This window comes from Triturus cristatus, chromosome 6 (genome assembly GCF_964204655.1).
Source record: "Triturus cristatus chromosome 6, aTriCri1.1, whole genome shotgun sequence".
In the NCBI taxonomy this organism is placed as follows: Eukaryota; Metazoa; Chordata; class Amphibia; order Caudata; family Salamandridae; genus Triturus; species Triturus cristatus.
The window spans coordinates 977,747,997-977,820,085 of NC_140589.1; positions in this window are offsets into that span (position 1 = coordinate 977,747,997).

Genomic DNA, 72,089 nt, shown 5'->3' on the forward strand with positions numbered 1-72,089 from the left:
ATCTTTGGCAGACCATAAATGGCAGGGGTCCTTGGTTCCAAATTATTGAGGAATTTGAACTCATCCTCACAAATCCAAGATTTTCTTTGGCTTCTAAGAGCAAGGCTAGGCATTCTCTAGATACAGTGACTAACTGCCTCTCATTTGTCCGTACATAGTGTTCCTTAATGTTAAGCATTTCCAACATCCTGTGCTCATAGTCCAGGGTGTTGAAAACCACCACCCCACCTCCCTTATCGGCAGGTTTGATGGTGAGATTTCTGTCTGTTTTAAGGGAATTGAGGGCCGATGTTTCTGCTCTATTGATTTTATTATGCCCCGTAAATTTGTTTGATTTGTTCAAAATTTTTTGAATGTCACTCTCAACAGCTTTCTAAAATATTTCAACATTTTTGCCGACCATAGCCAGACTCGGAGTAAATTGTGATTTGATGACGGCGACTGCAGGTCTATATTGGTCTCCGTTTCTTTTTGGTTAAACACACCATCTGCATTTTAAACAGGGTACTGACTATCTTTGGATACTTCCAAGATGGCGGTGACATTTACGGAGGTTTAAACAGAGATGGTATCATGCCTTTGATGCCCCGGAAGTGGTGTTTTCACTTCCCTATGGTCTCGTTAAGAGTTACCCCGTATATATAACACCTTGAGTTCGAGTCGAGGTTAGCTGTATCGACACAGAAGGCTGCATTGTACGCACCGCAACAGGCAAAACGGAGGTAGGTTTTGACAAGAGGTAGCCTTAGCTGTAATTACTAGCAAGGGTGGGAGCTTGATTCGTTTGATAAAGGTTTGTTCTAATTCAAACTAAAACGGTTTTTTCTCCGCAGTGCTTTATTGGCACCGAACCCTGGTTCGAATATATTTTATACCTACATTTGATGGTGAAGCAGGGATTCTATAGATGAAAGTTGCCCAAGGTAAACAAGTAACTTTTAACTATTCCCACGGGTTCTGTTGTTTGTATCTGAGGGTCTTAACGTAGTGAGAGACACACAAGTCTCGACAACATTGTGGGTGTTAGACATAGTTGTGACAATAACAGAATCGCTTGGTAAAGAACCGTATAAGAATGCCTAAAGCTCCGAATAGTTTAGAAGCATTCTGCTTCTCCAGGTTTACGTACTTGGGAATGTGTAAAAAGAACTCTTCATGAGAATCATGTGAGACCTAAACAGGGTGTTTAATGACTACTTAGGAAATGTACAATTAGGTACTAATATAACATGGCACTCATTTTTGTTTATAGGTGCCTAAACGTTTGCGTGGGAGATACAAGAATAATACCTAAATAGAGAAATACGTGTGTCGTGAAGTCTTTTTAGACTCAATGCGGACATAATTAAGGTATTTTAAAGTGGTATTAGTTTTTCCTTATAGTCTGACTGTTATCTAAAACAGAATATTTGAGGCTGTCGTGTTTCTACCTAACTAGGTGCCCATAAACCCACCGTGAATGACTTATCTGGGCCGCGGATAAAGATAAAAAGAATTTGTGGCGGTACCTGTATGAATACAGCTTCATAAATAAATGAGGTAGTTGGTCCTTTACGAATGTGAATAAATTCTATCTTGTTACGCAATATAAGTAGTAGTGCTGATTCTATAGTCAATTGCACAGATATAGAACTAATAATATGCTTATGTAAGGATTTTTCTTTTTTTCGTTATCATAGACATCAAAGACCAATAAGAGAGCATGTCTAGAGCAATGTTAAGTTGGGTCTCCACTAACATATGAAATATATCTAAGACATTGCGCGAATTCTTTTTACCTTGTAGCGCTTACATGAGCACTATGTGCTAACAAAAAAGGCCCTGTATAGCACTACGAAGTGGAGTTTCCACTATTAAAATAAACATGTCTGAGATGAGTGTTAATTTGAATGCTGAATGTTGTTCGGCTGTTTGCCTGTTTGATGTATATGCTTTTAATTTTCGGGGATGAGTTGTTGGACAGTCATACATGTGTCTAAGTATTGAGAGAATAAATAGATTTTGTAAGTAACTAAAAATATGTCATGTTATGTTTTTTTCAGATCATTGGTTTTAATGTAACTGCTATTGGGACTCTATTTTAATCTTTCCTGATGAAGGTGTTGGCCGAGAATTAATGCCCACCGAAACGCGTCGATGCTCTTAAATGAGGAAACCACACAAAATCTTTGATTACAGCTCTTTGTGACATATTTAATAGAAAGCAATATCAATTGGGGTCGCAATTAATGAGTCTTTGGTTTGGTGATTTTCCTCTGCTAATAGGACTACTTTGTCCTTTTTTACTGTGTCCCGAAACCTCATATTTTATGGTGTTGATTGAATTGTTATTGTTGATGATGTTTTTTATTATGTATTGATGTGTCTATATTGTTATCGCTTCTTAATTAGCCATATGACAATATACAGTACAGTATTGTATTTATAGATCTCTTCAATGAAATTGTTAATAAATTTTCATGACGTATTTTTTCTCTCAGTTATTGTGATCACATTTGTGCTGTCCATCCTCACCCTTGCAGTGTGAAAGGTATTTTGATTGTGATGTATTGATTGCCATGTATTGATGACAAGGAGGCCCTGTTTTTTGACTAAGGTCACATTTGGTACCCCTCTCCTTTGTCTTTGGGGTCCCTCTCTCCTCTTTTGAAACTCCTCTGGAGTAGCGCAGAAGTTGTGCCATCATGCTGCACTGTTAGGGTGGCTGGGAATTGCAGCTGCATTACTCATGCCGTGTTCCCTCAGAATTCTCGTCACCTCAAGAAAGGAGAATCTGTGTCGCTGGACCTCCACGGTGTAGTCCAGGGAGATGCGAGTTTGAGCTTTGTTGACAGGCCCTGTCCACCGCACGCTTGTCACCTGTAGGATATGGTCCATGTCATGGTAGTTAACTAAACGTGCCACCACAGGTCTCGGTTGGGTGCCCGGGTGGGGGCCTCCAGGAACTCTGTGGGCCTGTTCAACAGAGAAAAAAGTTGAGTGCTTGCCTTTAAGAACTGTATTGATGAACCAATTCTCAAGACAGAGCTCCATACTTTGTCTGTCTGTGTTTTCAGGTAGGCCCACTAATCTAATGTTGTTTCCCCATGACCTGCCCTCCTGGTTCTCCGCCCATTCTCGGAGATACTTAACCTCCTCCTTCAGGGTCTTAATATGTTCCTCCATTGTTCGGATCATAGGTCGAAGAGCTGCCAGCATGGAGTCAGATTTTCTACCCAGTCTTTAAGCATTTTGTCTTCTTTGCAGAGGAGACCCACTTCTATGCATAGGGAGTCCAGCTTGGGGGCCAGGGTTGATTTAATATGCAAAATCGCTGTGAGTAGTTTGTCGAAGTGGCAGGAATGTTCTGTTATGGTATCCATTAGAGATTTACCAGCCTGGGTTTGATCGGGGGCGGTGTTGCCTGACGTAGTGCCGGTCTCGGCTTGGAGTGTGTCCGGCTTATTCTTAACCCTCTCCAAGGAGGCAGTACGGGTTAGGTGACAGTATCTCAGTAATGATGATATGGCATCTCAAGTCAGCACTGCCACCAGTTCAGAGCAGCACATCCAGCTGTTGAGGTTCTTCTGACATCTGCCCTCCTCCGCAAGCAGCACTACATCTACCCTTTTCAGTCAGTAATTTAACTCAGTTGGGCATGGCGGGGAGGTGTTTACAAGAGAGGAGCAGAGCTCTGTTTATTTCAGTGCAGATTGTGGTGGAGAGTGAGGGTGCACCATGAGGAGTCTGCGCTGACAATGTCCATATTGTATTAGCGAGGAACAGTGACATACGAATCTTCACACTGATTTGCCACATGCGGAGGATTCAGGTAGGAGATGTTACCTCCTCCGAGTGCTGATTGTGCCACGTCTGCCTTTGAGGTAAGCTACAGTTTTGAGGACCGGATGGTTACATGATACACGCTGTCTCCCTCGTTGTGCAGGTCTGCCCTGGTAGTAGTTCCTCTACCCTCACCGTTAGTCGTTTCACTGCTGTATCTATACTGGAATGCACTGACTAGGCACCATGAGGGTCCAACACACAGGGGCTGATCCACTTGCCATTTAATCCATGCCTGAGGAGAACACAAAGGCACGCAGGCTGGTCACTCCTGAGTGGTCGTGGCCTTAGTTTTCTCAGGGCGGCTGGTGACTTTCCTCTCTTTACCCAGGGGGTGTCACCCGCAGGCTGCTTACCAAGTGTCTTTAGCCAGGTTCAACACATTCACCTCTCTGGCGGGTGGCAGCTTGCAGCTCCCTGTGCAGCACAGCACATCCCCCACTCGAGTCTGTGGCGCTCCAACCGGGCCCTCGACCTGCTGGCAGAGGTCTAAAAAGTCCAATGCAGTGTGTGCAACTGCATCCGCCCTCCACCATGGTGGATCTCGCAGCTCCAAGGGGGAGCACAGGGATGACCCCAGGCACCCCACATCACAGCAGGCCCTGCGTAGGGGGCACTCCAGGTCAGTGACTTTTCATCCCCACTGATATGGTCACAGAGTCTGGTGCCTGTATATGTAGTTGTAGATCAGCACGCCTCCAACTCACTGGGGGTCCTGGGCCCATCCACTCCTCAGTGCATCGCAGTTTCAGGATGGCTCCTGCACTTCTCTGGAGTGTCCCCGCCTATAGGAGGAGTCATCCCTCCAGAGCCTATGAATCCAGTGCCTCAGGTGTGGGCACTAACGACCGGCAGCCCGCTTGCAATGAGTCCAGAAGGTCCCTTCAGGACAGGCTGTGGCATCTGTGTAGGTCCCTAGGCCAGCAGCCCAGAGGCACAGATGACCCTTCTTCTGGCCACTGCCACTCATGGTACTGCAAAGAAAGGTTAAGCTGGCACAGGAGGGGGCTTGGTTCACACTCGGAAGGCATGGTGAAGTAAAAACAGCAGAATATTCAGTGAGCCGTTGCAGAGCTCTTTTGCACACATCCACCACAGTCGCCATCTTGGCCACGCCACCTACTATTAGGTTTTATTTTAAGTCCCTATCTGCATTATTTTCCATGTGAGGTTGTTGCAGTACCAGTGACTGGCCATATGTAGTGTTGGACTTACTACAAAAGTGTAATTTACTCATGTAACTTGCTAAAAAAGTCTAAGTTACTACAAAAGACCAGTTTCTGAAAAAAACTTTGTAGTACATTTTACAGTACCACTGTAGTAGTACAAAACTTACAACAAAGTGCAGTTTGTGAATGAGGCCCTATGTCTTTTCTACAAATAACTCAGAGACCCAATAATTTTGACCCTCATAGCCATGGTGAGGCATTGTTCTTTAAGTCACACATCTTTTCTATGAATTATAAAAAATTCAGAACACTGCTTTCAAATCTTCCAATTTATATTTCCTCTCATACTACTAGCATTGCATCTAATTAGACAGGATGGCCTGGTTTATTGCAGGTAACTCCATTTCTAGGATCCCCTGGCCTTAATTAAAACTGATAAAAACACACGGCAATATTTCGAAAGGGCACATGATTTGTTCAATTGTTTTTCAGATGTTTTGTTTGTACCTCTTCCACATTTTAATACTATTCTTCCTAAAACCAGTGTAAATGATCATTATACTAAAATGTGTACTATCTCTCATGGTCGGTGTAAAATAATGTATATTTGACACATACAAAAATGTAAAACATTGAATGGAACTACCCATTTGAGTGTGATCTGGTCTGCACTGTCCTTTGGCCAGTGTATCCTGCAAGCTTTAACTATGCAAATTAAAAATACAGAGAGAGCTGGGTCTGTGTAGATCACTGTTAGACCTGGCATCTTTTGGCGTGGTTACCCCTGACTTTTTGCATCTACCTCCTGTATTTTTGATGCTATGCTGGATGTCGTTTTTACTGGTATAGATGCTTTGGGCACTTTGCCACTGCTGATCAGTGTCAAAGTGCAAGTGCTCCCTATGGAAATTGTGATGTAATTGGCTATACATGTTTGGCATATTTGTTCTACCTGTAAGGCTCTAGTAAAGTGCGCTGAGAGTGCCAGGGCTGGTAGTACAAATGCTACTAGTGGGCTGCAGCACTGATTGTGCCACCCACAGGAGTAGCGCTAAAATGATGTCTTAGGCCTGCTTGCAGTGCCTATGTGCAGTCCAGGACTGCCATGTTGACCTGGCAAGTGCACCCACTGACCAGGCCTTATCCTTCCCTTTCTGTACATATAAGGCATCCCTATGGTGGCCCTAGGTACCCCCCTGGGCTGGGTGCAGTGTATCTGAAAGGTAGGGCATGGACTGAGGTGTGTAACATGCCCTGGTAGTGAATTACAGCCATTGTCGTTTTTCACTGCTGAGAGGCTATCTTGCCCATAGGACAGAATGGGGGAGGCTGTTTACATGCCTATCATCCCCTAAATGCAAGATAGAAAATCCAAGTTTGGTATCTTTGTGTTCAGAATTTAATTATACATCTTTTTAGAAAGATGGTTTTTAAATTCACTGTGTGAGAATGGCACTTTTTAGAAAGTAGCTATTCTCCTGTTCAACATTCCTGTGTGCCGGTGTGCAGATTGGCTGACTGGTGTCATGTGATGGGCTAGGTGGCTCCAGGGGTCTGGATGAGTCAGCAGCAGGGTTACTAGGGAGATCTGCTCTAGATGGGTGGAAGGAGTAGCCCTTGGGTTTGAAAAGGGCTGCCTCTGCCAGCACAATGCCGGCCCCACAACCTGCTGGCCAGGCTGGGGACTCTGCCTCTGCCAGCACAAAGAAGGCTCCACCTCCTGCTGAGCGTCTAATGACCCTGCCCCTCACTCTGAAAGGAACCAGGTGCTCCAGGGCAGAGCACACCCAGGAACCAGTTTGAGCAAGGGAATCCCCCCACTGAAACAAAGAGAGACAAAGACTTGGATGGGTATAAGAAGAGGACCCCAGACACCTAAACTTTAGATCACTGTGGAACTAAGAAGGAACCTCTGCCAAGGAGAAAGCTGGAAGGAACTGAAGAGGAGAAGACTGCCTGCTTGCTGTTTTGATTTGCTGCCAAGGAGAGGGGAAGGACTATGCTGTGTCCCCTTCTTTAGATTCTGATCTCCAAGGGCCTGAGGAGAGCTGGCTCCCTGTTAAGAAGTCCCAGGAACTAAAGGACTTCACCACCAGCTCCCCAGGAACTCTGCTGAGGGAGTTCTGACCTGCCTTGGAGTGCCTGCCTAGTCTGGTGGCCTCAGGAGGTCGTTTGGTTGTGTTTGGGAGCTGGAAAGCAGAAAGCGTGAACAAGAGTAACTGGTACCCATCGCATCAGTCGCAAGATCGAGAGTGCAAGAAGAATTTCATCGCGGCGTCATCGCAGCACCCAGAGTCCTGCATCGCCGAGTGCGTTGAGCATCGCGAAGATTTCTGACACTGCGAAGGTCATCGCAGAACCAGTTTGCAGGCCGCATCACTGCCGGTGCGTGAGAGTATCCAGTCGCTGTGTGCGTCGATGCAGAGTCCCGGCCCGTGGCGCATCGAGGGTTGCGGCGCCAGAAGTCAACGCTGCCCCGTGCATTGCGCCGCATCGAAGATCGTCACCATCCCCGGTCGTCGCACCGTACCTGTGCGTGAAGCTTCCTCCTAAGAAACCTACGCAACGAAAGCCAAAGTCATCGCATCCTTCCCCTACAGATCGGAGCCGGCGCATCCACCTCTGCTGCATGAAGCAGGGCTGCTGAAAAGCCTCCCCAAGGTCTCAGGAGTATTGCATTGCCTTTGCCATCTTCAGTGTTATAGCTTTTGGGAACCTTAGCGCAGCTACAGGTACTGTTGGGCACGAGAGTGTCGCATTTTGTGCATTGAGAGTTGCATTGTGCAGGACACTGATTTTTACTTCCTGGAGTACTTTCTACAAACTCTTGAACTATCTTTGAAGTAAAATTTTTTATTGTATGGTGGTTTTTCTGTAGTATTTGGTCTTGTGAAGTTTTTAGTCAAGATACCTTATTTTTTTTCTAAAACTGTTGCAGAGTAAATCTGTGGTGTTTTCACTGTGTTGCTGTGAGTGTTGGTACAAATACTTTACACATTGCCTTTGACAGCCTAGACTGCTCAGGCCAAGCTACCTAGAGAGTGAGCAGGGGTTATCTTAACAGTGTATCCCCCTTTCCCTGACTAGAAGCAAGGGTCCCTACTTGGACAGTGGTACCTACCCTGCCAAGTAGAGACCCCCAGATCTAACATTGGTGGTCAGCGGTGAGGATTGAACTTGTATTTGTACTTGACCCACAGTAATTGGTGTACATCACTAGGAGAGCAGACCATTACACAGCCACATACTGCTGATTGTTGATTTTTGGTTCTATTTTTGAGGTAACTCTTGAATTATCATGGCTCCAAGTGAGAAATCAGCCAGTGTAGAAAGAGAGCTAGAGTTCACCATTGAGGATTTGTATTCATACAAGGTGGAGGAGCTCAAGCGGTTCTGCAAGGATTTTGGTTGTCCCATAAAAAGCAACTTCAGAAAGGAGGAGTTGCAGAAGGTTCTGAAAACCTGGTGGGAGGCTAAAGAGGCTGAGGTAGCAGATGATAATAATGAAGGGAATGGGTTTGGGGCAAATGATTTGCCAGTGGGGCGGGGAGCCACCATTCCAGAAGGGGTCTCTCCCCAGCAGAGGAGTTACAAGAGAATCAAAGAGTCAGAGAACATGAACTGGAAGTAATGAAAATGAAAATGGAAATGGCAAAGGAGGAGAAGAAGAATGCCCTTGCTTTTGAGGAAAGAAAATTGCTTTTGGCTCATGAGTTGAGCATGAAGGAGCTGGAGATCAAAGCCAGAGAGGTGGAGACCGGCTCAAATGGTGGCAGCAAACAGCCATTGAAGGGGGGTAAGGTATATATCCCCAAGGATGTGGCTCAGAGGTACAGAGTGATTGATGATATCTATAGGTGGTTTTCTGCCTATGAGATTTCTTGTAAGTGCCTGAAGAAGATTGGGGTGCAGGTCTGTGGAAGCATTTTGAGGCCTCAGGGAGGAGTGCTCTAGAGCCCTTCGAAGCAGCCGGTAACCTGACCTATCCCCATATGAAGGAGGCCTTATGTCTCAGGTTTGGGTTAACCCCAGAACAGTACAGGGTACAGTTCAGGAACTCCAGGAGGGAGGGGTCCCAGACTAGGGTAGAATGGGTAAATCTGTTCTCACGTGCACTGGAAGCTTGGATAAAGGGCAGCAAGGTGAATGATTATAAGTGGTTTTTGAATTTGATCATTTGGGAGCACTTGAGTAGTATATGTGTTCCAGAGCTGCGCCAGCATCTTTTAGACCGCAAGCTTACTGATCCCCTTGAGCTTGCACAGGAGGCGGACCGCTGGGTCAGTACCAGGGTCCATAGGGGTTTTGTGGGTAACACAGCCAAAGGTGGGCAGGGTCCCCAGCAGAAGAGTGGGGGGGACAAGGGTAACCAAAAGGAGTTCTCACAAGGGCCCCAAAACAGTTCCCACGGTAACCAGTCCCAGCCCCCCCAAGTCAAAACCCAAAACAACCTGGCCCCCTAAGGGCAGGTCGGATTACAGGGGTCCCATTAAGTGTTATCACTATCAGGAATTGGGTCACAAATACCCTATGGGGCAGATTTATATCAGACTTGCGCCACTTTTACGCCGCCGTTGCGTCACTTTTGTGACGCAGCGGCGGCGTAAACCCTGCGCCATGTTGCGCCCCATTTACATCGTGACGCATCTATGGAGATGCGTCATGGTGTAAAGCCCTGCGCCACATGAAACCTGCGTCAGGTTTCATGTGGGCGTTTCTACTCAGGGGGGGCGTTCCGTCGCAGGAACTACCGCTGAAAAGTGACTCAGTGAAATCTATAAGATTTCACTGAGTCACTTTCCCAACGCTGATGCGTCAAAACCCTGCGCCTGCTTGAAGCAGGCGTAAGGCTTGACGTTAGGGATAGGGTAGGTTGGAACAGTGCTGGAGTTGCGTTGCGCTTGCGACGCAACTTCAGCACTGCGCCAACCTTACGCCGGCAGATGCGTCACGTATCTGCTTGTCCTTGCGCCACGATGCACCGCATTTTAAATGCGGCGCATCTGCGGTGGCGCAAGGGCAAACTTGCGTGACGCATCTTCCCTGGCGCATCCATGCTGATTTGCAGGAATGCGCCAGGGAACATAAATCTGCCCCTATGTGTCCCAAGAAATCCTATGCACTCTCTGGTGCTCCAACACCGGGTATAGCTAGTGTAGCTTTAGGTGGGGATTTAATTTCTAGTGATTTGGAGGGATTAGCAGTTATGTCCCTTGTCTCTTTAGGAGACACAGAGATTGTCCGGGAAACCCCTGTGCCTGATAACACTAAGAAGTACAGGCAGTGGGTGACCATCAATGGGAAGAGGGTGGAGGCTCTCAGGAACACTGGAGCCAGTGTGACTTCGGTCAGGTGTCAGTGGGTCCCTGAGGAGCTGATCATTCCCGACGTACTTCACCCTGTAGTGTCAGCTGACAACTCCGTGCGCCTTTGCAAGGTGGCACATGTTCCCTTTGAGTGGGGGGGGGTCTCAGGGCCTCTAAGAGTTGTTGTGAGTCAATCCATGCCGGTAGACTGTCTGCTAGGTAATGACCTGGAGAGTTCCCCATGGAAGGAAGTGGAACACCAGGCTCATTTGGAGATGTTGGGTTTGCCTGAGTGGGTCTGTGTGACCACTCGGTCCATGGCAGCCAGACAGGGTTGTGAAGCAGACCTGGAGCCTAAAACAGTGGCCCAGGTCGCTGCCAGAAAGAGGAAGGGCAAGGGGCATGGTGCATCCACCCCCGCTGTTCCCACGGTCCAGGAAGGAGCAGACCCTGAGGGGGATGCCCTGGAGCCTACAGGGGAACAGGTAGCTGAGCTGGGAGTCATACTTGAGCTGACCCATTGGCAGCAAGAGGGTGGTCCTACCAGAGAGGAGTTCTGCCAGGTGCAGACGACATGCCCTACTCTTGAAGGTCTGCGGCACCAGGCTGCAGACCAGGCAGCAGGTGCTGATCCAAAGAACTTCTTTCTCTACTGGGAGAATGACTTGTTGTACTGTGAGCCTAGGTTTGCTGAGCCCAGTGGATCATGTACCCTGGTGGTACCCGCAGGTTTCAGAGACTTCCTACTGGGTCTGGCTCATGACGTGCCTCTTGAAGGACATCTCGGGCAGGACACGACCCGACAAAGGCTTGCCACCCTCTTTTACTGGTCTGGGATGAAGACGGACGTCGGTTCCTTTTGTAGATCATGCCAGACTTGCCAGGCAAGTGGCAAGGCTGGAGGGAAGTGCAAAGGCCCTCTCCAGCCTTTTCCTATAGTGAGCACCCCTTTCGAGCGGGTGGGGATAGATATTGTGGGGCCACTGGACCCCAGGACAGCCTTAGGCAACAGGTTCATACTGGTCCTGGTGGATCATGCCACCCGGTACCCGGAGGCTATCCCTCTCAGGACAACCACAGCCCCGGTGGTGGGCCGTGCGGTGATGGGGATCTTTTCCCGTGTGGGTTTCCCCAGAGAGGTGGTATCTGACCGGGGTACCAACTTCATCTCCAGGTATATGAAGTCTCTGTGGGAGGAGTGTGGGGTAACTTATAAGTTCACCACTCCTTACCACCCTCAAGGAAATGGGTTGGTTGAAAGGTTCAACCGGACCCTGAAGGGCATGATCATGGGGCTGACAGAGCCCATGAGACGGAAGTGGGGCGTCTTTTTGCCATGCCTGTTATTTGCCTACAGGGAGGTACCACAAAAGTCTCTAGGGTTCAGTCCCTTTGAGCTTTTGTACGGGCACCCTGTTAGAGGACCTCTCAGTCTGGTGAAGAAGGGTTGGGAGAAATCCCCTGGGAAAACCCCCCAGGATGTGTTCAGCTATGTGCTGGCCATCTGCAACCAGACACAGTGCTTCAGGACACTCGCTCAGGCGAACCTCGAAGCCAGCCAGGATGAGATGAAGAGATGGTATGACCAGCATACCACTCTGGTGGAGTTTCAACCTGGGCAGATGGTGTGGGTGATGGCACCAGTGGAGCCTTGCGCGCTCCAAGACAAGTGGACTGGGCCATATGAGGTGGTGGAGCGCAAGAGTGAAGTGACCTACCTAGTCAACTTGCGGTCTCCAGAAGCCCCATGAGGGTCCTACATGTGAACCGCCTCAAACCCCATTTTGAGAGGTCTGAAGTATCAATGCTACTTGCTACAGATGTAGGGATGGAGGAGGATAGCGATCCTCTTCCTGACCTCCTGGAAGCTAAGGAGAAAGATGGGTCAGTGGATGGAGTCGTCCTCTAGCCCACCCTGACCCCAGAACAGCAGAGGGACTGTCGCCATGTGTTGGGTCAGTTTGCATCTCTGTTCTCCCTGACCCCCGGTATCACCAACTGGTGTGTCCATGATGTGGACACTGGAGATAGCATGCCTGTAAAACAAAAGTTTTACCGGGTGGCTGACAAGGTCAGGGCCAGCATCAAGAAGGAGGTTTCTAAGATGTTGGAACTAGGGGTGATTGAGCCCTCCAGCAGCCCCTGGGCTAGCCCAGTTGTACTTGTACCAAAAGCTGCTACGCCAGGTGCCACTCCAGAACTTAGGTTTTGTGTGGACTACCGTGGGCTCAATGCGGTCACGAAGACTGACGCACACCCCATCCCCAGAGCTGATGAGCTTGTGGATTGGTTGGGAGCTGCCAACTACCTCAGTACGTATGATTTAACTTCTGGGTACTGGCAGATTACCTTAACTGATGGGGCCAAAGAGAGGTCTGCGTTTTCAATGCCAGAAGGGCACTTCCAGTTCTGTGTCATGCCCTTTGGATTGAAGAACGCCCCTGCCACATTCCAGAGACTGGTCAACCAGGTACTGTCCGGGCTGGAGCAATTCAGCGCTGCATATCTGGATGACATTGCTGTGTTCAGCTCCACTTGGGAAGAACACTTGCAATACCTCTGCGCAGTGTTGAAGGCTCTGCACAGTGAAGGCCTCACTATCAAGGCCAGTAAGTGCCAGATAGGGCAGGGTTCAGTGGTGTATTTGGGACACCAGGTAGGAAGCGGCCAGGTGGCGCCCCTACAAGCCAAGATAGATACCATCCGGGCTTGGGAACCCCCCAGGACCCAGACAGAGGTGAGAGCCTTCTTAAGACTCACCGGGTACTATCACCGTTTTGTCAAGGGGTATGGCACCATTGTTGCTCCCTTGACGGAACTAACTTCCAAGAAGTTACCCAAGAGAGTGATTTGGACCAGTGCCTGCCAAGAAGCTTTTGATGCCCTGAAGGAGGCCATGTGTACAGCACCTGTACTCAAGGCGCCTGACTTCTCCAAGGAATTCATAGTGCAGACAGACGCTTCTGAGCATGGAGTGGGAGCAGTGCTCTCACAACTAAATGATGAGGACTTGGACCAACCTGTAGCTTTCCTTAGCAGGAGGCTACTTCCCAGGGAACAGAGGTGGAGTGCTATTGAGAGGGAAGCTTTTGCTGTGGTCTGGGCTCTGAAGAAGCTGAGAACCTACTTGTATGGGACTCACTTCTGGGTTCAGACAGACCACAGGCCCCTTAGATGGTTGATGCAGATGAGGGGTGAGAATCCTAAGCTGTAGAGGTGGTCCATTTCCCTACAGGGGATGGACTTCACGGTGGAACACCGTCCCGGTACAGACCACACCAACGCTGACGGTCTGTCGAGGTTTTTCCGCCTTAGTGATGAGAACTCCCAAGAGGGTGGGTAGTTCACCCCACATTTAAGCTGGAGGGGACACGTGTTAGACCTGGCATCTTTTGCCGTGGTTACCCCTGACTTTTTGCCTCTACCTCCTGTATTTTTGATGCTATGCTGGATGTCGTTTTTACTGGTATAGATGCTTTGGGCACTTTGCCACTGCTGATGTGTCAAAGTGCAAGTGCTCCCTATGGAAATTGTGATGTAATTGGCTATACATGTTCGGCATATTTGTTCTACCTGTAAGGCCCTAGTAAAGTGCACTGAGAGTGCCAGGGCTGGTAGTACAAATGCTACTAGTGGGCTGCAGCACTGATTGTGCCACCCACAGGAGTAGCGCTAAAATGATGTCTTAGGCCTGCTTGCAGTGCCTATGTGCAGTCCAGGACTGCAATGTCGACCTGGCCAGTGCACCCACTGACCAGGCCTTATCCTTCCCTTTCTGTACATGTAAGGCATCCCTATGGTGGCCCTAGGTACCCCCCTGGGCTGGGTACAGTGTATCTGAAAGGTAGTGCATGTACTGAGGTGTGTAACATGCCCTGGTAGTGAATAACAACCATTGTCGTTTTTCACTGCTGAGAGGCTATCTTGCCCATAGGACAGAATGGGAGAGGCTGTTTACATGCCTATCTTCCCCTAAATGCAAGATAGAAAATCCAAGTTCGGTATCTTTGTGTTCAGAATTTAATTATACATCTTTTTAGAAAGATGGTTTTTAAATTCACTGTGTGGGAATGGCACTTTTTAGAAAGTAGCTATTCTCCTGTTTAACCTTCCTGTGTGCCGGTGTGCAGATTGGCTGACTGGTGTCATGTGATGGGCTAGGTGGCTCCAGGAGTCTGGATGAGTCAGCAGCAGGGTGAATAGGGAGATCTGCTCTAGATGGGTGGGAGGAGTAGCCCTTGGGTTTGAATAGGGCTGCCTCTGCCAGCACAATGCCGGCTCCACCCCCTGCTGGCCAGGCTGAGGACTCTGACTCTGCCAGCACAAAGATGGCTTCACCTCCGGCTGAGCATCTAACGACCCTGCCCCTCACTCTGAAAGGAACCAGGTGCTCCAGGGCAGAGCACACCCAGGAACCGGTTTGAGCAGGGGAATCCCCCCACTGAAACAAAGAAAGACAAAGACTTGGAGGGGTATAAGAAGAGGACCCCACACACCTAAACTTTAGATCACTGTGGAACTAAGAAGGAACCTCTGCCAAGGAGAAAGCTGGAAGGAACTGAAGAGGAGAAGACTGCCTGCTTGCTGTTTTGCTTTGCTGCCAAGGAGAGGGGAAGGACTCTGCTGTGTCCCCATCTTTAGATTCTGATCTCCAAGGGCCTGAGGAGAGCTGGCTCCCTGTTAGGAAGTCCCAGGAACAAAAGGACTTCACCACCAGCTCCCCTGGAACTCTGCTGAGGGGGTTCTGACCTGCCTTGGAGTGCTTGCCTAGTCTGGCCTCAGGAGGTCGTTTGGCTGTGTTTGGGAGCTGGAAAGCTGAAAGCGTGAACAAGAGTAACTGGTACCCATCGCATCATCCGGTTGAGAGTCGCAAGATCGAGAGTGCGAGAAGAATTTCATTGCGGCATCATCGCAGCACCCAGAGTGCGTCGAGCATCGTCCCGGTGCACGAATATTTCTGACACTGCGAAGGTCATCGCAGAACCAGTTTGCAGGCCGCACCACTGCCGGTGCGTGAAAGTATCCAGTCGCTGCGTGCGTCGACGCAGAGTCCCGTCCTGTGGCGCATCGAGAGTTGCGGCGCCAGAAGTCAACGCTGCGCCGCGCATCGCGCCACATCAAAGATCGTCACCATCCACGGTCGTCGCACCGTACCTGTGCGTGAAGCTTCCCCCTAAGAAACCTACGCAACGAAAGCCAAAGTCATCGCATCCTCCCCCTACAGATCGGAGCCGGCGCACACACCTCTACCACGTGAAGCAGGGCTGCTGCAAAGCCTCCCCAAGGTCTCAGGAGTATTGCATCACCTTTGCCATCTTCATTGTCATATCTTTTGGGAACCTTAGCGCAACTACAGGTACTGTTGGGCACGAGAGTGTCACATTTTGTGCATTGAGAGTCGCATTGTGCAGGACACTGATTTTTACTTCCTGGAGTACTTTCTACAAACTCTTGAACTATCTTTAAAGTAATCTTTTTAATTGTATGGTGGTTTTTCTGTAGTATTTGGTCTTGTGAAGTTTTTAGTAAAGATACCTTATTTTTTTTTCTAAAACTGTTGCAGAGTAAATCTGTGGTGTTTTCACTGTGTTGCTGTGAGTGTTGGTACAAATACTTTACACATTGCCTTTGATAGCCTAGACTGCTCAGGCCAAGCTACCTAGAGGGTGAGCAGGGGTTATCTTAACAGTGTATCCCCCTTTCCCTGACTAGAAGCAAGGGTCCCTACTTGGACAGTGGTACCTACCCTGCCAAGTAGAGACCCCCTGATCTAACAATCACCATATAATGTGATGAAACTGGAAACATTACATACATTTGACTGCTGGAAACATAAAGATTTGTTGTCGATTAAGCATGAAATCTTCTTTGACAGGTGCAGTGGCTTGGCTTTGGGAGTAGTAAAAACATGATTGTTATTCATCAAGATATTTCTAAGGATTAGTGAATGATGGTGCAAATCTGAACATGCATTAAGGATTACTGAGTGAGTTTGTAAATCCAAACATACATTTAGAAATGGCTGACAGTGCTGTGAAAATGGACTATTGAAAACTGAGTGACATTGTGTCAATTAATATTATGGGTCAAGGATTATGCTACAATGGGGCAAATTTGTAAACAAACCATGGATTAATGAGTGTAAGTACGGCTATGCATTCACGATTTCTGGGTGAAATTGGCTGCATACATCAAATATTGCTAAAAATTAGGTTATATTAAGAGGATTACTCAGTGATGTGCAATTATGAACAAGCACTAAGGAATCACGTTGAGCTCATCAAAATCTGAAGATTTGTTGAGACCGAGAGATGAGGCAACTGTGAACATGCACTATGGATAAATGAGAGATATATGAGAGATCGAACAAATGTGCCCTTGCTACAAGATATTCTACATGAAGGTGTAAATGAGTCCTAGCGGTGAAGATGCAAATCTGAATATGTGTTCAAGGTGCACACCCTGAATCTCCACCCTAGAATATATATAGAACCACATATCAAGGACAAAGTATCAGAAAATAAGTCTAGGTTTTCTATGCCCAACTACACATATATGTAACTCTGCTGTACATATATATTAAAGGCATATAGGTTAATGATTGACGGTGCAACTTTGTATGGAGTAAATTTAAACATGCAATTGGATTGTCGAGTGATGGTGAATATTTAAACATACAGTATCAATAGGCAAACCTTAATATGCAAAATGGCAGTAATTCGTTGATATATTGTGGCCATTGTTAGTACAATGATGCTGACTCCTGCCGCCTGCTTGTCTTAATGATGGTGGTAGTTCTTGACATATTGTTGGCTCTTTAGTGCCCACCCCTCATATAATGGTTGCATCAGCATAATTGTGGCAAATCTTTGTATAGTTTGGCATTTGTGCCAAAATTATGTCCTATGCAGGTGTAATGCTTGCATTGGCATAAACTTGGGATTTCGAAGCTTTTTAAGAACATCACTGCTGTGGTGTGAGACCACAGCCTGTCAGGAGTGTAACCTGTCTGCATTAATCCATTAACTTAGTCAACCAATCATCTAGTCATGCACTTACCCATTCAGCAAGCCTTGCTTCAATGCACTCAGTTATTCAATAATCCATCCATGACTTCTCCTAGTGATCCATCTATCTACGTACTCATCCATCCAGCTGTTGACGCTTTCTAACATTCACCCACAGAACCATTCAAGCAGCCACACTCACAATTCGCTAATGAAGAGGCACTTTCAATTACTAACGAAGCACACATTTTGGTTTAGCCAGTGCTTCTTTTATGTATTTCTGGAGGTTACAGTGTTTAAGTTGAAATAATAAAGTCATCTTAAATCACTATATTCTGTGTGCCTCGGTTTTCATGTGTCTAGTTTAGACGGTTGAACCACAGGTTGCTCTCCCACTCCCACATGAAGCCAAACTACTGACAAACAAAATCCATTTCCCAACATCTTGTTGAAAATTGTGAAACAGTTTTTGCGAATAAAATATTGACATTAATTAAGAATCCGTAATTAAAAATATAAACATTAAGCAACCAGAGCCCCTCACACAGTAACTAAAATGATACCTCGGGTTGCTGCGTAAACAAAAACATCGGTTTAATGCATCTTTTCTTAACGTCATGGAAAAAACATAGATGAGAGCACTCCAGAACGTCGTAAATGCATGATTTTATTTATTTATCGATATAGTTATCAAAGAAAGAATCTGAGGGAAATGATATTGGCAGAGTATAGTACCATCATGTGATGTCGCTGTCAGGATATTCTCTAGCACAAACATATTGCGCTAATCCTATTTAGGGCACTATGGGGCATATTATCAAGCACGGCGTTCAAATTATCGCCGCTTTAGCGGCAGAAAACTGCCGCTAAAGCGGCGATAATGGGCTTGATAATATGCCGCAGAGAATTCCCATAGAAGCCCATATTGACACCAGAACATGGGCTTCTATGGGAATTCTTAAGGGCATATTGTCAAGATGCTGGGCCTGCAGTTTCTGACAAAGCATATCATTACAACTTCTGTTTGAATTCTGAGTTGTTGCATGCCTAGTTCCACTCGCTAAATCCTTTCAGAATGTGTGCCTGAAAAAATATTCAACATTCCAAGTTAGAGCAACCCTTATCGAGGAAAGCACATGCTATTACTTCATGATCACTCTTACAAGGTGTGGAAAGTGGAATGATGGGTAAAAAAGCACCCGGTAAATACTGTGCCCTAAGGTGTCAGTATTTACAGGGTGCAGTATTAACATGTAAGAAAAGCACAGGCGTTGTTATGAGGGCTCCAGAAAGCCTTTAAAGCTGTCCTTTTTTACATAATATAACAGGTAAACTTCTGATTAATGTGGATCTTATTCATCGCTGTGTTCCATGGGCAGCTATGCCCAAAAAAACCTGCCATAATTAAAAATCTCCTCCTGGTCGAATATTAATAGTGATATCACATGTAAATTAAATACCGTAGCTGAATTGGAGATGCTGACATTAAATTAATCAAGCTTAACTTACAGATTAGAGATACAACAGAGCTTTCCAGGTAGCTAATAGGATAATGTCTTATTTTTCTATCCCCAGACGGAGCTTCGTTTTCCATCTTAATTTGATATTTACTTGTTATATATGTGTGAATCAAATCAACATGTTGACATACTAAAAGAAACATTTAGCAAAAATGTAACAACACTCCTCATACAGATGTCTTGTGAATGTTGTTCTATTGAAAGGATTCCAAAAAGCAATTACATAAAGGATATTAATATAATAGTTTGTGCTGGCATTGAAAACCTGCTGCTTAGTCACATACATGACACTTAGGAAATTGGCTAAGACACGTATTGGTACATGAAAGGAGCCATGGCTATGGAATTTTATTTCTAGCAACAGGAGAAGCAGCTGCGTCCCGTGCAGGTAAGAGCAGTGGGGCGGTGGGGCCGGGTGGGGGGTGGATTTAGACAGGCGACCACGAGGGAAAATTATTTTTGTATTTAATTCTGTCGAATCTCCCCCTCAACCCCAACTCGGTCCCACCACTCTTACCCGCAGGGGCCACAGCTGAGGAGAAGTTTAGAAAGCGGAAGGTTCAAACAATGCTTTCACTCTGATTTTAGTTAAGGCACCGGAATGCTCTTTAATGCATATATAATTTATATTGAACTTATGGGGAGGATGATGACAAAATAAGTTATTCGACAATTGCAGCAGACTGGATGTGACTGTGGTTGGTGAGTTAGATTGCATCTCACACTCAGGGGCAGATTTACAAGCCTCTTGCGCCTCTTTTACGCCGCCGTTGCGTCACTTTTGTGACGCAGCGGCGGCGCACAAGCAGCGCCATGCTGCGGGGTATTTACAACGTGACCTATCTGGGAGATGCGTCACGTTGTAAAGTCCTGCGCCAGAAGTAGGCGTTCCTGTGCAGGGGGGGCGTTCCGTCGCAGGAACGCCTCCTAAAAGTGGCTGAGTGAAATCTACAAGATTTCACTCAGTCACTTTTGAGCACATGTTGCTTCAAAACCCTGCGCCTGCTTGAAGCAGGCATAAGGATTGACGCAGCATTGTAACGATAGGGCACCCCAGAGCGACGCAACTCCAGCAATGTGCCGCCTTTACGGCACAGATGCGTCACGCTTCAGTCCGTTTTTGCCCCATGGTGTGCCGCATTGTAAATGCGGCGCATCCATGGTGGCGGAGCCGTGACGCACAATAACTGGCGCATCCCTGCTGATATGCAGTGATGCGCCAGTTCTTGTAAATCTGCCCCTAAGTATATGATTTTGACGTTAATACCGTACTTAATTTGAGCCGGTGTTTGCCAGTGGGGGCCACTGAAATTTATTTTTGGGAAGTAGAACTTATTTTTCTCCACCAGAAATTTCCCAAGAGGAAGAGAGGTGATGTGTTCATTGAGTTCAAAGACACAGCAATAATGAGCCTTATTTAAGGCACAACAATTCCAGCGTGTTCCTTCCTTCACCAGTCATACAGCAACTGACAACAGATGCAATTGAATCACCACATTCTGAATACAGTAGAACTTAGAGCAATACACAACCCATTGCCTCAATAATGACATAACAATATAAGCTATAAACAATTAAACAAACCACAAGCAAAACATTAATAATATACATGTAAATCTAAACAGTAGGGAAAGAATATTAAGAAAACTGTCTAGTCTTGCAAATATCTAGGAGTTCTCCTTACTCTCTGCACTCTTTCAAGTCCACTTTCATTTTCCTTAACACTGAATTGTCATCCATATTCAAAGTGTTCTCAAACCATCTACTGCCTCTTCATCTTTGATAAGCATAAACTCAATGCACCCTTAATTTCCCTCATTACCCTTTTTTGTGCTGCCTTGTGATGCATATTTTACAACACTCCCTAGATTCCATCGATCACCAGTGGTTAAAATACATGCCAACAATGTACTTCTCTCACCTCAAATGGACCTCAAAATGTATTGAATCCATTCCTCACACTTCCTGACGATAATCCAATCGCCCGGAAAAACATTCCTTCTAATTTGTAGACCACATCTGATGAACAAGTACATTGGCCATCCATTCCTGACTGACTCATTCCCTTTCTTTACCAAATTATTCAACAAACTTGGCACCAGGCGTCCTTCCTCTCATCAAACTGAAAGGATCAAAATACTTGATAGTATTCTCTGTCATGCAATAGGCCCAAACTAAAACAGAAACAACTTCAATCTGTTGGCAAGAGCCATTTGTATTGCTCATTTGACTATGCAATTAGCTCTCTCATCTATTCCATTGGCCTTTGGGCTGTACAGAGTTGTGCATGAATGTGTAATCCCACAAGAAGACAAATATTCTTTCATCTCAAGGGACATCAGTTGAGTATCATTATCATTTAGAAGAATAACTTGAAATTTCTCACCGCTGAACACTTCTTGGAAAAAGTATCTACTGTAGTCCTTGGTAGAAATTTCTGACAAAACCTCACCATCAACAATTTGAAAAGGACATCTATCACCGACAGCTCATCCATCCCTTTACCAAAGGGCCTCAGAAAAACAAGAAAAGAACTCATTCTTTGTATACCCTTCACAGTCATCTGATTTACAGCTTTCAATACTTCATCACCATCCATTGTGTATACTCACAGAATCATTCCTCCAATTGACAACATCACTCAAACTTGCCACAGATCCTTCCTTCACACTCTGGATCGCTGAATCCTTGTCCACATTTTCTCAAGACAAAGGCAAGCAAGACAGAAAATCAGCTTGGATATTCTTCCAGCCAGGTATATTCTCAATTGTATAACCATTTTCTTGCAACTGCGATGCCAACTTGGCAAGTTCTGTGGAACTTTTTTCTGCCCCTCTTGAATACAATATCTTCATAAAAGCTTTGTGGTCTGTATGAAGAATAATCTGACTGCCCCACACATGTGTCCTAAAGTTTCCACAGCCTAAGGCACGGCAAGTGCCTGCTTTTCAATCACTGAATAATTATCCTCTTTTGTGGGAAGAAAACGCGCAGCAAATGCAATGCTTTTTTCATTGGTGGAATGAACCTGTGATAAAAATCGCACCTATATCATTGGGGCTAGCATCGATAGTCACAATGGTCTTTTCTTTTATATCAAAGGGAACGCTTTGCACACCTCCTCTTTCATTCTGTCAAAACATACCTGTTGAGTATCACCCCAAATAAAATTAACACCCTTCTTCATCAAAACTTTTGAACATTCTGCCTAACTAGCTAAATTGTTAACAACCTAGGAATGATATTCCATTAAGCCAATAACGGATCCAAATTGACCTTCAATTTGAGTTACAGGTGCTAATTTTATTGCCAAAATCAAATCTTTCTTTGGTTTAACCCCTTCAGCAAAGTGCAACCTGAATATAAGGGGGAGTTGGCAGAATTTGGCAGCTCTGCATTAACATTGCAAAGCTGAGTTCTGGCCAAAGTCCGCCAATTGCCATGTGATGGATTATTTTACCTGCGAGGTTCCAGAAATGCGAGTTGGTGAGCGTGAGTGAGATTTGACATCCCCTAGTGCAATTTTGTAATGTGGGCAGTCACAGCAGAGAGCTGTTTCTTGAATAGATTTTCTACTGGAACAGCAGCAAAATCAGCTTGAATGGTTGTGCGCTCCTGTGTACCGCATAGTGTCGTTCGAGGTGATATTTCAGCCCTGCTCATTCTACTGGCGCTAAGTTGCAGTGCGAGGAGCATGTCATGCATATTTTCCACCCGTTTGTGAAACTCCATGGAATTTCCCAGAGTTTTTATGTACGTTGCATACATGCCGAACAGGGTCAAGCATGGGCTGTGTTTTAATCCACCATCGCTCTCTGAAATTCCCGAGAGGCGATTAGAAATTACACCAACATAAGCATTCTTAGAATAATACAGTCAAGAAAATATAGACTTTGCTTGATCTTCCTGAGTCCTTGACAAACAGTGGATTCAACTTGCCCACACTAAATCTTAGCTTCAGGCAATAGCTGATCTGGTAGCTTGTAACCACAATGATGATGTAATCACTTAGGGAGAAGCCCGGCACAAGGGCGGGACAGTCTGCGACAGTCCGCGACTGGCAGAGACCGGAGAGGGAGGGGCCCCAACCCGTCTATGCTGTGGACGAAATGGTGCATGGTGTCAAAACTGGGGAGAAGGGGGTCACAATCTGCCGAATGCGGCTTTAACACAGGAAGAAGGGTTGTACATTCTGAAGAGTGGGGAATACATTTAGAAAATAGGTTCTCGGCTCTTTCAAACTTAGACGAATGCGACTGACTTCTTGGGGCCGAAAGTATTGTTCTATCTGAGTCAAATGATCAGGGTAGAAGCAGTCCATCTACATTTCAGGGTATCGATTGTGGAAATAAGTTATCTCCTTGTAAGGCTATCTGTAATAGGGGCCAGCCTAGTGCTGTGTATTTAGTTATGGGTAACCTGGCACTCCTAATCTTATCCTTAATATGTTAGTGGGTACTATGACGGGGGCACCAAACTTAATCTCTTGGAACTTGGCAGGTTTTCACTCTAAAATTGAGTGTGGGGATTGGCTTGGTTTTGTTACCTCATTTGATGTATGTTTATTTCAAGAAACCTGGGCATGTGAACCTGTTTTTGTCTTGGGGTACTTAAATTTTTCTGTACCAGCTATAAAAGGACCAAGAGGGAGACCAATGGGGGGTCTTACCATCTGGGTTCGACAGTCCCTCAAATTTTCTATTAAATGTATGGTGACTAATTCTAAAGATATCCAGTTAATTAGGATAACTAATGATACTTCAGGTTCTCTTGATGTTTTCAACGTGTATGCTAGAACCACCAAGGGTGGACAATCAGGAGTGAATGCCCTGGGCGACCTCCTTGACATTAATTCACAAGGCAAGAATATTGTTATAGCAAGTGATCTTAACCGGACCTTTGAGCCCTTAGCGACTGGCGAGGCTTTTCTTGGAGCTGAAGAGGATTCACTTTGGGGTATCCTTGCTTTAGAACTGAAGCCAGTCACACGTTGGACTGAGGACATAATAGGCCTGAATGCTATGTGTCTCGAAAAGGGACTAAGAGCCTTAAATGGTAGAACAAGATCAGATATAAAAGGGTCTATGACTTTTGATAATGGGAGACACAAAAGTAGAATAGATTACGTAATTTGTAGCATGAATCTATGGTCGTCTGTATGTGACATGGAGGTTGTTGAGAGACCTGAGAGTGATCATCACCCTCTGTGTGTGGTGCATAAATGGTGGACAGCTTTGAACGATTTGAATTGCTCTAACGTCCTTGCCCCTCCTCTTGTCATTCCTGGCAATGATTTGCACAGGTTAAGATGGGCTACTGTGGAGACCAACCAACAGGTGATTGACACTATTAACCAAGAAACTGATAAATCTATTATGGCCATGGAATTGATTAGTGCTCCTCTTGGCTTGGCTGAGGTGGTTAAGATCCACGATTCTCTCTTTGGTCAAATAAAAAAAACATTTCCTGAAACTGGTTGCACGTAAAGGGGCAAGAGTATGCAAAAATGCAAAATGGTATAACGCCAATTGCAGAGCTGCCCGACTCGCTTTGGGCCGTGTAATCAAAAAGAGGGATCCAGTGGCTATCTCCCTAGCCAGGAAGGACTATAAAGTCTGTATAGTAAATGCCAAAAAAGCTTGGGACGAGCAGCATTGGTTAAATCTGAAAAGAGCTAGTGACAATAGGGATTCCAGATTGTTCTGGAATATTGTTATGTGGGGTTGTGAGAAAGCAGCGGACCCCCCAAGTAACAATGTCCCCCAAGAAGACTGGGTGAAATTTTTCAGCTCTCAATACGCCAGTAATAATCAGATAGCTTGTGAGGATAGTATTGCCTGGTCTTTTTCTCAAGAGAATCTCTTCACCTATAAGGAGACAATGTCTGCCCTCAACACAGTAAAAAGAGGGCGTGCCCCTGGTTTAGATGGTGTCCCTGCTGACATCTTTATAAACGATAAGGAGCGATGGTGTAAATATATTCATTTATTGATTAACTCCATCGCAAAAGGTGCTGAGGTTCCGGCATCCTGGCGGGGTGCTGTGATCATCCCAGTGTTTAAAAAGGGCGATAGAGCTCAGCCAGGTAATTACAGGCCAATAAGCCTCATTGACACCGTGCAAAAAATAGTTGGCCGCGTTGTTGTAAACAGGCTCCTTGACTGGGCAGAGGAGAATAATATATTGTCTCCCTTCCAAGCAGGGTTCCGAAGAGCGACGAGTACTGTAGACCAGGTCTTTCGCTTTCAATTACTGCAATGGAGGACTGTGGTGCTGGGAGAAGGCAGCCTATATGCGGCCTTTGTCGATTTACGGGCTGCCTTCGACCTGGTGCCATGGGCCAAACTGTGGCAAGTTTTACATAGCATAGGGGTTCCACCGGAGCTATTATCGCTGATAATGCGGCTCCACGAGCAAACTTTTGCGAAAATTCAGTGGGGTGGATACGGGATGGTCACAGCGGACTTTTCCGTTGAGCGTGGAGTGCGTCAAGGATGTTCAATGGCTCCGACCTTGTTCACTCTATTTATTAATGGTGTAGTCTCCCGCATGTTATCAGCGTCAGTGGATGCTCCTTCACTTGCAGATTAAAAAATTCCCATTTTAATGTTTGCGGACGACACGCTTATTTTATCAAAAACACCTAGTGGTTTACAGCGTGCTCTGACTATTTTTGATACATTTTGTGGCGAACATGACCTAGAGGTGAATGTCACTAAAACCAAATTAATGTTTTTAAGCCGCATCGTAATTTTAAACCAAAAATTGTCATGAATGGCCGGTCCCTAGAGGTGGTGAAATCATTTATGTATCTGGGCATACAAGTTGCAGATAATAATAGGTGGTGCGAGCACATAGACATCGCTACATTGCGACACAAGCAATTATCTGGTGCCATTAGTTTGGAACATAGGAAGTCTTTGACTAAACCTATTAAGCCAGTACTGAAGGTTTACGAAGCGAAGGCAATTGGTTCCGCTCTTTATGGTGCGGAGATGTGGGGGTTCGAAAAATTGAGTTCCCTACAAATCTCCGAGAACAAGTTTCTACGTTCCATTACAGGTACCGCGAAAAGCAGCCCATTGTTGCCTTTAAGGTATGACCTTGGTAGGAAACAAATCACGGACCTAGCTAGACTCCGCCCAATATTGTACTGGCGAAGGCTCTGGACAACTCCAGAGCTTTCTCATTATGCGGAAGGGTTTATTGATGTTATTAAGGCTGACCGTTTCCATAAGATCGGATGGCTTAAATCATTAAAAGCATCATTGATTGAGCTTGGGCTAACCTCATTATGGGCAGACCCAGCTGGTGTAACCTTTCCTGCTAAATCTGTCATAAAAAATATATTTTGGGAATATGTTGTGCATAGGAGTCTGAGTAAAGCTAGTACTGGGTCCCTGACTGCTAGCTTTCTGGAAGTCAAATTATATCCCTCTTTGGAACCCTATTGGGACATTATTACAAAGCCGGGAGACAGAAAGCTCCTTTTTCAGTTGAGAGTGGGAGCTCTTCCCATAAGGTCCTTCACATCAAAATGGGTAGAAGGGGGGTGTGACTCTTGTCCGGTATGCGGGCAGGGGAAAGAAACTCTTGGCCATTTTCTGTTCGTCTGTCAGGCTTATTGTGAGCCAAGACGTGTTTGGTTATCACCTATGTGCAGGAATCTTGGGACTACCTGCAGCTCTGTTGCTCTGCGTATTATATGTACAAGCCCAGTTACTTGGATATTAATTGCCACCGCTAAATATATGGGATGGGCATGGACGATCAGGCAGAGTCTGCTGGTTATTTAACTATTCTCTGTTTGAAAATGTTTCCCATGGATATTATCATTAATTAATTTTAGATAATTAGTTTTATATGTTGGCTACATTTTTAAGATGTATCTGTATTTTATCATATTTTTTGTTAAACAGGTATTATGGGAAATTGTCTGCAAATGAATGTATCTTAGTTGATTTAATATTGTATTATTTGATTTGAATCGATTGTATTTCAACTGCATTTTAACTATGAGTGTTTGTCCTGCTTTTATGAGTAATCACTCGAATAAAGCATTATTTGACCTTGACCTTGTAATCACTTAGTTCAAAGACACAACAATGTTCAGGTTGAGTTTATTTAAGCACAAAAACTCAAGCTTAGTCAGTGAGCAACTGCCAGCAGATGCAATTCAACCACCACATTATAAATACAGTAGAAATTTGAGCAATGAACAATCCATTACTCTAACTAATGAGATAACATCACAACAAATGGGAAAAACAGTGGAATGATGGCAGAAGAAAAAGACAGAAACACGTCACAAAGTCAGAAAGCAGAAACATGGAAGAGTGAGATAAATGGTCAAGAGTGTGTGGTAGTGGATTAAAGAGGCCTGAGGTAGATTTAGGACTAAAGATGCCTGAGGTAGATTTAGGACTATGCAGCCTTGGAACTCGGTGAGTTGAAATTCAATTGCAGTGGGAGAATAAGCAGAGCCCGGGGCACCAGCACTCTGGATTTGATGCAAGTAATCCTTATGCTTAACTATCTGTCAATACTCATAAAATACTCCTGGAATTGGAGACTGATTTACCCAATGTAACAGAAATACAACGGAACAGTGAAATACCCTTAGTTGTGCAGATATAACACTTAAATACACCAAATGCAGCAAAATGAGTGAATATGTATCCTGAGGTTTCAAAACTTACATCGGTGTCGATGTATTACTTTTTGGAATGACGAATAGCTTCCAAACTATGCATGGAAAACGTTTGTAAAATTCCTAATCTGGCAATGGAGAGCCATTTCTCTATGTGAAATTGAATATGTTGCATGATTTTGCTTGGGGAAATGTCATTGCCCCCTTGGAATAGCTCAATATAAAAATGTCTCCATAGGAATATAGGGGTATATTATCAAGCACGGCGTTAAAATTATCGCCGCTTTAGCGGCACAATACTGCCGCTAAAGCGGCGATATTGGGCTTGATAATATGTCGCAGAGAATTCCAATAGAAGCCCATGTTGACACCAGAACATGGGCTTCTATGGGAATTTCACGGGCATATTATCAAGCCCATTATTCTGCTGCTAAAGCGGCGATAATTTTAACGCCGTATCTTGATAATATGCCCCCTAGTTCTCCCATAAAAGAAATCATGCCACTACACCCCACCCATCTTTGAGGATTTTTCCTTCTCATTCCTTACCCACAAAGGCATTTACTTCTCACCTTGTCAGGCATACATTTCTGACATTTGCCGCAGCAGAAAGGGATTGTAGAGGAGTTTGTGAAACCACACAAATGTGTTTGTTTCTGGATGTGCAAATACTCACAGGGCACTCCAGCCATGTATCACGCTCTCCCAGCCAGCTCCCTACTCTGGAAGTATATTTATGAACAGGAAAATATTTGTGTGAGTACAACCTTTTACAAAACTATACCTAAGCTTTGTGCATTTCAAAACTGGTTTGGTACTCACAGAAAATATTATGTGGGCATATACGCAAAATGTAAAACATTAAGGGGCAGATTTATGTTAACTGGCGCATCCCTGCATATCAGCAGGGATGCGCCAATTATTATGCGCCACAGCTGCGCCACCATGGATGCGCCGCATTTATAATGCGGCGCACCATGGGGCAAAAACGGCACAGATGCGTCACGCATCTGTGCCGTAAAAGTGGCGCATTGCTGGAGTTGCGTCGCAAGCGCCATAGACTGGTTTCAGCCTATTTCGGCCTGATCTTTGAGGGATAGCTTGAATCCAGAGGCACAGTGATCTCCGGACCCACATCTGGTCATACCCATGCCAAATAATAAAAACAAAAAGATGACAGTTGGAATACTTGGGTTAATTTCAGGCACTAGTAATGACTTCAGCCACATTCTAGCCAATCACCTTTGCATACTATGCTCCTCTAGCGTGAGACTACTAATATGGAATTAAAAAGTACAGTTCATCCCGAAAATAGAGCATGTCTAAAACTCTGCAAGTGTTCGCAGTGTTCAGGATACAGCCGCTAGAGGTCTATAAAGCATTGGTGAAAAACCTCTGTGAAGCTAAATTGAAATGCAGCAGGCTTTTACTAGTCTAAGTAGAAAATGTTCCTCCTGTTTCAGGTCTGTAACGTGCAATAACCTGATTTACTGGAGTGTCACAGGTTTTCTCGTTCTGCTGAAACACGACTTGAAAAATAGTGTTTTATTAACAGTACTGCCAAAAATATGTATTCCAATTTCTGTCCTAAATTCAGAGTTCAGGCAAACATTAACATGCTAGTATATGGTACACCAAATTAATTGCAAGACATGTATTCATTTGTTTGAGAAAGGCATTTCAGGATGTGAACTGTAGGAAAATACCTCTTTTTGCATAGTCACCCCCATTTTTAATGGACAGGTACTCATGTTTTGTTTTACCTTGTTGAGAGCTTGTCACTTTAATATTACTAATCAACTGCAGACTCCATTGTGCCACCCACTACAGTAACAGTGCAAGCATGACTGCAGGCTACCATTGCAGCCTTTTTGTGCAGTTTTAAACTGCAAATTCGACCTCTCAAAATAATCCTGTTTGAGAGGCCCACATCCTCCTTTTAAATATTATTATCTTACCCCTAAGTAAACGTTAATGCCCATAAGGCAGGTTGCATTGTATTTAAAAGTAGGACACACAAACCTTTAATATGAAACATGTTCTTACTGAGAAAAGGCCACAAAAGCTATTTTCTCTGTAGCGGGGTTACCTGTCATGTAGGAAAGCATTACGATACAATATAGAATTTTTTTTTTTTTATCTCTGGCTAGGAAATAGCTACAACATTAACTTTGGACTATTTTAAATATTTACAAGCCCCATTCACTAGTGAAGTCAGATTTGCAATAAATATTTTGGAGAAGTTACTTTCTCACTGACAAACAATTAGATATCCATTTGCTTGAGCTTCAACTGTTGCCAGACAGCTGAATACTCTTCTTAAGGAGAAGTGGACTTGCTCCCAGAGCTGAGAAGAAGGTGTGAGGTGTTCTGTTCCTCTGACAGAATTGCCATCTGACTATGCCTGGATCTCAATTAACTTAAAATATAGCGTACCCTCTCACAAACAAATGTTAGCTGACATCTGGTTGTGGTCCTCTTTGTCGACCTAGTCAAACAGGCACCAACCCATGGGGAAAGGAGCTGCTCCCAGAACTGGTTTGAAGTGCCCACAGAGGAGGGGTTTCTCATTTCCATGCTCATACCTTTTTGAATGGGCACAGGAGCTCTGCACTGGTAAGGAAAGGTTTGGCAACCTTGGTTTTAGGTAGAGAGGGGTGCTCTGGGATTGTTTGGAGAGGTGCACACAGACACTGCTTCAAAAATGAGTAGGATTAACACTGGGAATTTTTATGTTTTGTTTAGGGAGGGGACTACAGTCACCCACACCCACGGGTTAATGCCAGGCACAAATATTGCACCCCTGGATACACTCTTCAGAACATTACTGGACCTGTGGAAGACAGAAGAAGGATTGCACCTGCTTTTGAGACCTGTGAGGAGACACAAGAAGATAGACCTGCTTCTACTTGTCCCCAGTACAAAGACATGGACTACAAGGGTCAAATTTCTGACCGCATATTAAGCCACAAGGACACAACAAGCTATTAGAAACCCTTTTCCTGAAGAGCCCAGCTGGCCAGTTACAACTGGACCTGCCTGAACCCTGCTAGTGGCTTCCAGGGGAGCGTCTTAATCTCCAAGTGCTGTTCTCGAGGTCCTGGACCCTCAGCTGAAAGCTTAGATGTTAGCTCTTCTTAACATCCTGAGGAATCTGTGACTTAGAAATGTTTTGACTATAAAGACCTCCGGTGGGCCGCTATAAACCTCACAAGTCAATATGATGACGTTTTGTTGCCACTGGGTCAAAGATTCAGGTTTATTTTGCTTGCAGTTTTCCAGATGTGCAAATCCATTTCAGAGGGATCTCTATGTGGACGTAGAAATCTTCATTAGGCAAAGGTGCCAAAAGTATCTGTCTAGCGAAGGACGTTCATTGGGCCACAAATATCAACGGCTTCACCAGGACATCAGCTGCCAGCTATCCAGCCTTGTGAAGCCCTTCTCTGCTGCAACTTGCTGCCTTCCCTCACTGTGGATTTTTTACTTATATTTCAGAGACTTAGTCAGAATGTAACGTTTCTGTCCCGAACATATCTAGTTTCCGTATCCGACCCATGCTCCTCTTAATACTGTTTGATGCATATTTTTATGTAAAAACTTTTAAATAAAATCATATTTCTGTACCCCCTTATTGGATGTTTGCCTTTTTGGTGAATTCAGTTTATGAAATTATTCTCTATTTTGTAATTGGAGTGGGATTAGTATTGTGTTGTGTTTTTTACTTTTTACTGTTTTAGTACTTCTTAATGCTTTACATATTATGATATTTTCTGAAGTTAAGCCTGTCTGCTCTGTGCCACAGATACCAGGGGTTGAGATCAGGTTTAAATTACTGAAACTGACCAAACAAGAATAAGTAACATTATTTCTTATAGTGGACTGCCATTCACCCCAACTAATGATTCACTTTCTCACATTGATGTTCAGTGGTGGGATCCTGAAATTGTGCTTAGCAGTACCAATTAGCTATAAAGTTGGAAATCAAACGGCCCTGTAATATATTGCATTATTAGTATTTCAAGAAGTGAGTTCTGCTCAAGTAATAGATCCACCATTGTATCCTTAAGGGGAACCAACCATCCCATTGTAGCACTTGACTCTAACAGGGTAGTAAAGCAGAGCAGTCCAAAGCTGACTCGGGGGAGCTGGTGTGAGACAATAACCTCCATTCACTGGCATGCAAAAATAACACTCAATAAATTACAAATAGATACATAAGGTAGATGGACATTCTGAAATCACATTTAGCCCCTGGTCGTCACGACCCCCATAATACCAATGCCACCCATCTATACTAGATACCATATTACAATACATAGGGGTGTCATTTTAAATAAAGAAGGCCTGTTGACTTAGTCAAGGGGTCTCCACATTAATACCACAGGTTATTACCACCCTTACACCCAATGGACAACATTACACATTTTTCAGTAACCATTGTCAATAAAGCGTGTATGTTCAAAAGAACATTAACTTCATAGAGTATTTATTTTACAACTACGGGTCACATAATGGAGCCATGGAATCATCCACTGAGAGTCCCTGCACTCCCAAGCCCTAGAGCATCAACCCCAGCTGTAGGAATACTTGAATACCGTTAAAATATTTCCCAATGTAAAGCATCCTACGACCTGGGAGACATAGGGTAAGTTTACTTTAGATTATTCCTGTGGGTCTGCTACACTCACTGAAGCCCGCCACGTTGATGGTGCCGCATCCCATCTCGGGGCACCATGATGGAGAGAATGGAGAGGAAATAGGGCATTATGGGATGGTCCAGGTCAGGAGTGTGAATATTTAATGAGCAGCTCTTCATGCTTTCTTTTTCAATGTGGACTTGAGTCTGGCATCTTTTTTTTTAAATCCTTTTTTTTAACCTTGGGTTCTCTCGGGTGCCCTGGTTCCACTCAGGAAACCCCCACAGCCTAAGCATTGGTGGCCGCCATGTGGGGAGCCCACTCCCAACTAGCCCAACCAGTTCCTTTCCGTCCCCGGCAGCGCTCCTGTTCTAGCAGGTTGGAGTGTGTTCTTTTAAACACACAAAAGGTGATGAGAGGAATGCTTGTAATTTGTGTAAACACTGGCAATCCCCCAATTCAACATTCCCACCCATAATTCTTATGACTACTATGCCACATCAGTTCAGACCCAGCCACAGGAAAATCAGTCTTGACCCTGCTCCGATAGGAGCAGTTCAGCCCGAATTGCCAGGCCAAGTGCTCCCTGTACCAGACTACAAGCGGCCTAAGACAGGGGTGTTTTCTTTTACCTACCCCTGTGGAGAATGAGTGAGTGCTCCAGCAGTAGGCCCTCTGCCCCACAATGGGCACAGAGGGCAGAGGAGGAAGCCTGCATCACCCTTATGTTCTTTGCCCTAGAGATGGTGTCAAAAGGCCCTCTCATACTGTACTGCCCACACCTCTGCATTTCTGTGCTTTTGCCCCCATGGAGATGGGCCCCCCGGTGGCAAATGGAATTTGAGAGAGTGGGTCCCAAGCACACCCACTTCCACAGGATGCGTAATAATTGCATTCTTCACCCTAACCCTAGCACTAGCCCACCACAAGGAAATGTAATGGCCATTTGGCATAGAGCCACCCGCTTGGCTACTTATTTTCCTTTTTTGATTAAAAAGGCCAAAGGTCAAAATCTTTGAAGGACCATAAATCTGGCCGGATGGGCCCATTTTCACGTTTTTTGGCTTGTTTTGCTCCTGGTGGCATGCAAGCTCTAGCCACCTGGAGCCGTTCCAACAGGACTTTTTGCATCAAAAAGGTTGAACTTGGTTTTACTAGCTCCCTGTGCCTGTATTCTCCTCTCCTGGCTCCTGGTGTGCCTTGCCTCTCCTGCAGGAGGTGACGTATTGTGCTTCCCTTCCACTACGTTAAAGAACCATCCATGCACACTCCCAAGCCCAAGAGCATTCTGGCTGTCCTGCACATCACTTGGGGGTATCAGAGGAGTCCATATCTTACCCCTTCTGGTCCTGAGAGGGCATAGTGGGGCCAACAGCTGTAGGCAAAGTCCTTAGTCCATCGGAGACATCAGTTAGCTTCTCCTTCCAACTTTTCATGATTTTGGTGTTGTTGCAGTTCAGGCTTACGGTCTTGCTCTCTGTCCTTTGTGCAGGGGCTTATAAGTGTGGATGGGAAGTTCTAGATGCCAGACACCTCTAGCCAATCCTGGGATGCTATATCATCCTTCCACACATCCCAACCCTTCTGCACATCATTCTGGGGTAATCCAATAAGGTATAGCCCCTCCTTCTTTGGTCAGAGCTCCTGTGTGCACCCAGAGGTGGGACTATGATAATGGGCAAACCCTCCTTTGCAGTTACTCCGATCAGTTATGTGGCAGCTCCCCCTCCAACTGATTTTGGAACTAAGTTGGCTAGAGGGACAAAGTACTATTGTCAGTTTCATCTGCTTGTGACGGTGTGAGACCCTTGAAAGAGTAATTAGCCCATTGGACAGCCCCAGACCATCTTGGCAAGGGAAGGTCAGCACCTGTCTATACCCAAGCCCTTTGTGCTCTGTCTTAGAGAAATCCATATCTCACCAAAGCAGATCCATCCAGCTGCAAGGAAACAGTTAAATGCTTATGAGCTTTAGGCATAAAAAGTGTAACTTTTTAAAAGATCCTTTTGGTTACCAGTAAGACAAAGTTCTATTTTGGCACTAAATTGGATTTTGAATAGCTATAAAAATTAGCCCCTGAATTATACCTTTAGCTGCTACCAAGCTGAAATTAGCATTTAATACATGTAACAATGTAGCCTAGGATTTCCCTATGGAAGCAGCCAGCCTTTCTACAGTGAAAATACCTTAACTGTAAGGACATGTTCAGCATTACCTTTTGCATGACCTACCTTTAAATATCAAGCATCCTGCCTTTATTGGCAGTAAGGCCTATTTAGGGGTGACTTATGAAATGAAAGTGTATGCCTGTCAAAAGGGGCTTTTTTGACAGGTCCAAATTTTAGTTCAAAACAGCCACAAGCATGTTACCTGTGTGCAGCTACAAGGCTGAGGGTGATGGTAGTCTCTCGCATATAGCTCACACACATGTGCACACTTGTGTGCACACATTTTCTTGTGTAATCAGCCCCATGCCCGTTACCCTATCTGCACCACAGCAGCCTTATCTTAAAATGCAGACACTGGCCATGATTACCATTAGCGGGACTTAGGTATTGAAGTAAAGGTCCAAAAACCAGGTCATAAAAATGAATACATCCTGGTGGGGCAAATTATTTAAACCAATTTGCAACAATCCCTACATTGAAAAAAAGCAAATTGTTTTTTGATTTTTAATTGACATAGGGTGTTTTATTGGGTCTTTTCTGATTTTTTCAATGTATTTTTTATTCCAGGTTTTGCACCTTTTAAAAGTTTAAGGGAGCATGAGTTGGATATGGCTACCTTGGTGACTATCACAGTGGTGGAGATGAAGGTTTTATGCAGAGAAAAGTAATTGTAGCTGAGTCAGAATGCCAGAAAGGCGGATAATGAACAGGGCCGCAAGGCCTGGTCAGAAGCCCGCCAAGCAGAGATTCAATCAAAGGATGAAGTAGTGGCATCACAGAGGATGTAGAGGCCTGAGACCGCTTGATCCAAAATAGATGATTTTGGACTTTCTGAATTGGCTATCCACCACTTGAAGCTCACTAACAAGCAATCAGCAAGGGAGCTGAAGGAAGACCAAACTAGCAACCATAGTATAGAGGAGAAGAATATTGCATTGGAAGAAAAAAGAGTGGACTTGGATGAGAAGAACACTTAGGACACTTGAGGTCTGAAGGAAATGGTAGCATCAATTGTGAGGTGTCTAAAGAGGTGGGGGGCATAAACCCTGTGCTTGCCCAAGGGTATTGTGCAATTTTGTGGTGGGGCGACATTGATGAATGATTTGCTTCCTATGATGGAGCCTTGAGAAAGCACATGGTGGCTCAACAGCACTGGGGAGCCTTGCTGTGGGAGTTAGTACCACTATTGGGAGGGATAATCTTCTGATTCTAGAAAAGGGGTACTCAAACACTCCTATGAAGGATGCTCTTGTGCAGAAGTCTGGTCTAACACCTGAAGAGGACCTTAAGAGATTCTGCAGGACACATAAAGACACACAACAATTAATGATTGACTTCATAAATGTCCTAATAAAAGTGCTGGAGGGCTCTGTAAAAGGCAATAGTTACTGCATATGATAGGCTGTGTATTCTTATCATGAAAGAACACATCCTAAATAACTGTCATTCAGGAGTACACAAGCATCTACTAGATTTCCAGCTGTCTTACCCCAAGCAGCTTGGTAAAGCAGTTGGGATGTGGGTGTACACTAGAGTGTCTAAAAAGGCCCAGGAAGATTGATCCAAAAAAGGTAGTTCAGCCTAACCTTAGGGGAAAGAGTGAAGCAAAAAAGATAAAAAGAACAAGTTCTCACAATGGCACCAAAAGCCAAATCAGAAATGAGAAGTGTGGAGGGTACAAGGGGAAGAAACCTTTTGACCACTTGAGATATGCCTGAACTGTTACAAGGGACAACAACAAAAGGATAATAAGTCTGTTTCTAGAAGTCCATCAGGTGGGCAGTCCAAAGGAATTGTAAGTGCACAAATTGGGGTAGAAGTTTGCCCAGGGTAAACAAAGGGTGGGACTGAAACCACCATAGTCTCCGTGGATGTAGTGGATGTTAAAGCCCTGGTCGCCTTACCTTCCAGCATAGTGAAGTACAGGCAATAGCTAATCATCAACGGAAACAAGGTAGAGGCTCTGAGGAATACAGGAGCCAACATGACCACAGTGGTCGACCAGCTGATTTCCCCACAGCAGATTATTCTAGATGTTCTCAATAGAGAAGACAACGCTGACGCTGAGATGAAATTTCATCTCAGGGCCATGGTCATCTTTGAGTGGGGAAAAGTCAGTGGCCCTAATAAGGTAGCTGTGAGTCCTGCCATTGCAGTGGGGTGTCTATTTGGAAACTACCTAGAAACCTCTGCTTTGGCAGACGTGGAAAAGAAGAACCATGCGGAAATGTTGGGCCTGCCTGAGTAGAAACGTGTGGCCAAAAGGAACCAAACAGCTCGTCAAGGAAGTCAAGGGAGTCTGGAGTGTGGAACAATGGCTGTTGGATCCAGCAGGATCTATTGAGGAGAGGGTGTCTTATACAGCGAGTCTAGGGACTAAGCCATAGATCAAAAAAGAGATTGGTGTTCCTCCAGCAGTACATGGCAGTACATGGCATTCCTCTTGAACATAGCCCATGATATTCCCATAGCTGAGCATTTGGGGCAGACCAAAACATGTGACAAGTAGGCCAACCACTTTAACTGACCCAAGATATCTGAGAAGGTAAAGGAGTTCTGTCACTCTTGCATCACTTGTTATGTCATTGGCAAGATATGTTGGCAACCCAAGGCTGCTCTGATCCAACTATATGTGATGGTGATGCTTTTTAAGAGGGTGGGAACTAACATCTTTGAGCACCTAGATCCTAAAACAGCCTTAGGTAATAAGCTAATCTTGGTGGTGGTGGACCATGCCACTAGGTATCCTGAAGACATTCCTCTGAGGATGGTAACTGTGACCATGGTGGCCAGAGCCCTGCTTGGTATCTTAACCAGAATAAGTTTCCCTCAAAAGGTAATCTCAGATAAGGAGACCAACTTCATGTCTCCACACATGAAGGCTATCTGAGAGGAGTGAGGGGTGGCTTACATTTCACCAACCCCTATCATCCCCAACCCAATGGGCTTGTGGAGAGATTTAACAAGATCATAACAAGGTATGGTTAGGTGGTTGTCCAAGAAACTATGTAGAAAGTGAGATGTTCCTCTCCCACACCTTTTATTTCTCTTCTTAACGCCTTTTAACTTTAGAATGAGCTCCCTGTCAGAGGTAGCTTAAGTCTTGTTTGAGAAGGGTCCGGGAAGCATCTCAAGGAACTTTTGAGGAGGGCATGTATTCCTGCACTGCTGAGTGCATGAAGAGAGCAAACCAAAACTTGGGGGGAAGCCAAGCACTGTTGTGATTTCCCTTTAGGGCCCTCTTAGTTCTCCCGTATTTTGGCCTAACTACACATTGTAGGCTGCTTTGCACGTATCACACAGCACAATTTTATTTTGTGCCACAATAATATTTTAGAAATACACCGCACACATTTATATTATTCAGTTCTTCTCTCTGGGTCTCAGTCTGAACATATTGTACGAGGTCAAACATCACCATGCCCTGTCTTTTGTGTGATCAGTTAGCAACATAGCTTGGCATTTAGAAACAGCACAGATGAACAGTTGCGGTTTTCAAGTGAAGCACCTCTTATCATATACACCGAGACTTGTCTTTTGAAAACAGAGAGGAGGATTCTTGCAGAAGGATCCCTGGATGGGCGCTCTAGCTTTCTAAAACCTGAGATGCAGACCACTAACTGCAAATGCAAGGTATGGGGGCTGGTTTTAATCCCAGAGATCACTAATATATCAAAGTACTCACGTAGTGAGGGTAGGCTTAGTCAGATATATCATTTGCCATGGTAGGGCTTTTCATTGTATTCAGTTTAATCATAATGCTGATTACTCTGCTCAGTTAAATGTTTTCTAATTGCTGCACAGTTGATTCATAAAGGAGCATGATAGTTTCAATTAAATATTATAAACGTCCTTCTTATCTTTCTTTTATTGAATATGGACATCCATGAGTGAGAAAACGAAAGGTGATGATCTGTTTCAAAGGTGTCCCTGGGGACTACAGAGGTGTGTTCCGGGGTGTCAATTTACCTGTCACTCTGGGAAGGTTAGGAGGGCAGGTAAGGCACTATGAGTTAGTCGGATTTGGGCCCATAGGTAGTGATGTGGATGGTGACTCAGTCCCTACATACTGATGTCCTGTGGTCCCAGGCATAGTTCTATTTCCAAACAGAAACCCTGCAACAGTGCTAATTAGGCAGTGGGATGACCAAAAGGCAACCAACTGGGTCACAAAATGTGGGGAGTGAAGCCTGTGGCTTCCAGGACCCTCCAGAAAAAATGGACAGGGACCTATATGGTGCCGGGGAAGAAGGTTAAGGTCACCTACTGTTAATTTCTGAGTTAGACCCATGAAGCAAATCAGCTTATTTCTTACATTGTCCTCACAAATAACATTTCCAGCTATGACCTTTTGCACATATTTGCATCCACAACAATGTTGGATTAGTTTATCTGAAACTAAACTTGTTTTCACATCTAGCTTCACACAACATTATCACAATGCCCTGAACTTCATGTACAAGGTCTTGGTTCGCACTACGTACAAATGTCATAACTATCTTCATTCACGGGGCAACAGGGCTATCTACATATCCATAACATCACTAAACTATTCACACATTGCAAGCCTGCTTTCTATTATAAAAGATGACAATCCCGATGGATTAGCAGAGGAGGCATTTCCGCTGACACCAAGGTCCTTGCATGCTGAGAAATCACCACACAGCGGTCTGACATCTCATGAGGGGTGTCCAGTTTGTGACCAAGATGGGGTCCTTCACTCTATCCCATCAGGTAATGGAGTTGGATCGTCACTTTGGGGGATTCTTGGCTCTATGCCTATACACACTCTAGGTACACTTAGAGTAGAGTTTGCATAGTAGGTGTATGCTAGATTACTGCCTTGTTTACATGACTATATATATATATACATTGTTTAGCACCATGGTAGAACTGTATCTACTATTTATGCTTTTGATGCTTGTAATCACGTTTATCGGCTTCTGTCTGCTAATCATTGTAGCACACATATTTTATGCAAGAATAAAATTGGTTCAATAACTATTATTTAAAACGTTCCGCTGCGTATATTTATTTGCGAATAATTGAGCACAAGTGACTGAGCAAAAGGTTCAGTACTGTTTCCATGATCCCTGAGGTGTCAGGGTTGTCATGTTCAGTGGTTTACAGAAAACCATTCTCTCCCAGTCATGTTAGGGGGGCTTATGGTGGCAATGTGAGCTAGCTGGTCTATAGGCCAACATGCTGTGGGGGTGTCAGGAATCAGTCTTGACACCAAGCCCTTAGTTTATGTTGTCCACACAATGTCAGTCAGTCAAAGAGGCTTTATTTCGATATAAATATATCTTAAAAAGCAGAGCTACAGCAATGTACAATAAAAAAGATAAAAAGGAATCAGTGCATGGAAAAGTATACATACAATTCATACTACTACTGATGCCAATAAATTAACTAAAAACAGGAATTAAAAAACAGATTAAACAACATACAAAAGCCTAGATGACCTAATGCGCCAAGCCCAACCTAAGAACTTGGCTAAACCACAAGCAAAGAGGGGCCTTGGGTCGTTTTTTAATATTCGTAAGGCTTCTATGCAATGTCTGGTACCAAGCTCTCTACAAAGCGGTTTTAACCACCTACTCCGGGGGGCTGCATAAGCGGGACATTCAAACAAAAAGTGGGGGACAGACTCAGACCTCTTATCACAAAATGGACAAAGGGAAGTTGTTTGAAGTGGGACTTTCCACCTGGAAGTTAATTCTCCTACAGGGAGTACGCCTATTCTAAATTGAAAATATAGGGCCCTGTCTTTACGATTAGAGATAACATCCAGGTAAGGTTCACAGAAGTAAATTTCTTTGACCAAAAGAAAATCCAAAGTGGACCTGCACAGATTGACATTGCTGCTTCTGATACCCGCCACCCAGCTCCAATAAATCTTTTTTAGCTCAGACTTAGGGGGTGCAGTTCTATTGGACCAGGCCTCGCCAAGACCTAGGCAAACAAGGAGACGCTTAACCTCCCTCAGCCAGAAGATCTTGAACCAGCCTATTAACCCCAGCACCTCGTTAAGGCCATCCGCATAGCTAGATAGTTCAGGTGTTCTCCATATGCGCGCCCATAAAAGGAGAGGGCGGAGCCTAGCCTGATCACTAATTGGCCGGGTGCCCAGGTCCAAAAGCAGTGGAAGAGTTGGGGTACTATAAGGGAGCCCCATAAGATCTTTATGGAATTTATTTTCTGAGCGGGACAATTGGTCAACCTTATGGACGCCCCAAAGTTCCGCCCCATAAAGAGCTGCGCTAACCCCCCTTGCCCTATATATATCAAGGACAGGAGCAATGGGTTTCAATGCTGAAGCACGATGTTCCTTAAGCAAGGCGCCCACCACCCTCTTGTGGGTCAGCAACATCTTTTGATGGTGGCACTTCCATCTCATGGAGTCGCAGAGGCGGATACCAAGATAGTCAAATTCTGACACTCTTTCGAGGGTAACAGAGTCCAAAGATGGTGGTTTGGCCAACCTTTTCGGGGGGTTAAGGACCAAATACTTGGTCTTAGCTGTATTAATAACTAACCCTCTCACATCACAAAAAGACTTGAAGTTGGTTAATAGACTCTGCAAACCCACCGGGGTTTTAGAAATCAGGAGGGTGTCATCCGCAAATAGAAGGGTAGGTATTCTTCTACCGGCCATCTGCAGGATGTTGTAGCAGGTGCTCCACCACTCCATTGACATACAATGAAAACAGAGTGGGGGCAAGAACACAACCCTGGCGTACCCCTCTATTTACTGGAATACGAGCTGTTTTTTGTCCCTGATTTCCCCACCTGATCTGGGCAAAATTATCCGAATGGAGGTTTATCAACAAGCTCAGCAAATAAGGTGGGATACCCTGTTCGCTGAGCACACTCCATAATTGGCTACGGGGAACTAGGTCAAAAGCAGTCCGTAGGTCGATAAAAGCAAGATACAGACTGCCTTTGCCCAGTAGAACCACCTTCCAGTATAACATCAAAAGGCGAAAAGATTGCTCTATTGTCCCCGTGCCTGTTCTAAAACCAGCCTGAAAGTCTGAGAGAACGCACTTTTCCTCTACCCATTGCAATATCCTTGCCAAAACCACTTTTCCTGCCACTTTTTGTGAGGTATCTAGCAGGCTTATTTGGCGATAATTAGCTGGGTCGTTACGACATCCTTTTTTAAAAATAGGAACGACCTCAGCGCCCTTCCAAGAGGTCGGCAGGGATGCCCCTTCGAGGCTGGAATTCAGTAGGGCGGAGATGAGTTTTCCCCATTCCTCAGGATTGATGCGTAGCAAATCTCCTGGGATCCCATCCGGACCAGCAGCTTTATTGGGCGTAAGGGAAGTAATCGCCTCCACCACTTCCTTGGGTGTAAACATAATCTCATCCATAGATTGAAAATGAGCATAAGGGTGGCATATTCTCAGGCTTTCAACCTGGACCGGGGTCATTGAATAGAGTTGGGAAAAATGGGTGACCCACGCACTCTCGGGTACATTACAGGTGATCAGAGTGTCCACAGGTCTCTCTCTGTTTCTAAGTAGGTCCCAGAAACCCTTGGCGTCCTTCCTAAGACTTGCAGCCTTCAGGTCACACCAAAACTGATCTTCCCAATCTGACTTTGCCTTTAATAGTACCCTCCTATAATTACCCCTCGCGGCACAAATCAGATCTCTAATCTTAGATTTAACTGCCAATAAGAGTTCCCGTTTGGCCATGCGACATGCCACTGAAAACCACCCAGCAGGACCCTTCCTGCTGCCACTCTTATTGGCCCTCTTCCCATCATTTGGGGCTATGAATAGTTCACCTATAGCCTTTGTGGTTTGTTCAAAAATTGCAGGTACATCTTGTACACTGAATGAGGGGGAATCTAGATAGAGTATGATATTAGCCATCACAGATTGTACCTCCAACATCTTGGCCTCATTATCAATAATATTTTTCCATTTCAGGCGCCTACCGCAATTGGAAGGGCGCACTTCATGGGTTGTTTTCCATACATGAGGGGTTTGAGGAGGAGACCAACCCTTCCAAAGTTGGGACAAAGACAGGATTAGAGGATTGTGGTCACTATCAATAGAAGGCCAAACCTCCATATCCACCAGGAAAGACCACAGCCGAAAATTCAACATAATGTAGTCAATCCTAGAGGAATGCCCTATTCTATTAAACGTATGTGCCCCCATTAGGTCTGATTTGGATCTGCCATTTGTTGCTCTAAGACCATGCTCCAGGCAAAGAGCATTAAGATCTATTGCATTTTGGGTCCATCTTCTAATAGGAGTGATAGACAAAGGTGGAATGCCTCTCCTTGCATCATCCTCACCAATGCCCAGCACATCTTCCAGAGCAAGAGGTTCGAATGTGCAGTTAAAATCCCCAGCTAATAAGACAAGGGAATCTGGACCACAGCGCTTGAGTTCCTCGTCGATACCAGATGGGGCTAGAATAGATAGACCACCTCTAGTGCTTCTAACATAGATATTGAATATTTCAAGCACTCCTCCACCAGACGGGCATCTTACAGTTAGTCTCAAAAGGTCTGGGGAATTGGTGACTATACTTTTAATAGAATACCGCAGGGAAGTGCTTACCCAAATTAACAGTCCTCCGGAGGGGCGCCCTTTGCCTCCATTCGGTCGGACGGCTGGTGCAAAATAAGTAGTGTATCCCAGCTTATATTGTGGGTCCATGCACCAAGTTTCCTGGAACAAACAAATCGAAAAGGATTCGATAAATGTGTTCCAGTCTGGGATACTTATATTTCGGGCTAAGCCGGCAATATTCCAGCTTACGACCTTCAGGGGGTTGTTGGGAATCTCTCCGTGCCCCAAAACCAAGGCTCCTGTAGAGGGAGTACAGTCCATGACAATATCCTTATGGCCAACAGATGGTACCACAGTAGAGAAAGTTCGAAGATTTTCGACAGGCGTCTCCCCACTAAGTTGGGACAACGCCTGTGTGTATCCCCTAGGCATAGGGGAGGGAGGAGGAAGGATAGAGATTGGGGAGTTCACCTGCAGCTCTCCAAGGGGTAAACTATCTAATAAAGGCTCCCCAGGTGGTTCAGCGTATAGCTCACGTATGGGGGAAATTACCTGTCAATAACCATTCCACAATCGACCCTGCAAATGACCAGGACCATTAGTAAATAGGCTGGATTGAGAAATACAGCCACCAATATATCTACGGTCCCGACCATCCCTCATATGGGTACCGGTCTGCCCTGGCAAAATTGGGGGATAAAAATAACTGAGGTCACAGGTGCCAATTGAACCCAGGCTTCCTACTAGACTATGTTCCTTTGTAGCTTCACTACATATAAAACTGACAATCCTTGGATCTTCAAAATTCACTATAATACAATCGCCAGAAATAACTTTTTGCCTAGAGCCAATCCAACCGACTCTACGTACGTGTAATATCCTGCTCCCCCAAAACTCGGGCAGAGGTCTGTTCTCTGTGAGCCAAAATAAGGTCTTATTAAACAATTCAGCATAGGACTCTTTCTTGCCTGGACTAAGGGCGGGAACCCCAGGAAAAACGACTACATAGGGCTTACACTCAGGGGGAAGATTAATAATAGAGTTTCTCCCGCCGGGAGGGGCCTCGCCTGGATACAACACATGGGCTTTTGCATTTTCTGATGATTCCATGATCGGAGATATAACAGTACTAGTAGAATTACTCTCACCTACGCTAGCCAATGCCGGGGGACAAGCAGTTTTTTTGCCTAAAATATTGGATGTAGCTTTGGGGGATTTAAGTTTCTCAGCCGGCTTAACGGAGGACAGGCCGATGGTGCTAAAAGTGCAGTCGACAAGCGCCGTAGAGATCGAGTTGTGATGAGTCACCTCCATAACTACTGGTTTATCAACTGTAGGAGCTAAATTGTGTCGGGCAGTAGACGTCACCTTTTTGTCAGAGCCCCTACCCAAGCTGTCATCCCTAGATTTTAACTGCATTTTTATAAAAGATTTTAATGCGAAAAAATTATCTAGGGTTGTCTGCTCCATTTTGTCCATTCGCTCGGATAGCCCTCTCATTTTATCTAATACTGGCAGAAGTAGAGATTTCATTATTTCCTCCATTTTTTTTGCCAGGGGTGAATCTGAGGGAGGGGGCTCTAAGCTACCAACAATTTGGGTATTGACGGCAAAAGTTGCATTCCCCTCAACGGTGCCCTCTTCTTTATCTTCCTGGAATAGACTAGATTCCCCTCCAGTTACCTTATTGGGGAAGCCCCTCTTAACAGCCGCCCGCCTCTTATTTTTACAATTTTTAGAAAATCTATTTTTTTGTAAGGTGGTAAGTTTTCTAGATTTTAGGGGGGCAGGGTGGATATCCGCCTGTACCATGATAGATTTCGGGTTAGGTATAGTTGAGGGATTGGTGGGGACAGCCAAATGGGCAATAGCAGTAGCTGGCTTGCTTACTGCTACAACTGGGGCCACAAGGCTTTGGGCATTAAGTGCCGTATCTGACAAATTTTCAAGCACTTCTATATTGGCTCTCAAGGCCGCCACACGAGGATGGTCCGGAGGAGAGGGGCCAAGAGGGTGCGAAAGTGGAACCAAAGCATGTTCCGGTGAAGGTATCTGAGCTATCGGGCCAATCGAGGATCGTCTGTCGCCAAATGGGCTTCCGGATAGCCGCCGCTCAGCCATAGATATTTCTTTGTCAATGACATTGGCCACACGGGTAATAAACTGGTCCATGGTTCCAGCCATGCCCCCCACATTCCCCCTCAGACTTTTACCTGAACGGGTTGACATTAGTTGTACAGGGCCGGACCGTGAGGCGGGACAACACAAACCCCGGTCGAGTATACAATAAGCAACAAATGTATATATCTGAAACCAACAAGTAAGTAGAAAGGGGGTTCCAGACACAGAAACACCTTACATATGCAGGGCGGCTAATGCAGGAAATAATCAATAGGCACAACCCAGTCCGAAACCACAACAGGTGGTGGGTGACGCTGCTACTCGATCACAGTACCTGGTTAGTGTTCAGAACATCAGTACCAACGATTTAGAGTGGGGGCCCAGCCCAGCCTCTTCTGGCCCCGGACGGCCCGCCCTCTGCCCGGGCTCAGCCCGGCGACGCCCGCGCGCGTCCCGCGACGCGGGGGGAGCCTCGATTGAAGTAGCGCCTCTGGGCGCGCTTTCCGCCGGATGTGGGCGGGACACGGAGTGGCTGCTGGGGGCTGTAGTCCTCCCCTACAGAGGCCTCGGTGCAACAGGAGGCGGCGAGGGAGACTACCGCCGAAAATCCAGGGAGGTAAGAGGGACTCTGCCCCCAAGCCCTCAAGCCAGGTTCAAAACTGCTGCGTGGCGCTGTGTGGTCAATGTCCAGTCCCCCCGCTCCACCGGGGGAGCCTCGATTAAAGTAGCGCCTCCGGGCGCTCTTTCCGCCGGATGTGGGCGGGACACGGAGTGGCTGCTGGGGGCTGTAGTCCTCCCCTACAGCGGCCTCGGTGCAACAGGAGGCGGCGAGGGAGACTACCGCCGAAAATCCAGGGAGGTAAGAGGGACTCTGCCCCCAAGCCCTCAAGCCAGGTTCAAAACTGCTGCGTGGCGCTGTGTGGTCAATGTCCAGTCGCCCCGCTCCACCGGGGGAGCCTCGATTAAAGTAGCGCCTCCGGGCGCGCTTTCCGCCGGATGTGGGCGGGACACGGAGTGGCTGCTGGGGGCTGAAGTCCTCCCCTACAGCGGCCTCGGTGCAACAGGAGGCGGCGAGGGAGACTACCGCCGAAAATCCAGGGAGGTAAGAGGGACTCTGCCCCCAAGCCCTCAAGCCAGGTTCAAAACTGCTGCGTGGCGCTGTGTGGTCAATGTGCAGGTCCTATGGATTGGTAGGAACTACTACACAACACTACCTGGTGGACTTTGGTATCCCCAGAGACCCCAATAGGGTGAGCCATGTCAACCATCTTAAGCTCCACTTTGACCGGGTGGATCACTTTGACAGGGTGGATAACCATGCTAATGGTCACTGATGGAGGAGAGGTAGAGGAGATGGAGCATCTCTCAGACTTACTATCCCACAATGCCAAGGATAAGTCAGTGGGGGGAGTAGTGCTCTTTTCTACCATGACAGAGCAGCAGAGAGACTGTCACCAATTGTGTTACCCAGAAAGCGGTCCCAGGATGCTTGTTTCTGGTTCAGGGAAGACCTGGCTTGGCAGTTCGGGCTGGACTGTTCCCATGAGGCACAGAGTCAAGACTGATTTGCATATAGCGGGGTCTGAACTGAGGTGGTGAAGTGAGCTAAAGAATGAAGATGAATTCAACCCAGATCTGGGACTGGGGGTGAGTGTCTGAAAAGTTTCAGCGCTCCGTTCATCATCTCCTTGTGTTTGCTTTGTTTGCCCTAAGTTGGCAGGGTATGCCCAGACATGGGTCCCTTCCTCACTTTGCCACTGGATTCAAGCTAGCCTGGCTTTTGAAGGGTGTTACCCAGAAAACGGTCCCAGGATGCTTGTTTCCAGTTCAGGGAAGACCTGGATTGGCAGTTCAGGCTGGACTGTTCCCATGAGGCACAGGGTCAAGACTGACTTTCATATAGGTGAAGTAAACTAAAGAATGATGATGGATTCAACCCAGATCTGTAACTGAAAATTAACCCAGCACCCAAGCAAAATATTTTCTATTTATATAGCTGTCATAATACAACTTGTTCTGGTGAATAAACACAATATATAAACAGATGAATAGCTTTCCCAAGCAAAAAAGTCACACAGTCATGTATCTTGATTGTAGTTGTAGAAAATCTTTTATTGTAAAGCTCATATTCCGTTATTTATTAAAATCACCACACAATTGCTTTGCCTTGCCAACGCGTTTCATCCCTCATGGGACTTCTTCAGGACTTGATAAAATAGTTGTTACTTTTGTTAACAGTAAGTGCAGCTCCATGCCAGCCTTCACAGCAATGTTGGACAAACCGTATATTGGTGACATTCTCCCCAGATAAACCACAATAGGTCCGTGCAGCTAGTGGCTTGTGTTCTCTTTATTTCTCTTTCTAACCAAAAAGTATATTGTCCAGTCACAAGGTGTCACTATAGCAATGTCGCTTCCTCTATACGCACTGGGTCCAGGGATGTCTCCAGAGTGTAATTTTCAGTTTTGGATAACGGTGGTTTTCTATCACCTTTTTCGGGTGTATGTGGGTCACATCCTAAACCTATTGCACCGAGACTCAATGTTTACTTAATAGGCCAATTATTTAGCAATGTTTGGTGCTGGACCTCTTTAAGCTCTGACCCTGCTCTCTTGTCTAGTTCAACCCAGATCTGTGACTGTAGGACTGTTCTCACTGACACCTAGACTGACCAAGTTTTGTGTACATGACATCGACACTGGTGACAGCTTGTGTGCCAAAAACAAATATACAGGTTGTCAGACAAAGTAAGGGCCAGCATCAAGGAAGAGGTTTCCAAAACATTGTCCCTGGCAATGGATGAGCCCTCTAGTAGCCCCTTGACCTGCCAAGTGATGTTGATGCCCTAGACCACCCCGAAAAGAGAGACCCAGAAGTCAGGTTCTGTGTGCACTATAAAAAACAGAATGCCATCTCTAAGACTGATTGGTATGCCTTGGAAATTTCTCCTTATCGGTTAGGAAGGGGCCAAGAGTCACCCCCACCCACAGGATAGTGTCAGGCATAACTCTGTCACCCGCGAGCACCCTTTTCAGAGCACTACTGGCCCTGTAGAAGACAGAAAAAGGACTGCACCTGCTGTTGAGACTTCTAAGGAGACCTGAAATGATGAGCCTTCTTCCACTTGTTCCCAGGGCAAAGTAGTGGACCTGAATGGTCAGTCAGCTGACCTCCTGTTAAGCTACAGGGATATAACAATGGCCTATAAACTTCTCTCTTGAAGTACCCAGATGACCATTTCCAAATGGACCTTCCATGGACCCTGCTAGTGGCTTCTGCTGGAGTGCAACTTCCTAGGGTCCTAGGATCCTTGACTGTGTCAAAGTGGCCTCCTAGCATCCAGAAAAACCTTAGACTTAGAACCTTTTTGGCTCTAAAGGCCTCTGTGAGGCCTGGGAACAACATACCAAGTCAATCCGATGAAGGTGTATTACCACTGGGCCAAAGATTCAGCTCCTGTTCTGAACTTTTCTGCATCAGCAAATCTGTTTCAGTGAGACATCACCAGAAAGTATCCAGCCCGTTGCCCAGCTGGAGGGATCAGAGCTCCAAAAAAGTGTCTAAGTTGGAGAGTATATAGAAATCTTCACCGGACCAAGGCAGAAAAGTATCCTGCTAGCAGGGACCATCCTAGGGCATGAATGTTGAATTTCTGCCACTGAAAACTATCCCACCAAATTTCAATGGATTCGACATATTCGCTGTCGCCTCATCTGACGTCTATCCATCCTTCTCGGCCACAGGCTGCTGCATTGCCCCACTGAGATTTTGAATTACATTTCAGATACTAAAGGCCTGATTTAGATCTTGGTGGATCTTGTCCCTCCATCACTTTTTTGACAGTTTCACCGCCTGCCTACATGGCACCACGCCTACTCGATTTAGATGTTGGCGGGTCTATGGATGAACGACCATCCGAGTGCTGCCACCTCTGCCAGGATTTACCTCCCGCCTTTCCGCCGGGACAACGGTGGCGGGGATACCTCAATACTTGAGTCATTGGATTCAAAGGAAATGAGGTAAAAAGTTAGCTTTTTTTCTGTTTTCCAGTTCCGTTTTCATCTTGAACCCCATTGTCCAGGTCGTCTTTGCTGCTACAACTTGGCCATGATACTAATCAACTCCGTGTTTGCAAGGATCAAAGGTCAGTTTTTTACACAAGCCTTACTATGAATCATGAGTCCACATTACCATTACCCTCATGTATTTTTACATTGCCCTTACATGCAATTTTATTCTTATGTGTAATGCATTAGTGTTCATTTTACAACTTATCATTGTAAAATTGACACACCTTTGTTGAAACTATTTTTTTGATGTTGTGGTGGTTGTAGGTATTGTGATTGTGGCGCATTTGCTTGTACATTCAATAGTGTGTATATGTTATATGTGTGCTATGGTATGTATACAAAAAAGGGGCATGACACATTACCTACCTACCTATATTTTTAAACCACAAACTAAATGTGTAGTGGCAAATTATAAAAGTGGTACTTAACAGACTACACTCTGCCAAGGACTCACTCCATCAGGAAACTGCTGCTCAGCCAATGCCAGCACAATGGGAAAATCTGAATTTGCTTGGGGCGAACCCGCTGGCTTGACGGTGACGGAGTTGTGTTAGCCAGTAATGGAGTCTGCCGTGTTGACAGAGGTGTTCCGCTTATTCAATAGTAATCAGTCTGTCAATGCGGACAGAGGTTCAGCTATTACACACCTAAATACAGCGGGTGGAACTCCATCAGCTCAATGGAGAACTGGAGACCGCCACCATGGAGGGACAAAGGAAGTCCAGCCAAGATCAAAATCTGTTTCTAAGTCAGGACGAAAAACTCCTGACCATGTTGAAACTGGTTTCTGTATTTGACCCATGGTCCATTATGGTCAGCCTTAAATTTTGCAAAAACATAAAGAAATGGGGTCAATTTATCCGAACTTTGCATAGGAGTGCAAAAGTATCATCTGTGATGACAAATGACAGCTTTGTGTATCTTTGTAATGCACTTTCCGACACTAAAAGCACAAGTCCATTTTCTGTGAAGAAAAACTGGAGTTATGTAGAATTTACACTTGGAATGTGCCGCTACTGCCTCATCTTTAATGTGTGTATTTCTGGAAAAACTTTACATGACATGGAAAACATTTTTTTGAAAACACATAGATCTTCTATCTCTTAACATTTTCATTGTCTGCATGCAAACAACCCCCTGGTGTAGGGTCAGAGGCAACATAAATAAGTATAGGATTTCAAAGCATACTCCTGGGGACTTTTATTAAACCTAAACCAAACGACAGTTTGTCGTTTAATTCACAGATTATAGTGCATTTTGTGATTCCTGTTGAATCATGAACATGTATGCAGATCAGACACATGCCCACATTTTCTGAAAACATTGTGCTGTCTATGGTGCATACATATTTGTGGCAAAATAATGCAATGCCACGCATCAAGTCTACGTGCTGAACTACGTCACATTAAAGCAAAAGGGCAGTAATGCACCGTATTTTAAGAATACAATGCATTCCTGTCCTTGTCCCTTAGCTGACGCCGCTTTGGCTGCCTAATGCCAAAGCAGGTACCCTTTGCACCATGGTGAAAGGGTATCTGCATATGGCGTTATAATATTGATGTTTAAATATCGATATGCCATAATGTCGATGTTTAAATATCGATGTGACACAATATCGACCTGCAAGAATACAGTCGACCAGAATATCGACAGGCAGGTAAGAAATATCTTTTTTTAAATATGGAAGTTAGTAATATCATAATATCATTGTTAATAATATCGAAATTTATTTTAGTGTTCTGTATTTTAGTATATGTGTTAAAAGTATAGTTTATTTTTGTAATGTATGTTTGAAATTTTTAGAAGTAATTAATTTTATGATTAGTGATTTTTGCGTATTTTAGTTCCATAGCGAGTTGTGGGTTTATAGGGGAATAGGGTGGGAAGTAACTAAATTATAATTTATTTTTTAATACAATTTTAGAAATGATAATTTTTTTTAAAAATTCAATATTGCGTTTTAGTTCCTTAGTGGGTTGTGTGATTTTAGGGGAATAGGGTGGGAAATAATTTAATTAAAATTAATTAATAAATAATGTTAATTAATTAATATTCATTAATATTTTTGTATTTAATAATTTATATTGTTAATTGTGTTAATTAATTATTTGTTATTAATTAGCTATTAATTGGTTATAAATTATTAATAATTAATTGGTAATTATGTTAATTGTGTCCTTTTTTAGGAGCGGGTTGTGGGTTTATAGGGGAGTAGGGAGGGAAGTAATTTAATTATAATTGATTAATTAATAATTGTATTAATTATTTATGTATTTAATATTTTGTTGTCAATTGTGTTAAACATTTTGTTATTAATTGGATATTAATTATTAATAATTAATTGGTGAATATGTAAATTCTAAAGTGAGTTGTATATTTAGAGGGGAATAGCGTGGCAAGTAGTTAATAATTAATATAATTTTCATTTTTTTCAGATAATATTTATTTGTTGTTATTTTATAGTCTTAATAGTATGAATTAATTTATTACTCATTGCTTTTAATGTTATTGTTTATTGTTATTAGTTAATTAATTGTTAAGCAATTATGTTAATTGTGTCATGTTTTACAATAGTGATGGTGTTGTTTATAGGGGTATTTGGTGAGAGGTGAATTATTTTTAATTATTTAAGTATTTGTTAAATAATGCTTATTATTGTGCTGAAGTGGTAATAGTAAATTATTCCCCTCCGCTATCCAACACTTTCCCTACTGTTGCACTCGCTGGAGTGGGAATAGTAATTTTATCTCCTCCGCTCTGCAACACTTTCCCTACTGTTGCACTCCATGGAGTGGGAATAGTAAATTATTCCCCTCCCCTATCCAGCACTTTCCCTACTGTTGCACTTGCTGGAGTGGGAATAGTAAATTATTCCCCTCTGCTATCCAACACTTTCCCTACTGTTGCACTCACTGGAGTAGCGATAGTACATTTTACCCCTCCACTATCCAACACTTTCCCTACTGTTGCACTTGCTGGAGTGGGAATAGTAAATTATTCCCCTCAGCTATCCAACACTTTCCCTACTGTTGCACTCACTGGAGGGGGAATGGTAATTTTTACCCACCCGCTATCCAACACTTGCCCTACTGTTGCGTATGCTGGAGTGGGAAAAGTAATTTTTACCCACTCGCTATCCAACAAGTTCCCTACTGCTGCATTCATAGGAGTAGGAATAGTACATTTTACTCCTCCACTATCCAACACTTTCCCTACTGTTGCTCTCACTGGAGTGGGAATATAAATTTTTAACCACCCGCCATCCAACACTTTCCCTACTGTTGCATTTGGTGGAGTGGAAATAGTAATTTTTACCCACCCGCTATCCAACACTTTCCCTACTGTTACACTCCGTGGAGTGGGAATAGTAAATGTTACCCTCCCGCTATCCAACACTTTCCCTACTGTTGCACTCTTTGGAGTGGGAATAGTAATTTCATCCCCTACGCTATCCAACTTTTTCCCTACTGTTATAGTTAATGTAGTTTAGAATATTTTTTAACAAATAAATATACATTTTTATATTTTTAATTTATTATATATATATATTATTTTTATATTTATATTACAGCTTTATGTAAATATATATGTATTTATAATGTATATTATGTTTCTAACATTTTATAATTTAATAAAATAATTATGTATTCATATTATTAAGTTAATATAAATAATATTTTTTAAATATGTATGTTGCTTTTTTATATTACTTTTATTATTTATAATTTTTAACTGTTTTAAATAATTCTAACTATGTTTTTATAAATTATATTTATTATTTAATACATTTTATATTATTTTTAAGACATTTAAAAAAAATGATATTTTAAACAACAATATTTTAAACAACGATATTTTGGTTTCGATATTTTTGTACTTATCTTTGTAGAGATAGGATGTTAATATTTTGTCCATCGATATTCTGTACTCTATATTCTTGTAGGTCAATATTTCGGTCCGTTGATATTCTGTCAGTGATCCATCTTCATTGCAGACAGGATTGTTTTTGTGCAGGAAGGGACACCTTGCTGCACACACAAAAGTCCTGAAAGGAAAATTTCTCTTTCTATGTGTGCTGCAGAATGCAGCACACAAAGAAAGAGGAAATAACAAGGAGAAATAATGATATTTACGCCTCACCTGGGGAGGTGTATTTTTTTGGTGCATCCCCAGGTTTACAAGTTCTTGTAAATCTGGGGATGCATCAAACTCCATAGGAGTTGTTTGGAAACACCCACTCAATGCCCATGGAATGCCTACCCATGGTAGAGTAACACAATGCAGTGTTCTGTGCTGAGTTGTGTAACACCAGATTTTTGGACCCACTCAGAGCCACATGAAGTGGCTTTGAGTTACTTCAAAAATATGCCTTATGGCTTTCATTGCTCTTGCGCCACGTTGCGTGATACTAGAGCGATGCAAAAGCCTCATAAATAGGCCCCTAATTGAGTAGCTCTATTAGTTGATGCATAAGATGCAGAATTCATAGCTTGGAATGAGAGAGCATTGATTACCATTCAGGGTTTTTGCTCTATGCTAACTGCAATTCATGCACAATTCTAGAAAAGAAAGTGGTTGCACAATTCTGTTCTAAACTTGTACATAATTTTATGGTACCAGCCAGTTAACATTTAAATATTGCACATAAGGGCTTCACATTTCAGTATTGAGCTTGCAATACAACTATAAAAAGGTGAATAATACTGCTATGTATGTACTGTTATGATCTTCAAGTACTATAACTACAAATCTAAAGATGTGTATGTAACATCATTAGCATAGCATATATTATGAAATTACTTTAGCTCTTTGGCACAAATGTTCAAACATTTACAACACCAATCGCAAACTCCACACATACACAAACTCTTCCACTCACCTTTCATCCTTTGCACAATTTAGAGCCTTAAAACATGACCCACATACTCCACCGCCCCTCACACCACACACACCTTCCACCCTCAACATATGCAAATGAAAAAAGCAATACATCCTTGTTCACAACTCTGCATCTCTTTGTCTATTACACAACAAGACTGCACCACAAGACAACTACACAGCCCACAACCTCACTCTCAACCACTATCCCCACCACCTGCACACACAGATCCAAACAAATGTCTTCTAAGCCATGGGCAAAGATAACGATATAGACAAACACTATTGCTATTCCAATACAGTTAAAAACTTCACAAATAGTCCACCTACTACAAGCCCAAAGGATACTACTTGCTCTTCCAGAAAACAAACTCACACAACCAACAAAACACAATCTCTAAACTGCCCACTTATAAATGCACAATCTCTTTCTAAAAACAAACACTACATCTATGACCTACTGAGAGACACACACCCTGACTTGCTCTTCATAAGTGAATCATGGTTGGGGGAATGAAATGGTACCAGTATTGCACGAAGCTGTTCCTCCAGGCTATCGAGCTCTCACACATAATAACATAGGCAAAAAAGGAGGCAGTCTAGCTGTTATATTCAAGGAAATATTTTGAGCCTCATTTCGATGCCGGGCAGAATTCCTTACGCTGACACCGACTTGGTCCTCGTACCGACCGACAATCGGTCAGCTGTCCCGGCCAGCCCATTACAATGCGACCGAACGGTTGAATTGCACTTTTCTCAATAGAAGTTCATGTTATAGCAGGAAACCGGCCATAACACAAGCTCTCATTAAGAAAAGGGAGGTGCAAATCATCCCTGCACCCTGTGACAAGCACCTCAAGCTGCCTGACATGGAGGGCAGGGATCAACAGGTGCCCCCTCAAACTCTAACTGGAGGCTGTGCACCCAAAGGAGTCCTGCTGTGTCAGAAAGGCCGGCACAGAAAGACTGCCAAAACCCGGCATTGTAATCTCAAGGGCAGAAATGCCCGCCCTTGAGATTACAGGCAGGATTCCGTCTACCCGACGGGCTCTCCGAGCCCATTGGAAGCCAGCCGGAATGACCGTCAGGTTTAGTTTACAACCGCCTCCATCATAATGAGGCAGTCAATTTTTTTTTGACAATTTTATTAATAAACTGCATGATTACTTAAAATCTTTACAGTATAAGATTAAAAAAAAAAAGAAAAAAGATTTATGAACGTCCAGACTCACCCCCTCACAAGTCCCATCCACACATACAAGTGAAAGTCACTTTGGGTTAAATATTAGCATATTAGTCCTGATTAGCTGTCCAGAGCAGAGTTCTTTTAAAAGGAGTGATGTATAGGTTGTACCAGTATTTCCCAACTGATAAGGGGAGGCACATGAAAGTTCGGTAAAGTCAATTCATGTACCAAGGGCTGTTGACGAAAGATGGATTCTTCGTGGGTCTTTAAACCAGCCCAGATTAGATAACTGGGGCGAAAGGCTTCCAGTTACTTTGCAGACAATGCCGTTGAGTGGGAGTCGAGTGCCATTTTTACCTGGTGTATAAATTTCGCAACTCTGGCTATCAGACAGGTCGTGGAGACTGAGAGGCACCAGTCCGAAGCCTCTCTGCAAGTTCTGTAGTCCGTATTCCATAAAATCGGAAGCAGCAAGCGATGGCGGTCATTGGCCAGCTTTGTGCAGCAGCACAGCAAGTGTAGCCAGGATTCCCTGCGGTAATTGCATAGACGACAGGCCAGGGTGCCATCCGTACGGGCCCATTTGGGGTTGAAGTCCATGATCCTGAGGGCCAAAAGTCGAAAATACAAAATTTTCTTTCTCGCGCAAGTGGATACTGGATCTTGCAAGTAAGGTTGGGGTTTACCTGGAATATATGATTTGTCCAGGGCCTGAGTTAGTGGATTTTGCCGAAGAGATGCAAGGTCAAGTCCAAAGGAGATGATCCGGACTTGGCGCTTAACTGCTTGGGCCCAGGCTGAGAAAGGAATTTCATGCAGGGGCAAACTCCTTCTTTCGATTTTCAATGCTGCAATAGCTTGTCCTACCTTTGAGTACCAGGGGGAGCCCACCTCATCAAAGATTGATTTTAGGGAGTGCTTTAGCGAATGTTCTGGTGCTTTCAATACTCTAATATAGAGTTTTAAAAGGTCCCCCAGTAATACCAGCTCAGGTCGCTTAAGGCCTATTTCTAGCCTTAATCTAGTGTTCCTTGCGTATCTAGGGGCCTGTAGCACCATCTTATAGGCTTTCGCTTGGGCAGCGTTTACCACTTTGTCAAATGCACCAGGGTAGGCTATATGCCCATATGAAATGGCAGGGATCAGTTTTGCCCGGAGCACTGTCAACATTGGTTCTGCTGAGGGACTGTCCAAGCGGTGGCATAAGCGTCTTAACGACAGAATGGTTTTGTTAATTTTGGGTTTAAGCTCCTTCAGATGTTTGACTGCAGAGGCACTCTCAGAGACCCAGGTGCCCAGATAGTTGTAGAATGGGGCAGTGACGATACGGTGCTCCCCCAGAGACCATGAAGCTTCTTTTTTGAGGGGGTATTTGCCAAAAATGACGATTTTGGTCTTGCTCACGTTGATCCGTAAGTCATTTGACTTATTGTATAGGGCCAAACTGCTTAAGGCTCTTTGGAGCCCCACCCTAGTGTGGTCCATGATCACCGTGTCGTCTGCATACTGGAGTGTTCCCAAGACGAGCCTCCCCAGTTTTGGAGGTGCTAAGTTGCCATCTTTCAGAGCTGTCCCCATGTCCGCAGTATACAAGTTGAAAAGCATGGGGGCCAAGACGCACCCCTGCTTGAGGCCCGAGTTGGTTTCAATTCTTTCAGTTGTTATTGTGGGGCTTAGCTTCACCTTGACCCAGGTGCCCTCATAGAGCGCTTTTATAGCTTTTAGCAGAGCCTGTGGTAGCCCCCACGAGTCAAGTTTTGCCCAGAGCCGGCCCCTGTTCACTCGGTCAAAGGCTGTGGAGTAGTCTATGAAACAGCAGAACAGGGGCGGTTTGTTCCTCGTATTGGCCTTCTTCGCGAGGTAGGAGAGGGCTAAGATGTTGTCAAGAGTGGAGCTATGGGCCCTAAAGCCGGTCTGTGTGGGCGGAAGAATGCCGTTCTTGTCCACCCAATCCTCCAGATCCCTGAGAAGAAGGCGGGCGTAAATCTTTGCTTCTATGTCGAGGAGAGCTATAAGCCTATAATTGGCCGGGTTCGTGTGGTCCCCCTTTTTATGGATGGGGAATAGAATAGAACCTTTCCAAGAGGATGGCAACATTGCCGTGGCAAAAGAATGGTTAAATAAAGGGGTGAGTCTGGATGCAAAAAAGGCTGAGGCGGTTTTCAGAACCTGGGCCGGAATCCCATTTGGGCCTGGAGCGCCATCAGTTCTTATGGCCTTGATGCACTTTAGTACCTCCATTTCTGTGAATGATCCGGTGCAGGTCGAGTTTACGCCTTCTGACGTAGCTCTTTCGGATTCGATAATTTCCGCCGCCACCTTGGACCACGCACGGCTTCCTGCAGTGGCCTGATTTGACTCGCAGGTATACAGCCCCTTGGCATACTGTTCCCACACTTTCCCTGCAACACTATTTTCCTTTTGCTCTCCTCTGGGGGTCAGACTGTTAATGAAACGCCAAAGCTTGCTATTGTCATTACCTTTAATTAGGGAGAACACAGTCAACCAATTCTGTTCAGTCTGCAGTTTTTTGTGGGCCCAGACTTTCTTTTTATAGTCTGTTCGCAGAGCAGCAATGGAATATCTCCCTGACAAATGAGTGCCTTTCTTCTGTGCCCTGATTGCCTTGTTTAGAGCACACTTGCACTGTGACAGGCACCACGATGTTACACGGCGAGGATCAGAGTGGAATTGGCGACTTCTTGGATGATGGTTATTGCCCAGACGTTCCAATAAGTCGGAGGTCAGAGTTTCCCAGAGGTGGGTGATGTTCTTAGTTTGAACTGGGTTAGGTTCTTCCTCCCTTCTAGCTACATAGTCTAGCAGGCTATGACTAAGATTGGTTGACCATTTTATTCTTTTAAGCACATTGTGATGTTCCTCCCCCGTGGTAGTTCCAATAACTGCTTGTAATTCTGCTTGTACCCGCGCCAGATTGAATGTGGCGCGGAGGGGCCTATGATCGCTTTCCTCTCTGTCGTCCACTGTGAAGTTGCAAAGATTGTGGGCAAGCCCTTCATTGATAAAGATGTAGTCTATGGTAGAGACATTTCTAAAGGTCGGAATGGTGGTCCATTCTGGTTGGGTCTTTTTTTGTATTCTATGGGTGGAGTGCAGCTTAAAATTTGCGAGAAATTCAGTCAATGGGACTGACTTCTTGCTTGATGGAGTCTCCGAAGTTAAACCCAAGCCTCTGTGATTGAAGTCGCCCGCGATTATTACGTCTTGGTCCTTCCAACTTATTAAAAGATCTTCCAAAATTGAAATAAGTGATTCCATGGCCTGGAAGGATTGATACTTGATTGGGTTGAAATAACAATTAATTAGTAAAAAGGGGCGAGATTTTCGACCCGATGACAACCCACTGATTAGGATGGCTTGAAGATCAGGAGACCCCAACTTTAATTCAGTTGTGTTAATTTTGCACGCATGACTTACGTAGATAGAGAGGCCCCCTGACGGGCGTCCGAAGATTGTCCTTTTGGTCGCTGGTTTAAAATGTTCGTAAAAGCCACCGATGGCGGTCGTTGCCCTCGCCCAGGTTTCCTGAATACACAGTATGTCCCCCTGTGCGAGGTATTCAGGTGTAGTTATGTCCCTAAAGATGTTGCTCATCCCCGCAATATTCCATGAGATGATGGATAACTCGCGGACTAGGCCCCTAAGTGGTTTTGAACAGGCGTTATTTACATGGCTGTTTATTAGGTTAGGGACACTGTCTCCATGTGGCCTCCAGGTGATCCGATGTCTGGAAATGCCGCTGCACGCTCCGTTGCCCGTCATTTTGCTGGATTTTAATTTTTAGCGGGGTTTTTGCCCGCCCTGATTTCGCCCCTATTTCTGGGCGGGTGTGCCTTATGCCTTTGAGAATGGATGACGGTTCTGGGGTGTCCTGTTGCGGCAACAGGACGTGTGGATATTTCAGTGTACTTGGTGCTGCAACTTCAATGCCCCATTCAGCGAACAGTGTTGCTTCCTTAAGGACAGCCTGTTGGACTTGCTGACTCGCAAGTCCGATTATGGTGGAATCGTCATGAGTGTCTGTCTCCAGTCTCTTGAATGTCACCCACTTGATGTTTTCTGAGGTGATTTGGGCCAGGGAGGCAATATGGCCAAACAGGCGGACAATGTTGGACCTGTTCAAGATGTCAAATGAGCCTTTTGCTGTGTACCTTGGGGTTAACTGCAGCTCATAGGTGGATTGTTTGTTTTTTTGTGTGATAGACCACAAACTCACCCCTTCTCCCTGGAGCTTTAGCCTCTGGTAACTGAAATTTAAAGGATTTTTGTGAGTGGGTTCTGGCTGCTGCCCATTGGGCCCCATGCTTGATTGGCCTTCCACACTCGGACATCCTTGCCACTCCCCCTGGTCTGATGCTAAGTTTAGGTGATTTTTGAGTGCAACTCCTGGTTGCTGATTCCCCTGCCCCTCAGTTTGTAGACCTACCACTCTGGACTGTACTGGCTGTGTGCCCTGTTGTAGTTTGGGATTTGTTACAGACTCATGTTTCAGAACCCAACCAGAAGGGCTGGGGGCACTTAATGGAGCGGCGACGGCCACCTGTGAAGGCCTTTGTTGGAGAGGCTCATTGATTTGACCCTCCATGAGAGGGATTTGTTGACTTTGGGCCTCACCGCGAACAAGAGGTGCGTCACATGACTTGTCCATTTTAGACACCTGCTTGGGTAAGAAAATGGGGAAGAGTGGTTTAGGGATGCGTTTAGTTTCAGTGTCGCCCAGAGTTGATACCACCGAGGGTGTGTTTCTGCTTCTAGCTTTGGACTTCTTAAGTTGTTTTTTGAGTCTTTTTTTGGCTCTTCTTGATAACGGGGCTTTGGCACTTGCTAATGCTCCTTCGACCCTCTCCACCTGAGAGGTAGTAACAGACAGGTCATCACTAACGGACTCGAGATCCGAGACCTCGGGGTCACCATTCCCTTTATTAGCCAAAGTAAAGTTAATGCGGGGCCCTACTAGGGGAACCTTTGAGGCGCTATTGCCCGTTGTACTAAGGGTTGCTGTTTCGGCATGCTCTGTCGTCTGTGGTGGTGGCTTTTGCGCGGCTTGTTCTTGCGTGGTTGTCTCGCCCTGACCCTTGGCTAATGCAAGCATCTCTTTTAAGACTTCAGGTAGACTTGCCCATTTATCAATTAAGACGTCACAGGAATTGGTGCTGGCGGCATGAGCTTGTTGGACATTAAGTTGAACTTCCAGCTTTGCCAGCTTATCATCTTGGCACACCAAATGCTGGGCTATCGACTGCAAAAGTTCGATTTGGAGTTCCATCTTTGCGGACTGCCATAGCAGTGCCCTGGCCATTGTGTCCTGGACTTCTCTTATTGCTGACAAGTTAAGGTCTTTAGAGGTGGGTTCATCAATTGGGTCGGTTAAGTCTTGGTGATGAGTTAAACTCAGCGGACTCCAACCCTCCGTTTGTGCAGTTCTCGGGGCCTTAGCTCTTCCTATATTAATAGGGGTAGTTTCAAGTGTTCGTTCAATGGTCTGTTCCAATTTTAATAAAAACGAAGTTGTTGGAACCTCCGTACCTTGGGGGATTGGCCTCTGTATTTCCCTAGGTGTCACAATTGCATTCAGACCCTTGCCTGTGCCTGTGCACTTTGGGGAGGAGGATGCGACAGCCTCGCTTGTCCTCCCAGTATCTGAATCCACGTTTGCCCCCAGATTTGGCCTATCGTGAATGTCGGCAATGACCCTAATCGGGCTCTTTGTCCTGGCCTCAGGCTGAAAACAAGCATCAAGGCTCCCAGGTGAGTCGAAGTTAGCAGACTCGCAGGCGTAAGAGTCCCTTAGGTCCAGGTGGATCTTTGGGATCCCCGGTATGGCATTGGTCGCGGGATCTTGTGACGTTTCATCCAAAGGTGAGGGGCAGTTTGAGGCCTGAAAGAATTGAGTGATAAGGCCTTGGGGGAGGGAATTGCCAGAGACCAGATCCTGGGATTTTTGGGTGCTTATGCTTCTGGTTACCCTTCTTTGAGCTAGACTCTCAGGGTTCACTTCCCCCTCATCCTCCGTGCAGGATTTAGTCTTCCTCAGCGTCATCTCTTTTTGCGCCGTTTGCTGGGGCTAGGCTTGTTTGTGCCTGATTGTGCTGGGGGGGAGGGAATACCAGTACTAGTGCTGATGTGGGCCCCTGGGTTGAGCTGTGTTTTTTGTTTTGAGGGCGTGGAGGGGGATGGAGGGGGTTAGCAAGCGGTGCACACGAGGGGGGCTGCAAGCTGGAGACCTAGTCTACCAACCCCTCAGACCGCACCCTCTGGCTCTTACTTAGCGGCGACCTCTAACGGCTGCCACGCTTGCCTCCACCTCTTACCTCTTGTCTCCCGCGTCGGCAGATACACAGATGTACAGGCTGGTCTCAGTGGCTCCTGCGACTCCCACCGCCTCAGGGGAAGCCCTCGCTGCTACTGTTCCTGCTGCTGAGTGTTCCCGCGGCTTCTGGAATGCTCCTGCCGCTGTAGGGGACCTTGCTGCAATCCTCTCCGCTTTCCAGACTGGCCCTGAGCTGACCAAGAGCTCTCGTGGCCCCGGCCGGCTGCCTGCCGAGGGCTCCCGCCGCGACCGGGCCGTTCCCGAATTTTGCCCGCGGCCGCTGCTGCAAAGGCTGCGAGTTCTGGCGGCCACCTGCGGTCGAGCTCCCGCGCTCTGGTCAGCACTGCACACCACAGGGCAGGGAGCAACCAGCCTGTGAGCCGTTTGAATCGGCAGATGGGGACGAGTGACAGGTGTGAAGCCGAGGGCCGGCCGCCCGACCGGCAGCCTGCTTTTCCTTTCCCTTCCCTTGCTCACTGCTCTCTGCGGTGGCTTTCCGCTTCCCTCGGCAGCAGTGCACTCGCCTCGAGGCAATGGCGTTCTGGTGTGCACACAATTCAGCTCTCTGGCTCCCTCTAGTGGCAAAACAATGCAATCCTCGCACCCGATCACCCGATCACTGCCCCACTAGTAGTACAAAGAACCACACAATGCTACCTTGCCGTAATTCTCTTGAGGCAGTCGTAAAGTAAACTGACTGGCCAATTACGATGCAGCCATAAAGACTCTGACCGAGGGTCAGAGCCTTTTACGGCTGCATCGTGATCGGTCCCTAAATCTCATCAAACCTTGGGATGTTTCCACACAAGGTTGTGAGGCCCTCGTCACCAAATGCAACCCTACACCAACTTTCTCCTGTAACTTCCTCCTTTTTAACAGACCACCACCTAGCAATGCAACATTCCCAGACACATTTCTAGACACAATTTCTAACCTTCTCGCACTACACTCCAAACTATGCATCCTAGCTGACCTAGACATGTAGTTTGATAAAACTAATATGATCTATCCCAGAACTATCAACACTAATCTAGACACACTGAACCTACATCAGATGGTCCCCAAACCCACACATATCACTGGACACATCCTAGATATCATTTTTTCCAATCCAGAACTAGTCACTTTCCAAAGTATTACTCCAGTCACGTGGTCAGACCTCCCTCTGAAAGCTTTCCAAAACAAGACACTGCAATTCCCCACACCTAAGGCTATCTTACCAGTAAGCACACATCGACCTTAGAACAAACTGAATTTTGAGGACCTAGAAACACAACTAATGTCCAACATAGATCTGTACACAATTAATTCTGTTAAAAAACTCCATGAGTGTCTCCTGGAAACATTTGATATCCTAATTCCAATAAAAACAACAATACATGCCAATAGAAAACAAGCAGCTTGCATTAATGTAGAACTAAAAAAGATAAAACACCAAATTGAAAAGCTGCAATGTACCTGGCTCAAAACACACAACACTCAAGTCAAATTTCGCCTACACAAACACAAGTTATCTATCCAAAAAGTTAAAAAAGACTACTATTCAAGCAGAATTCAGAATGCAAAAGGCGCAAATAAAGAATCTGGAAAAAGTTGCACCAAATTTCACAAACCTAAACGCACTGAAGGAAACCATCTTATTTCTCAAGACTTTACTGAAAAACTGGTACATCATTACACAGTTAAAGCAGAAATGTTTCATTCCTATTTAAACGCATGCTCAGCGTGCCAGCATGGTTCAGTACTTACAGACACATTTGTGTGTATGGGGTGAAAACTAAGGTATAAAGAGCCTGACAGAATATAGCTGGTTACATCACACGTGTATACAATGCATGCGATTACAACCCCGTCATTACAATGACTGCGTTGTTACATCGCAGTACCATTACAACGCTAGTCGTTACAACGACTTGCTCTAGGGGGCGTGCTGGACTTAGGAATAGTATAATTTATTATTCCAACTCCATTGTGTGCAACAGTAGGGAAGGTGCTGGAATAGTAAATTATACTACTCCTTAGTTTAGACCGCCCCATAGAACAAGTCGTTGTAACGACTTGCGTTGTAATGGCACTGCGATGTAACGATCGTACTGTAATTGTATGAGTTGTAACGCATGCGATGTGATGGCTGTTTCCCACCTGACAAGCTCAAATCTCGCTTCTTGCTGGCACAGGGCTGTGCCTTGGATTCATATTTGTATCTAACTCACATTTGCACATGGGAAGAGCTCGCCATGAAGAGCAAATTGTGCAGTCATTAGTATGACGGCCCTTCATCTTCACTTTTCCAAACGTCCTGTATCAAGCAGCTGACCGCTTTAACTTCTTGAACATATAAGACAGTCGTTCCTTTCCATTTTTAGTTCTAACTAACCACGGGCTGAAGCTGAGTGATGCATCTCAGCTTTTTTTGGGTACCGTATGCATGCAAACCTCCTTGTGCAAAAGGCACTACATGTCCATGAATAGTTGCCTCAGGTCTTCTGCACACTGAGAGCTGACGAGCCGCCACCATGCTCCAGTGTAGGACTGTACAAAGGCTGCTTGTCCTCGCTCTGCAGACTCGCAGTCTGTGCTCCTGACACAGGCCCCGCACAGGTGAGAGTGTTGCGCATTAAGCACAGTACCCTTAGCAAAGTGGAATAGGATGCAGATGACCCTCAATGTATTGCAGATCCTGCAGACAGACTATTGTTACAAGGACCTTGCCGTTCTCAAGGTTATTATAGCTGCCAGCTGGACAGGGAGCACGCAGATGACATGCAATGCAGTTGGTTAGAAGGAGCTTGAAGGTGACACCTTGCAGCAGACTCAGTGGAAGTAGTGGTGCTGGATGTGCTTTTTCAATAGGGGAATGAGCAATAAAAGGCATTTCAATATTTAGGGGTTGGACAAAGCTCTGCAGAATCTTGCAAAATATTTATGTAACAGCAGAATTCTGCGGAGTAAAACTCTGCGAATTCTGCCCCACTCCTCTGTAAACCAAAATAATAGCACCAGCCCTTTTCCAACAATCCCCCTGCAAGGGTAGTTTAACCCAACCTCTTAATTCTTTCAAGCAATTATCAGAAAGTTAATGTTTTGATCTTTCCAAAACAAGCAGGCTGACCCTTGTCCACCAGTAATCTTAAAGAATATCCTTTTAACAACTAATTTGTCACCCCAGTGACAACAATCAATTATCATTCCTTGGAGTTGTTCCTGAAGACTTAAAAAAAAAAGACCTATGTACATCATTAAAGAAAACAGACCTGAACCCTCAAGACCCAAACATAGACGGCATAGAGGAGACTGCTCTAGATTAATCACATCCTACCTTCAAAACAGAATAAATGTCTTCCATACTCCTCCTTTCTCATCCAAACCCTACATCATAAAAGGAGGGGCCCATCAAGGCTCTATCATCTCACACATGCTTTTCAACATCTGCTGAATTTATTACCGGGAATTATCAATGTATTTCAGCTCATCTGCTATAACTATGCAGATGACACAAATACTTCTTAAACTGGAAAGTCTGAACAATATTGGAAACTCAAAAATCTTCTGTTGCCTCTGAGCCGTTGATCAGTGGATGACATGGAGCAATCTCAAATTAAATGTGCCAAAACTGAAATGCTCACCTGTCATGATTGGAAAAAGTATGGCCCAATCTATGCCTGGCTGACGATCTGGGGCCACCTCCTAAAGTGTCCAAGGAAATAAGAAACCTCGGATATTACCATGGCTCTAAGCTATCAATAAATGCCCAAGGGATAAGTTAGCAAGATCAAGATTCATTAGAATGTAAACTCTGTGATGCATCTTCCCCCAACTAGGATTCCCACACAATCCCCAAGCTACTATCTCTCTAAACTGTATTATGCGAAGGCCTCTAACATGGATCATCTCTATCAGCAATGAAAAGACTACAACAAATTCAAAACTCTGCTGCCAGGCTACTCCTCCATATAAAGCCACAACCCCACATCTCGCCTGCCTTAAGGACCCTACATTGGTTACTGGTTGCCAGAAGATCCATCTGAAAGAATTCACAATATACACATACAATAAAGCATCCTCTACACCAGATTGACGCCGTGCCTCAAGATTTTATATTTATGCTTAACAAATGAACAATTGTATATATTATGTTTCGTTAAAATACATACACTCTGTATATTTATGCAATAAATGTATTTAGAAATGCAAAAAAAACAATTGATGGACAGAATGCAGAACAATGTCATACATTCACCTCAGTACAGAGATCTGGGCCAAATCCATTTTTTTTGCTCCCGATGCCGTAACAGTTTGAACCCAGCCATATGCAAATCAGTCTTGACCCTTTACCCAATAGGAACAGTCCAGCCCGAACTGCCAGGCCATGTCCTCTCTCTCTCTCGCTCTCCATATATATATATATTTATATATATAGCAAGAGAGAGAGAGAGAGAGATCAATAACATACAATATGATAATTGAAAGCTTGTGGATTTACTTTCCCATAATAGCACATATCCGTCACAATGTGTAAATATTATTATAGCAATTGTATCTACAAGTGCTTCACTATTAAAATATTGGGGGACAAATATAAAAAGACATTGATAAGAAATAAAACAGTCACTCATTAATGTACATCCAAAATGGAAAGCCTGCTTTTGTAAATATTTATCCATGCATGTACATACTTTATCCAGTCCAATTTTATATCTCCTGATTCGTTTCCATATGCGTATTATGTTAAAATCTATGTGCATTTCAGCCTCTTATGTGTGGCCATGTATGCCATGTATCCGCATATTTAGATATTTTCCTCCCAATGCAGAGAAAAATCTAATCGTCCAAAACCTCATCAGATTACAACTTTTTGAAACATCCTATTCCTCTTCCAAAATATCTTCTATCTCAACTCTCAAACTCATCCTAAACCTCTTTTATTACTGTGAACTCACAAATAATCCTTTTTATACTCTTCCCTCCTTTACCTTCCTCTATTCTATTCATCCATCTAACAGAGTCAGGTGTCTGCTACTCCCATAACTCCCAATAAAAAAATTATATTTCCCCCTTACTAATCCACAACTAGTCCAAGTTTGGGTTCTAGAGTAGCCTGCTACTCGTCAATATGTGCTTTAACACCTCATATGGGGAAGTAATTGCTAGATAAATACAATTTCGGTAGGATATGTTGAGCCACTTATCTGCATAACTATGGCACTTGAGATAACTTACAGAGAAAAACAAAAAATAAATTATAGGTGGAATGTTTAAATTAATCTCAATCACTGGTATTAACTGTAGGCCAGATTCCAGTCCCTTATTCTTTTGCTGACTGTTCTACTATAGGCAACAAACAACCATTTACAAATCAACCCTGATCCTGCTCAAATAATAACAGTCCTTATCGGACTGCTACGCCACATCCTCTTTGAACTGGAATTCAAATGACCTCAGACCAGTTTACACATTGTTGGGCCCCATTATTGAAGTGAATTATGGGTCATGTACCACAGTGACCTCTGGGACCCACGCCTAGGCGTACCTAAGTGAGCCTGTTAATCTGGCCCTGGGCCTTCACGGTCACTGTGCCATAGAATTCCAGCTACTCCTCACCGATGTGGTTCAACAATGCTAAAACTGAAATGCTTTTCCTATGTGTGGATTTAAATAGAAAACCCTGAAAATAGAGAAGAGTTATCAGTGTGATCCAACTATGGGCAATATTGATTTGGCAGGCATGGCTCTCCTCTTTTGGAGAATAAAGCAAACGCAACAGGATCCAAATAGCTGCTGCTTGACTCATGTTGTGACCAGATTTCCATATTAATTTATCATGCCCATACATCATACCATTGCTGAAGTTCCAGATTGCTTTTTGAATATAATTGGGGTTAAATTACTTGCCTGTATTTAGGTGCTTTTAGAGTAATCTACCTAAGAAGACAACCTCCCCGCAAGTATGGTGGAATAGCATGGTAAGGAAGAAAATGTCCAGTAATTGGGTTCCTGTGGATTTTGTCCATTCAGCAGCATGACAAGAATGCTCTTAAATTAATGGGGGTGCGTTTTTGATCATATTGCACAACTGTTTTTGCAGTTTCATATAGTGGTGCAAAGTTCAGTGTGGGTGCGCTGCCATTAATGTCATATCACTGAAGATTATGAAAAGTCCAAGCTTCATACAAAGAAAACTATTGTTGCAAATGTGCCAAGGCCATTCAGCAGAAGAGTGGTAAGGGTGTGGTATGTAGCTGGCAGATTTTTGGAGCACCGTTGTGGTAGCTCACTGTCGTTAACAGACAGCATCATTTTCCCTGAAAATGGTCACTACAATTTGCATACACATATTTACAAGCCTCTATTGCCGCCACAACATCACTTTCAGTGACGTTGTGATGGCGATAGGGGCTCAACCTTATTTACAAGGCAGCGTTAGGCCACATAATGGGGCGGAATGCTGTCTTGTAAATAAGGCACCCTTTCAGGCTCTACTTGCGTGAAAGGGGAGGGCAATGGGTGTTGCGTTGGGCGTTCCACCGCAGCACCTTTTGATTTTGACGCTGCCCCCCATTTGCAAGTGTGGCTTAAATAGGAGGCCGTGCCAAAATTTAGACCTGGGAAAACCTGGTCTTAAACAGGCGAAACAAGGAGAAATGGTTTATTACACCTCGTTTTTGCTGTTTCCATATGTGCGACATTGTGCAGCACACATAGAAACAGCAAATTGCCATTGATTGTTTATGTGCAGGAAGGTGTTCCTTCCTACACATAAACCATCAAAAGAATAGAAATGACATTTTGCAACTTCTACGTGTGCTGCATTTAGCAGCACTCATAAAAGTTACCAAACGTCATTTAAAGATTGTTTATGTGCAGGAAGAAAGACCTTTCTGCACATAAACAATCTTTTCCTCAAAGCAGATACCCTTGTACTCTGGTGTTGTAAATATGGTGCAGCCCTGCGTTTCTGAAGTGGCGGAGTGCGGCGTTAAGCCAAGAAGGCTAAAACTGCACTCGGTCACTTCACTGTAAATATGCCCACAGTGTTAGTGATAAAATTATAGAGCACAGAAACGATAATGTGTGGAAATCGAGTTCCAGCTAATATTTATCATTTACCAAGTTAAAGGGTATATTTACAAGAATTGCTGCTAAATGGTGTTTGCGTTAGTTAGCAGCAATTTTCTTAACACTGTTTATTGCCGAAATCTATCACCCTGTTATCACCGTATTTACAATACATCGCTACATGGCAATAGTAGAAGCTAGCTGTGGTGGAAACAGCTGCTAACACTAGATTCAAGGTGAGAAAAAATGTGACATTAGCAAGAGAAAAGTGACAAAAGACCAATTAGCGGCAAAAAAATCGGCCAAAGGTCACTTTTCAGCCTCTAGAGGCAAAAAAGCCTATAAATAGGTCTCTAATGAAAAAAACAAAAAAAAACAATGGAATGCTGAATGGAAGAGCCAGGGCCAAGTTCAGCTCAGGTCAAGAGCCCCACCAAACCCCCCAACAGCCAGGATTAACAGCCAGCTCAGGGGAAGAGGAAATGCAGAATCAGGGCCTCATTTATGAAAAGAGGCGCATCACTGGGGAAAAACAGTGATGGAGCACTTTGCATAACGCCATCCTTGAGACACCATGGCAGCTGATGCCTGGAAGCGTGGACAGTCTCCGGGGTCCGTAGGCCTCGCTGGGCCTGCGCCTGAGACACAAATTAGGAGGCAGCAGTGCTGTGGAGTTGAGGCGGCCTGTGGGCTGTAGCAGTAGCAGTAGACATTGAAGCGTTGGCAATCACCCTTACTTGGTGGCAAAGTCTGGCAGGTCGCATGGTGACATGTTGATGACCTGTGTGAGAAGACCGCCTGGCACCCCTTGGAGCTGTGAATGGTAAAGGTGCTCCTGCGCACTTTCATAGGGAGGTCTGCATTGCATAACATGCGCCACCAGTACACTTGGGTGCATGGAGGAGATTGCTAACCCTGGGCGGAGTACGTGTAGTTGCGCTACGCTGAGTTCCGTGAAGTGGTAAAAAAAATCCACGAGCTAAAGGAATTCCGCGAGCACACAGAGTTGCTTGTTCCGCCCGTTCTCTATGCGTTTTTCCTGTTCGGGAACACATATTGCGTGTTCAGGACACTGTTTGCGTGCTCGGGGGGAGATGCGAACTTGCCCATGTGGTCGCCAATGGGTGCAGCCATCTTGTTTTTCACTTGTCCCGCCCGTTCGTGATGCGTATTTTCTGTTTCGGAACACGTATTGCGTGCTTCCCGCCCATTTGCGATGCATATTTCCAGTTCAGTATGCGTATTGCGTGTTCGCAACGCTTTTTGTGTGCTCAGAAGTGAAATATCGCGTGAACTTGCCAATGCGTTCGCAATGGGCACCCATCTTGTTTTTCACTTTTTTGCAATGGTTCTGGGCCTGCTTTTCTATCCTCCCTCTATCTTTTGAATGCTTTGTTTCTGGAAACTTTTTTTTATATTTTCTATTAATTATCTATCTCTCTATTTTCCTTATTCTATATTTTGAGGTTTTTTTCTACTTTTTGTGTAATTTTCACTACTTTTTCACTCTTTTTTCTATTACTTGCTTTTTTCATTTCTTTTACTTACTTTTTTAATTCCTACCTTTTCTTTTCCGCCCCCCGCCCAGAGCACCAGATTAGTGGCAAAAGCCAAGGGCAAGGCTCGTAGCCACAGCCAGAGCCGTAACCGCCTTCCTTGTGGAAGGCGGCACCCAAAAGGGGTGCAGGTACTTGTTTATTTGTGCAGCGTCACCTCCCCTTAACCCTAGCAGCAGGCGGCAGGCCTGGGTCTGGGTACGGGCTCCAGGAGCGTCACCAGTGGTGCGGAAGGGTGCGCCAGGCAGTGTTTCACTGCTCTGGGGTTCGGCGCTCCCCTAACCAGCTTACGCACCGGTGGTCCGATATCCTTGACCGGGAGCACGACCTGCTGGACCTGCTAGAAGTTGAGGTCCCGGGGATTGGTGAGTAGCTATTTAATATTACTACTTTGTGTTCTTCTGCTTTGTGTTATACATTGAGAATATATTTATTTTCTGAATAGCAAGAATGCTGCTGCTTACATTTCAGGTAAATTACGTTTAAAAATCTTCTGTCATTGTTATGCCACAGGTGCTCGGCTCTACTAATCTTACTTGTTTGCAACTTTGCGCTCGCTTGGGCTGATTATGTAAGAATTTACTTTAGAGAACTTAAGTTAGGTAATGCTAGAGAGACTCTAGTCCTTCCTTTGTCCTCCTGCCACTAAGAGATAGTTGTGGATTAATAGGCTTAGTGACTTATTCGTACTAGTTGGTAAGTTTTTTAGAGGTCTGCGTGACGCATCCTCTGTAACGTCACATGCTGCTGAGTGCTGCTTACCCCAGTTGTAGTTTGTTTAGTGAGTGGTAATAGGCTTAGCACTAGCAGAACAACAGCAGCAACCAAACAACAATTTGGTGTATGCAAAAATGTATGCATGTGTCCTCCATCTATGCATTTTTGTGGACTAAAATAAATGAAAATGCAGACTTAGAGAACAATTGGCCCATCTGGAAAAGGTGGGCTAGGTCAGGTGGTACTTAGGCTTGGTTAGTATTCTGGAATCAGATTGGAACACTGGATTAGTGTTCATAAATAATAAATAGACGGTCTGTGAATTCCGCTTTACCACTAGTCGACCAGATTAGATAGGTCAATGTTATTGCATTTGTTGTTTCCATAAAGGTTTTGTAGCGTTTTAATTTTTTTTAATTTGTTTCACACCAATCATCAATGTTTGTCTCTTTCTTTCTTATATCTTTCATGATCAGCAGCACCCAGGGGCAAGAAGACGGGGATCATTGGAGTCGGCCGTAGCAGCTTCAGAAGATGCCGGCCAGGACCACTCCTCTACCGAGGGCTCTGCTGCTGGCCTCAGTAAGTCCTTGTTATCCTTGCCTCTAGCTGCCTCTGCTATGACTCTCTGTACTACTACTATTAGTCTGTCTGTAGCTAAGCTTGCCCAGTCGGCCACTGTTTATGTAAAAGATATTACAACTCATATTCACCAATAGCTGTAGCCACTGAGTCCGGTCCTTTGGGTTGTCATCTTATAGTCTTCTTAATCTTTCTTGAGGCTTTTCAACAATTCCCACCAACAAAATGCCCAACCAGATATTTTACTATTTTTGATAGGATAGGACATACTACTACTAGTCTACTCTAGTACCCGATTTGTACCAGTGATGTATGTTGTATATGTATGTCTTAACTTTCTTTTCAATCTTGCTAGTGAAAAAGAATAAATAGGGGGAGGTGTATATGGCATCTAAAAAATGTGTAATGTTTTTTCGAGGCATACCGACCACCCGTGCCGGCGCCAGCGGCGAAGGTGACGCGGCCAGTAAGGAAGGAGCAGAAGATGTGGCAGCTGGACGGGGTGATCCAGCAGCAATGGTGGGCGGTAGTAAGTTATATTCCTTACTTATTGACATTACACTCGCTGCAAGGGTATACACTGTACTGTTGAGAGAGACTAAGTTGTTGTGAACAACGGTTGAAGAAAACACCCTTTACTTGGCATCAGCAATAGCATTAGTGGCGGGAGTTGAGTAACTAATGGCCTATTCTATCTGACTTCAACTCAGCTGTGAAAGTTTTATGGAGAAGACTAAGAGTCAGATCAGATGACCTTGATGGATGGGTTGAA